The sequence below is a fragment of the Archocentrus centrarchus genome, chromosome 11 (assembly GCF_007364275.1).
Source record: "Archocentrus centrarchus isolate MPI-CPG fArcCen1 chromosome 11, fArcCen1, whole genome shotgun sequence".
NCBI classification, from domain to species: Eukaryota; Metazoa; Chordata; class Actinopteri; order Cichliformes; family Cichlidae; genus Archocentrus; species Archocentrus centrarchus.
The window spans coordinates 7,398,204-7,469,458 of NC_044356.1; the positions used below are offsets into that span (position 1 = coordinate 7,398,204).

General features: G+C 42.3%; 3 protein-coding genes, 1 long non-coding RNA gene and 1 pseudogene across 4 annotated transcripts; all 5 read right to left on the reverse strand.

Moving 5' to 3' along the window:
• Positions 1 to 373: 373 nt before the first annotated feature.
• Positions 374 to 3,725, reverse strand: LOC115788208 (hepatic lectin-like). The gene is made up of 7 exons (XM_030741155.1): positions 3,613 to 3,725; positions 3,373 to 3,456; positions 1,453 to 1,569; positions 1,159 to 1,212; positions 892 to 1,043; positions 652 to 776; positions 374 to 563 (listed from the first exon to the last, which is right to left on the reverse strand). Exons 1-7 carry the CDS (start codon positions 3,674 to 3,676, stop codon positions 374 to 376), a joined length of 786 nt encoding a protein of 261 aa, XP_030597015.1. The 5' UTR covers positions 3,677 to 3,725.
• A 9,597-nt stretch (positions 3,726 to 13,322) lies between these two features.
• Positions 13,323 to 25,416, reverse strand: LOC115788209 (brevican core protein-like). Its single transcript, XM_030741156.1, has 11 exons — positions 25,377 to 25,416; positions 25,127 to 25,278; positions 24,903 to 25,024; positions 24,618 to 24,728; positions 22,861 to 22,898; positions 16,935 to 17,057; positions 16,653 to 16,730; positions 16,079 to 16,230; positions 15,839 to 15,963; positions 15,571 to 15,754; positions 13,323 to 13,442 (listed from the first exon to the last, which is right to left on the reverse strand). The coding sequence occupies exons 1-11, from the start codon at positions 25,414 to 25,416 to the stop codon at positions 13,323 to 13,325; spliced, it is 1,245 nt and encodes a 414-aa protein (XP_030597016.1).
• Positions 25,417 to 28,315: 2,899 nt separating this feature from the next.
• On the reverse strand, positions 28,316 to 37,515 carry LOC115788210 (hepatic lectin-like). Its single transcript, XM_030741157.1, has 7 exons — positions 37,488 to 37,515; positions 33,356 to 33,478; positions 33,074 to 33,151; positions 32,500 to 32,651; positions 32,260 to 32,384; positions 31,998 to 32,169; positions 28,316 to 28,393 (listed from the first exon to the last, which is right to left on the reverse strand). Exons 1-7 carry the CDS (start codon positions 37,513 to 37,515, stop codon positions 28,316 to 28,318), a joined length of 756 nt encoding a protein of 251 aa, XP_030597017.1.
• A 5,937-nt stretch (positions 37,516 to 43,452) lies between these two features.
• LOC115788672 (uncharacterized) lies at positions 43,453 to 45,872 on the reverse strand. Its single transcript, XR_004020611.1, has 4 exons — positions 45,769 to 45,872; positions 45,205 to 45,356; positions 44,991 to 45,095; positions 43,453 to 43,634 (listed from the first exon to the last, which is right to left on the reverse strand). It is a non-coding gene; the product is annotated as an uncharacterized LOC115788672 (long non-coding RNA).
• Positions 45,873 to 64,349: 18,477 nt separating this feature from the next.
• Positions 64,350 to 71,255, reverse strand: part of LOC115788255 (major histocompatibility complex class I-related gene protein-like) — a 10,598-nt pseudogene continuing 3,692 nt past the window's right edge.

Genomic DNA, 71,255 nt, shown 5'->3' on the forward strand with positions numbered 1-71,255 from the left:
AAAGTGGAGTCGTTAACACCTCGCGCCTGCCGGCTCCCCCCGTACCTCTACCCCCCCGCTGCTTCTGGTGGTACGTAAACGACCATATCCGTCTCAGGCGAACGAATATGCGCTGCCCCGTATGCTGACGAAAGCTGACGATAACTAGCGGCGCCCGCGTCAGTATACGGGGACGGATATGCCTCTTTTCATGCAGTGTTATGTGCTTTTCCCCCAAGTTCATAAAATTGTTGTTGAGACCTAATTATTGCCCTCTCTGCTTGATATGTATTCATAATGTTATATTTTAATTTCAAATTCACCAATTTTTTTTTTTTTTGCTCTCTGTGACGTTACTTTCAGTCCACTGTGTTCTTTAACACTGAACTGAATCTCAGGTACATACATATTTAATCTGTTCTCTTATTTCTGCTTTCTCACAAATACTTCTGTGAGGATCTGAGCAGGATACATCATTCCAGCTCTTCAGGTCAGGATTGCTAGTTTTTTCCGTCATCCTCACACAGTTCTCTCCTTCAGGATTTTTCCCTCTCCAATTATTTGGCTCCCCACTGAGCCAAAAACTAAAAATGAAGAACAGAAAGAACTGGTTCAGTAAAAACTGGAAACTTTGATTCTGGAAATTAAAAAGATATTTTACAACAATCAAACCTTTCAGTCAGTGGTGTGTTGTCCACCCACATCCATCTGCCCTCTGCTGCTGAGTCTGTCAGTCCGATCCAGAACTTGTCCTCAGCTTCATTCATTAAGTTTCTCACTCTTCCATCCAGGAACCTCTGAACAGAAACAGATGATGAAAATGACCTTGTTAGACTTTTCTGTGCTGACATGATGAAACATAAAGATGTGATCAAACATGTGAGAACATGAAGCTGCAGCAGTGTTTCATACCTGCTCCTCCCTGCTGTCTATGTTAACCAGGTCTCCTCCTTTAGCTCTACATTCAGCTCTGCTCTGGTTCCAGGAGGATTTACTGATGGAGAAATGATAGCACTTTCCTCCATGATGCTCCCAGCCTGCTTCACATCTATCACAGGGTTCATCTTTGATGAGAGTATTAATGTGAAGTTAATGTTTCCACAGTTTAAATTACATTGTAGAGGGTCAGTGAATCAGTGAACCCAAGTTTAAGTCTGTAACATAAAGTTTGAACCTTACTTCTGAGCTCTTCTTGTTTCTTGAGCTCTTCTTTGTTCCTCAGGTTTTCAGACACTGATCAGAACACAGAAACAAACAAATCTCTGAGTAACATTTATGGCGTTTCACTGAAACGGGACAAAGAGTTTCTGGATTCATTCAGATTTTTCTGGATTTTACAAAAGTGCTGAAAAAAGGTCAAAAAGTCAGTTTGAGAAAAACACATAAAAATAATTCTTTTACGTTTTTATTTTAATAAAACATCATTTTGTTTCCGGTTGACTTTTAATCAGAAAAAGCATTGCACCCACTCACCGGTAACACCAAGAGCAGCAACAGCAGCAGCCAGGAGAGCACCGAGGACCAGCAGGCCCACTCTCTCCCAGGTGACCTTTGACCTTCTGCTCAATGACTTGACTTGTTGGGACCCCTCTGAACAGTTAGCAGAGACAGGGATGTCACAGAGATGTAAAGTAAGCTCCGCTAACAACACTTAATAAATAATCATATAAATATTTTGGGGCTTCAGATGCAGATTTTTTAGATGAACTTTAAATATAGTTATATATGCTTCAGTTTATTTTTTATAATTAAATCAGTCTGAAAATCAGGCTAACATGACGCCCCTCCTTCAAATTATCTATACACTCAGTTACTTGGTACTTTAATTAAAGTAAAGCAGTACTTGACTTAATTACTCCCCAGAAAAAGAAATGATTTGTTCTTTTTTTCTGTTGCTGCATATTTACAGCATTAGGAGGAGACACTGGTCTCCTAATGTTCTCATGCTTCATGTTGTTTAGGATGCTGTAAATATTTGTAATCACACTGATAACCCAAAGAAAGGGAGAAGAAACTCCTGACATGGTTAAAGTTGTAAAGAGACATATTTGACCCTAAACTATGATTTTATTACTCTTAGTGACCAAACATCCACCTGTCTCCTTATATGGTCTTCATCTGGAACCTGTTAATTACAGAGAAAATGACTTTAACCCAAACTGTAACTGACACTGAAGGTGACCTGAAACAAAGCAAGGAGCCAAAATGTTCCTTAAATGACGACTTGAGGCAAGTCGAGCCCAATTTTTACAACCTCATACAGAAATAAGTTTTAGTCTCTGTTGCTCATTTCAGTAGAGTTTAATTTTTCTGTGAGGCCTAAGCTGCTTTTATCAGTGCTTGTTAACACCAGAGGATGCTGTTGCATCAGCAGTTTCTCTGCAAAGTCGATGTTTGGAGCTGTTTGCTTGGTAACCAGAAGTGTCATCTTCAGGAAGCTCGTTTCTGCCAAAGAAAAAATATTTTTCTGACCTTTCATAAGTCAAAATTTGGGGATTTCATCTGTTTGGTTTCATCTCATGAACTCAAACTTCTGAGAAAATAACTTGAAATTTGATCTAAAATGGATGTCAAAATAATATTTATTTATTTCAGTATTGGAAACGAGCTTCCATAACATCTACCTTCATATCAGAGTGGATGGACCTGCTTATCTAAGCAGCTGGTTCCACGTTAGCTGGTAACACCTCAGCCTTTAAATATGGTCACACCTGTTTTATTGTTTGTCTGCCTGTTTAATTTTAAGAAAGAAAGAAAGAAAGAAAGAAAGAAAGAAAGAAAGAAAGAAAGAAAGAAAGAAAGAAAGAAAGAAAGAAGAAGAAAGAAAGAAAGAAAGAAAGATAGAAAGATGAAGGCTGAAATGCAGAACTTGAAAACATGGAGTCTACAGTCCACATGCTGACTTCATTAAATCCCAGAGTTCAGTAGTTCCCTAAACGCCTCACAGATTATTAGAAAGGCTCATAAACTTTTAGCTGAGGATTATAGAAGCTTAAACTTCCTGCCGCCCTTCCTCTTCAGCTGCATGCTCACCAAGTGTGAAGTAGATATTTTTAAGAAGTGCAAAGGAAATGACTCTGAAAAGAGTCCTGCAACAAATTTAGACCTAATGAAGAGTAAAACGTGCTCATGCATTACAGTCGCTGTAATTGCTGAAATGGAAACATGAAGCTTTCCTCCTCAGAAAACAAAGAATAGAGAAAGTGAGAGGTCTGCAGCGCCGACTCCCAGAGCTACAAACTGTCTTCAGCAGTGAAGCCCGTCTGAAGCAGCAGCAGTGTGTGAGGAACGCTAACACGGGCGAGGAAGTGTTACTGATTTGAGAACAGCGTTAAGAGTGAAGAGAACTCCTGATGTGATGGAGAAAATCTGTCAGTGCGACTCTTTACCAACCGGGCGGCTCTGCTGTGGCCGGCTGAGTCTTTGAAAGCTTGACTTCAGAGTAAATGATGTCGGGCGATGAGGAAACGGCTTCTCCTGCAAAAACATGAAACCACGTTCCTGTTCAGAGTGCTGTGAGTACTGATGAAGGCTGCTGATGAAACTGGAGCTTCAAAATTCACTGTGTTCACATCTCACTCAAAGCCAGACAAAGATTTTATCTTCACTCACAAATACAGAAGATAAACTCACCGCTGACTCCCCGGTTTCCTCTGGTAAATTTCACATCAGAGTACAGAACTTCAGCTTCAGGCATTTTACTGCTGTGAGTCTTTCAGTGAGACTGAAACAGACGTTTCCAAGATGCAGTAGAAATGAGGAAGGTTTAACTTCCTTCCACTAAAAGTTGAAATCATGTGGTAATTTCCTTTTCTGTGTGGACAAAGTGCCCAATAGCTGCTCACGTCTGACGAGCTCTAAACTGCTGAAGGTTTCAAACACACACAATTAACCGACCACGTTTCACAACTATAATAATAATTTGTAGTCTTTTGATTTTCCAAACATGCACAAATATGCAAAAATAATTTCCATGATGAGAGGAATTTTGACCTCTCAGGTACTGCATGTACAGGATTGGCTCAAATGATCCTCGGTGTGGTGCCACAGACGTTTGAGGACCACTGCAGGAAAAAAGGTCCTGGTCCTGACTGATGAGACTGATTGGTCCAGTTTTCTCTTCCAGGTATTTTGTTCCTGTCTGCAGCGGCTGCCCTGATGTAAAGAGCTCCACCACCACCTTCTTAGTGTTGATGTTGGGCTGCAGGTGGTTCAACTGTAACCACTAAGAAAACTCTCCATAATAGTAAGCTATTTTACATTTAGCAGAGAAAAACTGGTCTGACTTCAACCCTAAAACTGTTCTTGTGATTCAAAATGAATTTTAGACAAACTTAAAAAAGTTTAACTCTGATCAGGGTTTGAACTTAAAGGTGGTGAAAAATCAGAAACACAAAGTCCACAAAGGTCCAACAGTAGAAAAGTTCATTAAATCTTAACAGACTGGAATCACACAGGAAGAACAGAATAAATCCACTCAGGGCTGATTGGGCTAATCAGCTCAGGAAAACGAGACACAGGTACAGATGATGAAGAGAATGAGACACGGGAGGAAGTGAAGAAACACGCAGGAGACGACAAACTGTCAGAAAATAACCCGAACCATCACGAGTAACCATGGGAACAAGAAACTAACACTAAAATTGTTACACAGGAACACGAAGAAGACAGGAAATAGAAATTCATGAAGAATAATCTTACAAAAAGACTCATCACTGGAAAAACAACTTAAAAAGAATATGATGGCACTTTGGTCCATTTTATTTCTTTTATTTAAAAGATGTGGCTGTAAAAGTCCTGCTGATATGTTTGAGTGGTTTAGTCACATGTTTCCAGATGGGTGGGGGTGGTGTGGTGGTTGGTGCCGTCGCCCTCGAGGTCCTGGGTTTAAGTCCAGGCTGTGGCTGCATGGACGTTCAGTCAGCTTAAATAAGGTGCTGTGAAGAGATGCTCCATCCCAGAGCGGCCTTTTAGTGGTTGGAGTCACACTGTGTTACTATGAGTGTATAATGTGTAATCAATCATACATTATTCTAATTAAATGTAATTGTAATCAAGTATAAATCTAATAAATATAATGAATGAGAAAGTATAATGTTAAGAAAACGTGCTGATCTGTGTTTGTGTGAAATGAAGGGAGGAAGTGCAGCAGGATGTTGCTCAGACAGTTTGTGACACAAAAAGATCAAGATGTTGTGATAGGATGGAAAGTGTGTGTGTGTGTGTGTGTGTGTGTGTGTGTGTGTGTGTGTGTGTGTGTGTGTGTGTATAAAGATGTGCGACTGTGAAGGTTCTCTTCTTTCCAGACATCTGAAGAAGGATTTTGGAGTTTGCTGTTAGAAATTTCAACGAGGCGTGCCGGAGCATCGACCATCACCTGAACGCTGTAGATTTACACATTTGATTATCATTTCTGTGTTTCTCTCTGCACATTTGTGCTGGATTTAATCTAAGAAGGAATTGAAGAATCTCGTACTGGATTATCGTTTCCCCAGCGCTGCAGGTCGAGGCGTGTGTAGCCCGGTTAAAAAATGGGAAACTGTAATAAATAAGCTGTTCATAATAAATTTGTGATATTTGGTTAAAAACAGTTAAAAATATATTTAGTTGTGTTAAGTTCATGGCTGAAATATTAAGAATGTTAAAAACCATTTGTTTTAATTATTGTATATTTCTTTTGGTTTTAAAAACTGTATTTCTTTGAAAGAACTGTTTTTTCCAAGTGGAAGTGAAGGGGACACAGGTGGAATGGCGGAGGGAGAACGAGAGGAGACGAGAGGAGCTACCGCAGAGAAGTGGATTCCCGCAGAGATCGGAGGCAAAAGTTTTTGGCTACAGACATTTTGGATTGTCGGTTAGATAAGTCAGAGACTGTGGGCCATTCTGTGAACAGCAAAAGTCGACCTGAAGTTTGCTGTGTGGAAGTTTGCTGCTCGTTGGTGAAGTGAGTAGCTAATGACTGAGCGATCGGACTGTAAGCGGCTAGTAGCTAACCCAGCTTCAAGACAGCTGCCCGGTCTGGACATTTTGTGGGCCAGGAAAAGAGATAGCATCCAAGCAACAATTAGAGTGGCCCGGGGACGCCCGTGGTTCCTCTAGTGGAGGTGAAGTCCATCTTGTTCTGCAGTGATTCCTGAGAGCTTCTGTTCTGCTCCGGAGATGAGGCCTGCTGGCTAGCTTCTTCCTGCGGGACACGTGTCTTTCAAAAAGGTACCACCATTTTATTTTGTTGCTCCAGGTGGAGTGAAACGACCACTGAGTTTTAGGTCACTACGATCTCCAGCCACGATTCAGGCCTGCAACATTTATTTTCTTTTATATTGTTTTGCCGGCATAGTGTTAAAGGATAAGGATGATTTGAAATTTAAGTTGAATAACAGAAGGCACTTTAATTTTGTATTTCTCTTTTATTTTCATTGAACTATTAGTAAATTGACTCTTTTAATTTCAAATACTGGTGTGTTTATTGTGTTATAGTAAAGCTCATTCTCTTTAAGGTTTCAAGGTGGTAGTAGTAAATGTACATTCTCTGTTGCTAATCCTATTGTGTGTGAGTGTATGTTAGTTTCTGGGGGTAATTTGAGTTGAATAATCTTTAATTGTTAACAGTTACAGTAGATAGAGAAAAGAACCTAGGGCCCCATCTGCATCGTTATTTACATATATGGCAGACGGGCTACATAAAATGGAGGCACCGCTGGGATGTTCACAACCCCCCTTTTATTAGATTTCAATGGATTAGCTAAGAAACCGTAGAGAAGCAATACTCTTAAGAATGGCAGATAAGGTAAACCTTGTTTCTGAGCTGAAGAGATGGTGCAGGGGTGAAGGTTTGGATGAAGCCCATGGACTAATGGTCATTGTTCCAGAAGATACTGAAATATCCAAAATTGAAGAGACTCTTGAAACTATTAAGTGCTTAGGGCGAGTTTGTGTCAGAGGAAGGGTCTTTGATGCCAGATCAGACAACCTGATGGTTTTGTGTGAAAGTAGAGAAACTTTATCTGGCGCAAGTCTTCCTTCAGAGGTCCATCTTCCTGAGGGAAGGGGGTCCTGGCCCTTAGTCACTACAGGAAACTCCCCTGACACTGCTGATGAAGAGTTTGACAAAAAACTAAAAGGGCTATTGGCAGCTGAAGGAAAGACCATAGAGGACCTTAAAGTCCTGCTGACTACTGGTCAACGCCCCACGGACTCTACTGAGTCCATCCTCCAAGCAGTTGGGGATTTTTTGGAAAAGGCTACTAAACCTCCCTTAGAAGGTATTTATCGACGCTTACGCATTTTTTCAGGAGCACAGCCTGTCCCAGCTGGGGAAGAGCAGTTTGAGTACTGGCTCGAACAGGCATGGCTCATGATAGAAGAAAGTGAATGCACTGATAAAGAAAAAAAGCGGCGATTAATGGAAAGTTTAAAGGGGCCAGCACTGGAAATTGCAAAAGCTGTGCGAACCTCCCATCCGGATGCTAGCCCTGCTGTGTATTTGGAAGCCCTAGAAAGTGCTTTCGGAACAGCAGAATCCGGGGATGATCTGTATTTCGCATTCAGATTGATGCAGCAGCAACCTGGAGAAAAACTTTCCGATTTCCTCCGAAGGCTGGAGCGCGCTCTCTCTAAAGTCATTCAGAGAGGTGGCCTTCCCCCTAGTTGTAGAGATAGGGCTCGGTTGGAACAACTACTGAGAGGGGCAGTGGCCTCTGACCTGATGTTAATCCAGCTACGCTTAAGAGAGCGAAAGACAGCTCCTCCTACCTTTCTGCAGCTTTTGAGTGAAGTTCGGGCTGAGGAAGAGTATGATGCCTCTAGGATGAAACTCAAAACTTCAGTGCATCGAGTAGAAGCAACACAGACAGTGGATCTAAGACAGGCCGAGATCCAAAGTCTAAAAGCTGAAATCAAAGAGCTCAAGAGCATGGTTGCATCAGTTGGGACCAAGCCCCATGTACCTAAGGATGAATATCCCAGTGCTGGTACTGTGATCAAAGAACACACTTTTGAGAACACTCAAGAGTCTGAGCTGACATCTTTAAAAAAGCAGTTAAAGAGGTTGCAGCAAAAAGTAAATAAAAGAGTGCCTGAATCAGACACTCTGGCCCAACCAGCTACAGTTTCGACTATGGAAGCTTCTGCTAGCTCCCTCTCCAGACCCTCCAGACACACAGAGGAACAGTTCTGTTACCGGTGTGGGGAGAAAGGTCACTTTGCCGCAAAATGCCGTAATCCAGAAAATCAGAGCAAGGTCATTAGGCAACTGATTCAAGCTCTAAAGCTAGCAAAGGTACACCAACCTTCTGCAAAACCAGCAAGGGAAGAGGTTAACTGTGGTGTCAAGAGAAGTCTCGTACTTACCCCACAGGACTCTGGAATCCCTGAAGGTTTGATTGGGCCACCTAGCATTGTACAGTTAAAAGTTAATGGACACTCATGCCATGCCCTGTTTGATAGTGGCTCTCAGGTCACTATAATTTTTGAGTCCTGGTACCAAAAGTACCTCCCGGATGTCCCCATACAACCAGTGTCCGGTCTTGCTCTGTGGGGTTTGAGTGAGTCAGAGGCTAGCTATCCTTATCGTGGCTATGTAGTAGTAGACCTTGAATACCCAGCCATGGTCACAGGGACATGTCAGATTGTGACAGTTCTTGCCCTGATTTGCCCCAGTCCCCGAACTGATGACCGGACCCCAGTTATTATAGGGACAAATACCAGTCATGTCAGGAGTCTAGTGGAACAGTGTCGAGCAAGTGGCATTGATATCACACAAACTCTTGGCATACCGGCTGAGTCTAACAGTGAGCATTCAGCTGCAGAGACTACATCATCTGCCAGTGAGTCAGAAGACAGTGTTGGCATGGTGACATGGCAGGGCCCTGGCCCTCTTACTCTGCCCCCAGGTGCAGACCAGCAGGTGGTCTGCAAAGTTGATCTCACACAACCGGTTGATAAAGAGATCCTGATGCTTGACTCTTCTCCTTCGGCTCCACTTCCGGCCAGTGTGTTACTGCAACCTATGGTAGTACCAGGCCATGCAGTGAATGTCAATAATTTCAGAATCCTGGTTCAGAACCAGTCTCTGAAAGAGACAGTCATACCAGTGGGCACGGTCCTGGGACACATGTACCTCACTGAGAGTGTTGCTACAGTTCCTCTGGCCAAGTCAGCATCAACATCAGACATTGATGCCAAACTGATTAATTTTGGAGATTCACCTGTCCCAGAAGAATGGAAGAGACGATTAGGAGAAAAACTGTCTCAACGATCAAATGTCTTCTCCAAGGAGGAATGGGATGTTGGGCTAGCCAGAGATGTGGAGCACACAATTCGCCTCTCTGATGATAGACCCTTTCGGCAGCGTTCCCGCCGCCTGGCTCCTGCGGACATTGAGGATGTCAGAAAGCACCTCCAACAGCTCCTGTGTGCAGGCATCATTAAGGAGTCTCGTAGTCCATATGCGTCACCAATTGTGATCGTTAGGAAGAAAAATGGGACTATAAGGATGTGCATTGACTACAGGCTACTGAATAGCCGGACAGTTCCCGATCAATACACTACACCTTGTATTGATGAAGTACTGGACTCCCTGTCTGGAAGCCAGTGGTTCTCTGTTCTCGACTTGCGGAGCGGCTATTACCAAATAGCCATGGCTGAGGAGGACAAAGAAAAAACTGCATTCATTTGTCCTCTGGGCTTTTTCCAGTTCGAAAGAATGCCTCAGGGAATAACTGGAGCCCCAGCAACTTTCCAAAGGTTAATGGAAAAGACTGTTGGTGACATGAACTTGCTGCAAGTACTGGTCTACCTCGATGACCTAATTGTCTTTGGAAGGTCCTTGGAAGAGCACGAGGAAAGGCTCCTCAAAGTTCTAGACCGACTTGCAGAGGCTGGACTGAAACTCTCTCTTGAGAAGTGTCAGTTCTGCCAGCCAAAAGTAAAGTTTCTTGGCCACATTGTATCCGCAGATGGTGTTTCACCAGACCCACAGAAAATTGAGGCAGTCATTGGCTGGCCTCAGCCAACAAACCTGAAAACATTGAAATCCTTTTTGGGTTTCTGCGGATACTATCGCAGGTTCATAGCCAACTATGCTGCCATTGTCAGACCGTTGACTAAGCTGACGAAAGGCTATGCTTCCCACCCAGAAAAGTAAGAGGCAAAACAGAGACCCTACTAAGACTTACCTGAGTGAGTCCGAACCTTTTGGTGAAAGATGGGATCAGTCCTGCATAGATGCATTCCATCAGATCATCTACTGCTTGACTCATGCCCCTGTGTTAGCTTTTGCTAACCCTGAAAAGCCGTACATCCTGCATGTGGATGCAAGCTTGAAGGGGATTGGGGCTGTCCTTTATCAGGAATACCCAGAAGGATTGAGACCAGTTGCGTTTGCCAGCAGAAAGCTTAGCCAATCTGAGAAACGATACCCAGTACATCAGCTGGAGTTCCTGTCACTTAAGTGGGCTGTGGTGGACAAGTTCCATGATTATCTTTATGGGGTTCGATTCACGGTGCGCACCGATAACAATCCCTTGACGTATGTGCTCACCACAGCCAAGCTTAGTGCAGTAGGGCATCGATGGCTTGCTGCCCTTTCCACATACGACTTTGACATCCATTACCGACCTGGAAGGCATAATATAGATGCTGACCTCCTTTCCAGAAACTTTCCAGACAGTGATAACACAGAATGGGAGATCATTCCGCAGGCAGATGTAAAGTCAGTCTGTCAACAGGTTTGTGTCTCTGAGTCCTCAGATGGCCCCCCAAGGTACATTGATCAGTTAGGAGCTTCTCCTGCTTGTGTGCCAGACATCTACTCTTTCCCGACATACATGGGATTGAAGTCTTTAGAGTGTCTGAGAAAACCACAGCTGGTCAGTGCCCAAAAAGAGGATGCGGTAATTAGAGCAGCTTTGCAAGCGGTTCAGAATAAACAATGGCCTGAGGATACAGAGAATAATCCAGAGCTCTCCCAGCTGAAACGAGACAAGGATAAGCTGGTAATAAAGGATGGGCTGCTTTATCGAATAAGCAGGCAACCCTCAGGTGAAGAACTCACTCAGCTTGTTCTACCTGTGGAGTTCCGTAAGATTGTGTTGACATCATTGCACGATGATTTGGGACACCTTGGCATTGAAAGGACCACTGATCTCCTGAGGAGAAGGTTCTTTTGGCCCAAAATGTCAAGAGATGTGGAGCAGCATGTAAAGACTTGTGGAGAGTGCATTACCCGTAAGTCACCTCCGCAGAGAGCAGCTCCATTACATCAGATCCTAAGCAGTGGCCCTATGGATCTAGTATGTATTGATTTCCTTTCATTGGAACCTGATAGTAAAGGCATGAGCAGTGTATTAGTGATCACTGATCATTTCACTCGCTATGCACAAGCTTTCCCTACCAAGAACCAGAAGGCTCAGACTGTGGCAAAGATACTGGTTGACAAGTATTTTGTACATTATGGTCTGCCTTCTAGAATCCATTCAGATCAGGGCAGAGATTTCGAGAGTCACCTGATTCGAGACATGCTGAAGATGATGGGAGTGCGGAAGTCCCGAACTACTCCGTATCACCCTCAAGGAGACCCTCAACCGGAAAGGTTCAACCGGACCTTGCTTTCCATGCTTGCTACTCTGAGTGATGAGAAAAAACAACAGTGGAGTCAACATGTTGGATTTCTGGTGCATGCCTACAACAGTACTAAATGCGATGCAACAGGCTATTCCCCGTATTATCTAATGTTTGGCAGGGAAGCCCGGCTCCCAGTGGATTTGTGTTTTGGTAATGGTGAGGATGGAAAAGGAGAGAGCCATTCACGCTATGTGGCAAAGTTGAAGGAAGACCTTCAGAGAGCATATCAGCTTGCCACTGAAACTGCCAACAAGAGTCACCATAAGAACAAGAGAATGTACGACAAAAGAGTTGGCTTTCAGTCTCTCAAAGTAGGTGACAGAGTGTTACTCAAGAACTTGGGGCTTAAAGGAAAGCATAAGTTGCAAGTCCGGTGGAGTCCTGTCCCCTACACTGTAGTGGAAAAACTGCCCAATCTTCCAGTTTATAGAGTCAAACCTGAAGATGGTTGTGGAGGCGTGAAAACTATTCATCGTGACCATATCCTGCCTATTGGACAACTTGTGAGGTTGCCAAAGACTAATAGGGATTGCAGTCCACCCACCAGACCAAAGACCAGAACTTCATCTACCCAGAGATGGACCCAAAACTTACCTGAGAGTCGAGAGGTGCAAGACTCTGACTCATCCTCTGATTTAGAGTATTATAGACCAGCAAGGATTGCCGATGAATGCTCAGCAAGATTGGGGCAACAAATGTGGCAACCTGCTAGGCGGTCATCTGTTGTTTTGGAGGAAGAGAGATCGCGTTCTCAGTTAGATGAAGGTCCAGAGCTGGATCATGCTGAGCAAGAGCGTTGGACTGATCAAGACCAGCAATCTCAGGATTCCGTTCCTGATTCTGGAACTGATCTTGAGGAAGAAGATTTGGAAGGGGATGGATCTCACCATGCTAGAGCTCCAAGATATGTGAGAGAGACAGATTGCAGACATGATGAGAAAACTGAGATCCGCCCCAAGAGAACAGTGAAGCCAGTTGTTAGGCTAACGTATGACAAACCAGGTACTGCCAAAGATGAACCAATCACCATCATACATAGAGGTGTTGTCATAAAGATTGGGCAAAGCTAAAAAAAAAAAAAAACAGGATGCTTGCTCACACCCCCTTATGTGTTTTATGTTTTGAGATGTTTGAAGCCTGATGAGGACATCAGACGTTTAGAAGGGGGAGGGTGTAGCCCGGTTAAAAAATGGGAAACTGTAATAAATAAGCTGTTCATAATAAATTTGTGATATTTGGTTAAAAACAGTTAAAAATATATTTAGTTGTGTTAAGTTCATGGCTGAAATATTAGAATGTTAAAAACCATTTGTTTTAATTATTGTATATTTCTTTTGGTTTTAAAAACTGTATTTCTTTGAAAGAACTGTTTTTTCCAAGTGGAAGTGAAGGGGACACAGGTGGAATGGCGGAGGGAGAACGAGAGGAGACGAGAGGAGCTACCGCAGAGAAGTGGATTCCCGCAGAGATCGGAGGCAAAAGTTTTTGGCTACAGACATTTTGGATTGTCGGTTAGATAAGTCAGAGACTGTGGGCCATTCTGTGAACAGCAAAAGTCGACCTGAAGTTTGCTGTGTGGAAGTTTGCTGCTCGTTGGTGAAGTGAGTAGCTAATGACTGAGCGATCGGACTGTAAGCGGCTAGTAGCTAACCCAGCTTCAAGACAGCTGCCCGGTCTGGACATTTTGTGGGCCAGGAAAAGAGATAGCATCCAAGCAACAATTAGAGTGGCCCGGGGACGCCCGTGGTTCCTCTAGTGGAGGTGAAGTCCATCTTGTTCTGCAGTGATTCCTGAGAGCTTCTGTTCTGCTCCGGAGATGAGGCCTGCTGGCTAGCTTCTTCCTGCGGGACACGTGTCTTTCAAAAAGGTACCACCATTTTATTTTGTTGCTCCAGGTGGAGTGAAACGACCGCTGAGTTTTAGGTCACTACGATCTCCAGCCACGATTCAGGCCTGCAACATTTATTTTCTTTTATATTGTTTTGCCGGCATAGTGGTAAATGATAAGGATGATTTGAAATTTAAGTTGAATAACAGAAGGCACTTTAATTTTGTATTTCTCTTTTATTTTCATTGAACTATTAGTAAATTGACTCTTTTAATTTCAAATACTGGTGTGTTTATTGTGTTATAGTAAAGCTCATTCTCTTTAAGGTTTCAAGGTGGTAGTAGTAAATGTACATTCTCTGTTGCTAATCCTATTGTGTGTGAGTGTATGTTAGTTTCTGGGGGTAATTTGAGTTGAATAATCTTTAATTGTTAACAGTTACAGTAGATAGAGAAAAGAACCTAGGGCCCCATCTGCATCGTTATTTACATATATGGCAGACGGGCTACACGTGGATACCAGTGTTAATTTTGACAGCAAATTTTGATTTAGTTTTGGTCATAATTTAATCATCAGAATAGTTTTAGTTTTAGTCGATGAAATTATGGTAAGAATATAGTCGACTTAATCTACAGTCGATTTAGTCGATTAAAATATAAAGGGTGTAAAATGTAAATGCTTTTTCTTCAGTTCCCTTGAATTAGTCATTATACACACTTACACAAAATTAAACATTTATTAAAAGTTATGGAATATTATTAATAATATTAACATTAGCGTTTCACCTGCTTCCCACACACCTGATCATTAACACCATCTTACTGAGATAATCCGAGCGTTTTACAGCAGGACGCTCTGAAAGGTACAGGGCAGTGTTCAGGACTAAGATTAGGAAAGGCTAATCCACCGCGGTGTGGAGATTTTCTCTAAACACAAACGCTAAACTGGGAAAAACACTTTACCCTGCATGACATTAAAATGCTTACCTTTGCATGCAGATCTGGGTGACTGGTTTGCAGATGTCGTTAAGAATTTGTCGTGTTTTTACCCGAGATAGTCGCCCCACATGGTTTACACATCGTTTTGTTTGTCACAACATCCAAGGACAAATGTGTCCATACATCGGCTCTTCTCTTTCTCCCTGCTGACATTGTTTACATAACTTAGTTCTATCGGAAGGAAACGACCAATCACAGGCTAGTTTGGTCTTCCCGGGTTTAGAGCAAATTTGCGCAATTATGCGTTTGATTGGATGTTTTCCTAACTTGTCCCCCCTGTCACAAAATTAATTAAGTTCTGATTGGATTTCGTCCCCGCCAAGCATTTTCCTCTCGTTTTCATTCGTAGGCGAAAGTGTCAATTAATTTCGTTATCGTTTTTATCATTTTAGGTAGTTTTTATTTAGTTATCGTCTCATTATCGTCATGAAAAAAGGGTCTTTGACAAAAACTATGATGAAACTATTTCATCAACGAAATTAACACTGGTGGATACGTAGAATAAATTAGTCAGGTTAGCATAAATTTAGGGTGATTTTCTTATGTGAGTTTTATTATTTGATTTAGCTTTAGCTGCTAAATTGTTTAAATTAAATATCCTGCATTTAAAAGGTGGGTAAGTGTTACAGCTCGTTACTAAAGCCCCTGAAAATTAACAGATCCCTGAGGCCTATTCACTTCCCGGGCACTAAAATATTACAGAGCCATCACACCAAGTGCACCAGATCATAAAGGACAGCTGTGGATGCCAGGCGTGACTGCTGATTGTGCTTAACTGTTGGTGTTGCTGGTTGGTGGAGTCAGCAGTAGAGCTAGGCTGACCTCCTCAAACCAGCTTAAATAGTTTCTGGTCATTTCTGATAGTTAATAATGTTTGGCTGTGAAATAATAACCACACAGACACACTAGCAGGATGTGAGCTCACAGGAAGGCAGATTTAAATAATTAACAATAATGAAAATTAATCTTTATTTTCTGACAATGGCAGCAACAATCTCATAGCAAGGATACAACAATCACATCAATAAGGGATAACTCAATACAAAACATCCACATTTATTTATGCTGATGGTTTTTGCTCTCTGTGACGTTACTTTCAGTCCACTGTGTTCTTTAACACTGAACTGAATCTCAGGTACATACATATTTAATCTGTCCTGTTACTTCTGCTTTCTCACAAATACTTCTGTGAGGAACTGAGCATGGTGAATCATTCCAGCTCTTCAGGTCAGGAGCTCCACCTTTTTTCCACATCGCCACACAGTCCTCTCCTTCAGGAGTTATCCCTGTCAAATTATTTGGCTCCCCACTGAGCCAAAAACTAAACCTTGAAGAACAGAGAGAACTGGTTCAGTGAAAACTGGAAACTTTGTTTCTGGAAATGAAAAAATATATTTTACAACAATCAAACCTTTCATTCAGTGGTGTGTTGTCCACCCACATCCATCTGCCCTCTGCTGCTGAGTCTGTCAGTCCGATCCAGAACTGGTCCTCAGCTTCATTCATTAAGTTTCTCACTCTTCCATCCAGGAACCTCTGAACAGAAACAGATGATGAAAATGACCTTGTTAGACTTTTCTGTGCTGAGATGATGAAACATAAAGATGTGATCAAACATGTGAGAACATGAAGCTGCAGCAGTGTTTCATACCTGCTCCTCCCTGCTGTCTATGTTAACCAGGTCTCCTCCTTTAGCTCTACATTCAGCTCTGCTCTGGCTCCAGGAGGATTTACTGATGGAGAAATGATAGCACTTTCCTCCATGATGCTCCCAGCCTGCTTCACATCTATCACAGGGTCCATCTTTGAAGAGATTACAGCAAAGACTTCAGTCAGATGGAAGAAATCACTCTTCACGTTTGTGTGAACTCAGTTTTTCTGTCAGTCCATCAATGTTTCTTTAATCAGAGGATACAGATGTGTCAAACACTAAATCCATAACTTACGTTTCTGAAAGGTGGACAGCAAAGTGCTGCATGCTTTTACTTTAGAGAGCGTCTCTGTTAGAATAAAGGATAAAAACAACTTTAATCAGTCATTGATCAGGACTGTGGTTTATTTTCTTTGGTCCTTTAGTTTCTAAAGCTTGAATTAAAAATGCTTCACTTTGGATCAAAATGTTCTAAATGAAGAAGCAGGACTGGATCATACTCAGCTGTGTCAGCAGTTTGAGTCAGACTGAAGGTTTGGAACAAGTGTGACCAAATATCACAGTATTTGTTTACCTGTCAGATTATTTTCACACTTCATTCTGTGATCTTCCAGGTTTTTGAGGTTCTCCTTTGTTCTCATGATTTCAAACACTGATTCAAAAATAAGAGAAACAAAGATCATCTTTAATTTGCTGCAGACCATTAAAACACTGAAGTCATCTGATGGCTGAGCCAATCTGCACATTCTGCAGGATTTGACACTTTGACTCTAAATGTTTTTATCCTCATTTGATTTACAGGAAATCACATCATTGATTTTGTTAAGTTCAAAAATGAAGGCAAACACAAACTCACAGAGACGGTAAATAACAATGAGAGCAGCAGCCAGGAGAACACCAGAAACCAGCAGTGCCGCTCTCTCTTTAGTCACCTTTGACCCTTTGTTTGATTTTGCATGCTGAGAGTCAGGAGCTTCACCTGATCAACATTTAGAGGAGACAGATGCTGGAGGTCAGAGGGCTGACACACAAGTACACAGGCATGTTATAAATATTATGAAGTATTATTATTATAGTACACTGTTGTAGATGAGTGCTGATAAAGGAACGTGTTGGTTAAGATGTTTCACACCAACAGGAAACATCACACACTGAGTATCAGCCTTCTTAAAACATGTTAACATGTGACACGTCCTCACGCTCAGTTCCTTTTTTTTTAACTTGATGTCTTCATTTGCATCATTTTAAAGCACTTAAAATGTGGCTTATGTTCTAAAATATTAACATAAATTATTATCTCTGGAGCTTGGAAAAGGCGACTGGACTTCTTTTTGTTTCTTGAAGACGTTTCACCTCTCATCCGAAAGGCTTCTTCAGTTCTCAACCAAATGGTGGAGAGACCCAGGTATTTAAACCCCTGTGGGCGTAGTCCCCTGGAGGTGGTTATGACCCTCTATTGATCATGTGCTTGAACACATGTGCCCAGGTGTGAGGGGGGCGTGGGTCATATTTAATCAGTGGTTTCAGTTGAAACCAACTTAGGACTCCGCTCCATTGTTTCCTGTGGCCTATTGAGGTCACTGGAACAAAGGTGTGAATGGGGGTTGAGACGTCTGGGAAGGGAGCTCAGGACAGCACTGTAAGCGGGGGAAAGTTGGTGACGTAATCCACCTCCTCTGTTCAATGATGGTTGTTCACAGTGGACATAGATGGCTTCTTTCACTCCTCTTTCAAACCATCTGTTTTCCCTGTCCAAAATGTGGACATTGGCATCCTCAAAAGAGTGCCCTTTTTCCTTCAGATGCAGATGTACTGCTGAATCTTGTCCTGTCGAAGTGGCTCTTCTATGTTGTGCCATTCGTTTGTGAAGAGGCTGTTTGGTTTCACCAATGTAGAGGTCCGAGCACTCTCACTGCACTGAACAGCATACACTACATCGCTGATCTTGTGTTTGGCGGGTTTGTCCTTGGGATGAACCAGTTTTTGTCTTAGGGTGTGACTTGGTTTGAAGTATACTGAGATGTCATGCTTGGAGAAAATTCTTCTGAGTTTCTCTGACAAGCCTGACACATATGGGATGACAATGTTGTTCCTCTTGTCCTTCCCATTCTCTGTAGTTTGTGTTTGGCCTTCATTCCTGTGCATCTTAGCTGATTTGATGAAGGCCCAGTTGGGGTAACCGCATGTTTTGAGGGCTTTCTTAATGTGTGTGTGTTCCTTATGCTTCCCTTCTGCCTTAGAGGGAACACTTTCCGCACGGTGTTGTAGGGTCCTGATCACCCCAAGTTTGTGTTCCAGAGGGTGGTGGGAGTCAAAGAGGAGATACTGGTCTGTGTGTGTGGGCTTCCGGTAAACTTCAATGTTGAGGCTTCCATCTTCCTCGATAAGCACCGCACAGTCCAGGAATGGTAACTTGTTATCTCTGGTGTCCTCCCTGGTAAAACGTATGTATTTATCCACTGAGTTAATGTGACGAGTGAAGGCTTCTACTTCTCGGGTTTTGATTTTGACCCAGGTGTCATCTACATATCTGTACCAGTGGCTAGGTGCCGTCCCTTTGAAAGAACCAAGAGCTTTACTTTCCACTTCCTCCATGTAAAGGTTGGCTACAATGGGAGACACTGGGGAGCCCATGGCACATCCATGCTTCTGTCTGTAGAATCCATCATTGTATTTAAAATATGTTGTGGTAAGGCAGAGATCTAAAAGTGCACAAATCTGATCTGGGGTGAAGCTGGTTCTGTTCAGTAAGGAATCGTCTTCCTGTAGTCGTCTTCTGACGGTCTCCACTGCCTCAGTTGTAGGTATGCAAGTGAAAAGTGAAACCACATCAAAGGACACCATGGTTCATCTGGATCCAGTACAAGATTCTGGACCTTGTTAGTAAAATCTGTAGAGTTTTCAATGTGGTGGGGTGTGATGCCAACAAGCGGTGATAAGATGGTGGCGAGGTGTTTGGAAATGTTGTAGGTGACCGAGTTTATACTGCTGATAATGGGTCGAAGTGGGACTCCTTCTTTGTGGATCTTTGGGAGTCCATAAATGCATGGAGTGGCTTCTCCAGGGTACAGGCGGTAGTAAGTGGGGCGGTCAATGGCTTTTTCCTTTTCAAGTTGTTGCAGGCAGCAAACAACTTTTTTCTTGTAGTTGCTTGTGGGATCACGTCTCAAGACCTCATAAGTATTGTTGTCACTGAGGAGTGTAGTAATTTTGTTGTGGTAATCCGATGAATTCAGCACAACCGTGCACCTCCCCTTGTCGGCTGGCAGTATGGTGATGTTTTGATCCTTGCTTAGGGCTGTGATGGCCTTCTTCTCCTGAATGGTGAGGTTGGATGGAGGAAGTCTTGCACTGGCGAGAGTGGCTGAAACTTTCATCCTGATCTGTTCTGCTACAGGATGAGAAAGTTTGTTATGTCTTATAGCGGTTTCTGTTGCTGTGATGAGGTCTACTATAGGAAGCTGTTGTGGGGCTATGGCAAAGTTGAGTCCTTTGGCTAGCACATTTTCTTCTGGTTTGGTGAGGACCCTGTCTGATAGGTTCTTCACCCACTTTCCTTGGTTTCCATTGCTTATCGTGTCGTCCTGTTTGTTAACAGATGAATGGTATGCCTTGGTTTGCAGAGTTTGAAATTTACGTAGTTGTCTTTCCTTACCTTTGATGTGTTGTGCGAGCTGGGCTTTGTCCACAAATGTAGAAACTTCTTCTGCGATGGTGTGAGGTAAGAGTGATGAGAGTTTCTGCTGAGTCTGGTGGATTTTGTTCTGGAGTGCATCTATGGTGAAATGGACCTGTCTTATCCTTTCACTTAAAAGGTGGTTCTGTGCGCTCCATAGAATTTGGTCAGCTCTATGTCCTTTTACTGTGGACCCAAGGTGCAAACTCTTGGGAACCAGTCTGGACTTCGTTTCAACTTGAGATGCAGACAGTCCAGACTGGTTCCCAAGAGTTTGCACCTTGGGTCCACAGTAAAAGGACATAGAGCTGACCAAATTCTATGGAGAGCACAGAACCACCTTTTAAGTGAAAGGATAAGACAGGTCCATTTCACCATAGATGCACTCCAGAACAAAATCCACCAGACTCAGCAGAAACTCTCATCACTCTTACCTCACACCATCGCAGAAGAAGTTTCTACATTTGTGGACAAAGCCCAGCTCGCACAACACATCAAAGGTAAGGAAAGACAACTACGTAAATTTCAAACTCTGCAAACCAAGGCATACCATTCATCTGTTAACAAACAGGACGACACGATAAGCAATGGAAACCAAGGAAAGTGGGTGAAGAACCTATCAGACAGGGTCCTCACCAAACCAGAAGAAAATGTGCTAGCCAAAGGACTCAACTTTGCCATAGCCCCACAACAGCTTCCTATAGTAGACCTCATCACAGCAACAGAAACCGCTATAAGACATAACAAACTTTCTCATCCTGTAGCAGAACAGATCAGGATGAAAGTTTCAGCCACTCTCGCCAGTGCAAGACTTCCTCCATCCAACCTCACCATTCAGGAGAAGAAGGCCATCACAGCCCTAAGCAAGGATCAAAACATCACCATACTGCCAGCCGACAAGGGGAGGTGCACGGTTGTGCTGAATTCATCGGATTACCACAACAAAATTACTACACTCCTCAGTGACAACAATACTTATGAGGTCTTGAGACGTGATCCCACAAGCAACTACAAGAAAAAAGTTGTTTGCTGCCTGCAACAACTTGAAAAGGAAAAAGCCATTGACCGCCCCACTTACTACCGCCTGTACCCTGGAGAAGCCACTCCATGCATTTATGGACTCCCAAAGATCCACAAAGAAGGAGTCCCACTTCGACCCATTATCAGCAGTATAAACTCGGTCACCTACAACATTTCCAAACACCTCGCCACCATCTTATCACCGCTTGTTGGCATCACACCCCACCACATTGAAACTCTACAGATTTTACTAACAAGGTCCAGAATCTTGTACTGGATCCAGATGAAACCATGGTGTCCTTTGATGTGGTTTCACTTTTCACTTGCATACCTACAACTGAGGCAGTGGAGACCGTCAGAAGACGACTACAGGAAGACGATTCCTTACTGAACAGAACCAGCTTCACCCCAGATCAGATTTGTGCACTTTTAGATCTCTGCCTTACCACAACATATTTTAAATACAATGATGGATTCTACAGACAGAAGCATGGATGTGCCATGGGCTCCCCAGTGTCTCCCATTGTAGCCAACCTTTACATGGAGGAAGTGGAAAGTAAAGCTCTTGGTTCTTTCAAAGGGACGGCACCTAGCCACTGGTACAGATATGTAGATGACACCTGGGTCAAAATCAAAACCCGAGAAGTAGAAGCCTTCACTCGTCACATTAACTCAGTGGATAAATACATACGTTTTACCAGGGAGGACACCAGAGATAACAAGTTACCATTCCTGGACTGTGCGGTGCTTATCGAGGAAGATGGAAGCCTCAACATTGAAGTTTACCGGAAGCCCACACACACAGACCAGTATCTCCTCTTTGACTCCCACCACCCTCTGGAACACAAACTTGGGGTGATCAGGACCCTACAACACCGTGCGGAAAGTGTTCCCTCTAAGGCAGAAGGGAAGCATAAGGAACACACACACATTAAGAAAGCCCTCAAAACATGCGGTTACCCCAACTGGGCCTTCATCAAATCAGCTAAGATGCACAGGAATGAAGGCCAAACACAAACTACAGAGAATGGGAAGGACAAGAGGAACAACATTGTCATCCCATATGTGTCAGGCTTGTCAGAGAAACTCAGAAGAATTTTCTCCAAGCATGACATCTCAGTATACTTCAAACCAAGTCACACCCTAAGACAAAAACTGGTTCATCCCAAGGACAAACCCGCCAAACACAAGATCAGCGATGTAGTGTATGCTGTTCAGTGCAGTGAAGAGTGCTCGGACCTCTACATTGGTGAAACCAAACAGCCTCTTCACAAACGAATGGCACAACATAGAAGAGCCACTTCGACAGGACAAGATTCAGCAGTACATCTGCATCTGAAGGAAAAAGGGCACTCTTTTGAGGATGCCAATGTCCACATTTTGGACAGGGAAAACAGATGGTTTGAAAGAGGAGTGAAAGAAGCCATCTATGTCCACTGTGAACAACCATCATTGAACAGAGGAGGTGGATTACGTCACCAACTTTCCCCCGCTTACAGTGCTGTCCTGAGCTCCCTTCCCAGACGTCTCAACCCCCATTCACACCTTTGTTCCAGTGACCTCAATAGGCCACAGGAAACAATGGAGCGGAGTCCTAAGTTGGTTTCAACTGAAACCACTGATTAAATATGACCCACGCCCCCCTCACACCTGGGCACATGTGTTCAAGCACATGATCAATAGAGGGTCATAACCACCTCCAGGGGACTACGCCCACAGGGGTTTAAATACCTGGGTCTCTCCACCATTTGGTTGAGAACTGAAGAAGCCTTTCGGATGAGAGGTGAAACGTCTTCAAGAAACAAAAAGAAGTCCAGTCGCCTTTTCCAAGCTCCAGAGACTACTATGACCTGGATAACTGAGAATCTACACAGACATATAAATTATTATCATTAAACAGTTAATGTGGGTTCAATATATTTGTAGTCCTGTACAGATAATGTAGTTTCCAGTATTCACGTCTCCACTTTAATGAAACCCAGTTTTGGTCAGACTGATGGTCGTTTGTCTGATGATCACTCAGATCTGACTGAAGCTCTCTCTTCTTCACCTTCCTGTTGTTTTACCTCCACATTCATGTTCTTACCTTCAATGCAGCTCTGTGGACGGCTCATCGTGCTGAGGCTTCAAGATCCTGATTTCAGAGTCGGTCCAACTGTCTCTGAATCACAAAAACACAACAACAACATGTTGTTACATTATTTGTTCTTTTTGTCATTTATTCTAGATTCAGTTCCTTTTGCATTTCATAGAAAATAGATGGAGACAAACACTCACTCTGATGGTTTCCTTATGACTTGCTTTTGCCTCTGAAGAAAGACTAAATGACAAATTTGTGTTTCACAGCCACTAAAAAACTTCCTGTTGAGTAAAGAGGAGGGAGGAGGCTTCATCTACAGTCTGGTTCTGTCATAGTTGTTGTGTGACAGGCAGGATTGGACCCCAGGATGCAGAACCAGACAAAATAGAACTTAAAGGTGGTTTATTAGGAAAACACAAGAAACCATAAACTCAGCTAACCTGGAGCTGGACAGGTGCTAGAACTAAATACTAATCAATGGTGCTGGGACAAACACACAACGAGGGAACACTAATGATGACACAACAAAGAACAGAATCAACAGTTAATCTATCTGCATGCATTTGGACTGGAAATGTAAACTCACCCAGCATTTTGTGTTGTGTTTCTTTAGTTTAGGTTCTGTTTTCATTTGAGATTCCTGTGTTTTAGTGTTCATATGGTTTTGGTTCTTAGTTTATTTTAGGTTATAGGTCTCATTAGTTTCTGGTATTTATATTGAATCCCTGCTCCCTGTGTTGTCCTCTGTTTTCACATGTCTGGTGTCTCTTTGTCTCTTGTGTGTGTTATTCCTCGTGTTCTGTCAAGTCTGCGTGTGCGTCATGGTTGGTCACTTCCTGTTTTATTTTTACCGTCCTGTGTTTGGCTTTGCTTCCTTTGTGTTATTCTTTCATTTGGTTCACCTGTTGTTCCCAGCTGTCACCACTTTCCCTGATTATCTTGTGTGTCTTTAAGCCCTCAGTTTTCCTCTGTTCATTGTTGTGTTATTGTCTGTGGTCCCTGCCTGCTGTGTGGCTTCCCTTTAGTTTCCAAGTGTGTCACATTTTGAATTTATGTATGAGCTTGGATTTTGTCCTTTGTATATTTGGACATTGAAAATAGTTTCAGCATTAAAGCTGTTTAAAGTCATTTCTTTATCATGCGTTCTGCATTTGGGTCCACCCCTGCCAGCCACACAGCCAAACCGTGACACTCCCTCATTTTCACCTTCCTGTTGAAGTAACATCACATTAATGTGCTGACTTTTTATGTGGTTCTGTGGACAGTTTATCATTAAATCAGCTTGACTTTACTTTTAGTTGAAGCCTGTAAGATGCTGCAAAAATTGCAGTTAGTGAAGCTGCACTAATCAGACTCCTAAAACACATGATTCAGTAAACCTTCAGCCTGGATCTGCGGTAACCAAACTATTCCAGGGAAATATTTTATCTTTTTTTAATTTCTAAAAGAAAAAAACAGGACAAATTACAGCTGAAAATGGTCCATTTCACAGAAGTCAGCACTGCACAACAGTATTATTAAAAATGAATCCCAAAAAGATTTAAAAAATGTTATTCAGATTTATTTCACCATGTTTCATTTTTCTATAAACAAATCTGGAAGAGTAGAGTACATACAGTATCTAATTGTTTGAGACATTAGCTTTATAAACATGACATCACTCCACCTTCTGTTTCCTGTACTGAGACTGTTTTATAGGCTGAACTGGATTTCAGACTGCTGGTTTCTCACAAAGATTTTGAGCCTTTTTGCAGGATGGAAGCTTCAGGTCAGGAGCACGACCTTTCCCCCCCACCCTCACACTTTGTCCAGCAGGATTTTCCCTGTTTGTCCCGTTCCTGGTGTCCGGCTGATTTCTGCTCCAAAAAGTCAAACTAAAAGATGAAAGACAGAAAAGGGTTGTCCAGTAAAAAAAAAAGAAAACTCTGATTCTGGAAATTTATATATATATATATATATATATATATATATATATATATATATATATATATATATATATATATATATATATATATATATATATAATTTTTTTTTATCAACAATCAAACCTTTTGTTCAGCGGTGATCCATCCATCCAAAACCATCTGTCTTCATCTGCAGAGCGTTTCAGTCCGATCCAGAACTTCTCCTCAGTTTTGTTCATTTCTCTCAGTCTTTTCTCCAGGAATTTCTGAAGAGGAAAATGTGTTGAAAATTATTCTGAGATGTTTCCGTTATAAGATGGTGAAACATAAAGGAGAGATAAAAATGGGAGAACTTGAGTGTTTCATACCTGCTCCTCCCTGCTGTCTATCTTAACCAGGTCTCCTCCTTTAGCTCTACAGTCAGCTCTGCTCCTGTTCCAGGAGGATTTACTGATGGAGAAATGATAGCACTTTCCTCCATGATGCTCCCAGCCTGCTTCACATCTATCACAGGGTCCATCTTTGAAGAGTTTACAGCAAAGACTTCAGTCAGATGGAAGAAATCACTCTTCATGTTTGTGTGTTCTGCAGGCAGCAGGAGGCTAACTTACATTTTACTGTAGGACATGGAGGACATGTAGGCTGCACCGTGCTGCATGCTTTTGTTCCTGTTTTGAAGATAAAACAACCCGACTGTCATCAGTCTTATTTATTTTCACAGGTTTGTGACCTGCAGGCAGCAGGAGGCTCCTTCTGTCCCGCAGTTACAATCTAACTTCCTGCTTCTGTCACTCCATCAAAGTTTCTTTAATCATCAGAGGATACAAATATGACAAAGACAAAACTGAAAGCTTACTTTCTGCTTCAAGAGATTGTGGACATGTTCACATGTTCATTGTGTTGCATGTCGTCTCTGGTACAAAAAAGGGGAAAAAGAATTTTAATTAAAAAAAAAAAAAAAGTCTTATTGAGTGCCCCCCCCCCCCCCCAAATGCAGAACAGAAATGTAATAGTTAGGATAATTAATAATAACACTAGAGAAAAAAAAAAAGAAAATTGAGCAGCTCACTGGTAACACATAAAGCAATGACCACAGCAGCCAGGAGAGCACTGAGAACCAGCAGGGCGAATCTTTCTGAGGTGACCTTTGACTTTCTGCTCAACGCTGCTTGTTGAGAACCCTCTAAACAGTTAGCAGAGACAGAGATATAAATGTGTGCAGACTGTGGTCACAACAACATGAATACAGATTTTATAGAGTAAATGTTATGTCTTTATTTTGCAATAAAATATTTGTACTAAACACATTCTCCTATTTGAACCATCATGTGAAAATTGTTAACATTTAATCTTTGGTCTGAGCAGGAAAACAACAATTGCTCACCCAAATAACCTCAGTGCACTTCCTGTGGTTTCCAGCATTACAGCCACCCAGTGGGAAGTAGATCAGTTATCAAGAAATGTGAAGAGCGCTCACACAACTTTGGTTAACTTTTGGTTTGTCTTTCTTTTTGAATTCTTGTTATGAACCACATTATGATTTTCATCTTCAAAGGTTTTATATAGATATTTTTTCCTTCTTTGTTTTTTAACTAGACATCCACCCACATACACCCACTCTGTCTCTACCGGGTGGTGCCAGGTGGTTCTGCCCCCCCCCCCGGCCCCAGTTCATGCTGGGGTGGTCAGCCTCTGGTTCTCAGGGGCTCTTGTCCTTTGGCTGTGGGGACACCAGCTGGAGCCTCCCTCTTCCTTTTTCAGGGTTGGGCACATATTCTCATCGGGATGTGTGGTCTCAGGTCTTCAGTGCTCTTGGGGGGGCTGCAGACCACTGGGGTTTCCTGGGTCTTTCTCTGCTCTGGAGATCGTTGTTGCAGCTTCTCACACTCATTATCAAGTACGACGAACACACACAAACGCAACAGAACAAGAGTGTGTTTGGTTTTTGGTTCTTTATTTCAGGTGCTGTTTGTTGGGGGGTTTTTTTTATATGTTTGGTTACAGATGCAGCAGTTGGTGATTCATTACTTGTGCTTGTGGCTTCTCTTCTTTTTTACCATCACCCACTTCTTTCCATTTTGTTTTCTCCCCCCCCCCCCCCCCCCCCCCCCCCCCCCCCCCCCCCCCCCATCTGTTGGTACTGGTGTTGCTGAACCATACTGTTTAAATATGTAAATAAAGAAACCAAAGAAGAACAAAATATAGAGACTAACAAGAAGAGCCTACAACAGAGCTCCTCTTGGCACAGCAGAGCAAGAATTTTGTTTAAGCTCCCGAACAAGACAGGTTTAAAAAATAAAAGCTACTTCCTCATTTTTAATTAACTTTTTAATAGAAAAATTATTTTTTAAGTAAAAGGAACTGCGAGACAACACAAAATAAGGAAACACACAAAGTTACACATATTACATCCATATTCATTTTATTTCACTCATTTTTAAAACTGACAGCATCTGACACTGCTGAAAGTTTGTTATATGCTCACCATTAAATTAAATTTTGTTCATTAAATGGCTCCTTTGCCTAACAAATATAAATTAATTGCCTTTCATTTATAATCCTTTAGAAAAAGAAGGCTTTCTGTTTAAAGTGTAAAGTTTAAAGTGACGCCCATCCGGCCGCGGCAGATGGCTGAGCCTCCCTAAGGCTCGGTCTGATGGAGGTTTCTTCCTGTTAAAAGGGAGCTTTGTTCCCACTGTTGCCAAGTGCTTATTCACAGGCTGTCATCTGATTGTTTTCTGTCTAATGCTGTGGGGTTTTTACCCTACAATATAAAGCATTTTGAGGTGACTGTTGTTGTGAATTGCTGCTATATTAATAAAATTGAATTTCACTATTTGTTGCACACATTAATTTGAAGAATAATTTCATTTTCTTTTATTTACATGCAGTAGCATACAATAACATTTTTTGCAAAGCAGCTGATGGGAAAACTCTTTCTGGAACACAAAACATGAAACCGGATTGTTGCTCTGTGTCATGTGAATTTCTGCTAATGAATGTGTAAGTTTAAAAATTCAACATAATATTAAATTATATGATCATATCAAATATTAAGATGAATTCATAGACTCACCACTGGTCTCCCTTCTTGCTTTTATAAACCTCATGTTAGAGTAAACTACATGTTACTGCCATGTGACCATCAGTGAGACTGAAAGAAGTTTCACAGACATCAAAAACAACTTCCTGTCAAACAGAAGAATGGGCAGGGCTTTAGACCACTGCGCCACAACATCATACTTTTTAAACTCATGGTTACTGAAATAAATGCTCCACTTCTTTTTTTTGTAGATAAAATAAATGATATTTTATTTAAAAAATGCATTTATAAAGGGAAAAAGTTATCCAAACCTATCTGGCCATGTGACAAACAGTAAATGCTCCTAAACTGAATAACTGGTGCGCCCCCTCCTTGGCAGCAAGAACTGCAATCAAGCATTTGTGATAACAGGCAGTGAGTCTTTCACATCGTAGTTTTAATTCAGCCTCATTGGAGGGTTTTCAAGATGAGCAGCTTGTTTTCTCCATTCGTGGATAACGGCTCTCGCCGTGGTTCACTGGAATCCCAGGGAATTGGCTGATGGAGAGCAGGTGAGTAACCCAGCTGGCAGGAACTGGAGTAGGTCCCACCCCTGAAACACAAGGCGTGGTTAACAGGAGCCGTGACAGATAGACGTCACTGACTTTATTTCTCATCTGTTGTTGAGTTTCTTTAGATCGTGGCATGATGTGTTACTATGATCTCTCAGCCTGCTTCACTTTGTCAGACAGGTACTATTTAAGAGAGCTCTTGCTTGTAGTGATGAGAGTGTGAAACTGAAGCTTCGATACGTGCTTCGAACCCTGGGCTTCCAACTCCAGAGAACCACTGCTTCGAAGCTTGTTTCAGGACAAAAAAAAAAATCACATGACATGACATCCGAAGCAGCAAGTGCATCATTCTCAGAATAAATCACCTGACTGGTTCAGGTGATTCGCTGTTTATGAGTGAGGAGCGAGAGTGAGACAGTCAGCCAGTTTAGTTTATTTGGTTAATCACTGCCAGAGTGCACACACATAAAGCTCAGCATAAGAAACCAGGATTACACAATAAAGTGTTAACACTTATCTCCACTGTGGTCCCAGCCAGGTTCATGTTTGCACAGTTTTAGTGTTTTTATGGCCAACAGTTACTGCTGAGTTATGAATTCAGGACAGCCTTTGCTGCCTCGTCCTTTCAATGTGATGACGGACGCTGTCGTATCAAGATTAACGCTAAAGCGGTAGTTACACAAGCACACCCAGTTAATGCCATGTTTTCCCAGCACTCTGCTCAATAACACAACACACACACATTCATCCATCTTTATTTGCGAATAGAACCTGATATCATGATGTTCGGTCATAACATGTGTGCCTCAAACTTGACATTTCTAAAGCTGGAGAAGTTGTCAGCAAAAAAAGAAATCACCTGAGTCCAAAATCAGTGGAAAAACTCTGATTCCTAAATAAAAACCTCTGAATTCCCATCCCCAAATTTCATGACTGTCTGAGTTATACAAGCACAACCCACCTTCCCTGCACCTACTTTGTTTCCTAAAGCACACCCTCTCTATGCAGTACTGAATCAGGACATATACTATTGACAGTGTTTGTTGTCTACCATTTCACCACTAGATGTCACTGAAATGAATCTTTGACTGAATGAACTCATGTTCAATACAATTGGTAAAGTGGTTCAATACTGCTTTATTGCTTCATTTGAGCATTACTACTTGCTTGTCTGGCATTAATAAGGCCTGTGTGTGGCTAGTGAAACTGCACTCAGCACTAATTGTTTGTTAAACAATAACTAACAGTAAATATGTGATTAAAATGTTCACACAGTGCAGCTGAGAACACATAGAAGAACATTTATTTGTTCGTCAGTTTGTTGTAGTTTCTTCTGTAGTTTTATGTTCGATTCGATGGGATCCAAAATGCTTTGTGATTTTTAAAAAATTGCTTAAAGGTTACAAAAAAAGATGATTCATTATTGAAAATAGTTTAATTGTCATGGTTAGGCTGTGTGGCGGGAAGAGTAGGAGCCAAATGCAGGAGGCGTGACACTGGAGCTAAACTCTAACAGCTTTATTTGCTGGAGGCTCACCTGATACGACAAAATCTCAACCAAGGCTGAAAAACAAGCCTGGGAGAACTCGGGAAAAACTAAAGTGGGAAACACACAGCGGGAAAAGAGAAACGACGATGATGATGCAACAATGAACAGAAGAAAACTGAGGGCTTAAATAAACATCAGGTAATTAGGGCAAGTGGAAACAACAGGGATCAGCATGTGAACCAAATGAAACTAATAACACAAAGGAAGTAAAGCTAAACTCAAAGTACAGGGAACACGAGACCATCAAATTAAAACAGGAAGTGACCAACCAAGACACACATGCAGACTTAACCCACAAAAACCTGACAGAGGGAATGAATAACAGACACACAGGCTGACAACACAGGGAAGACAGACACGAGAGACTCCACAACACAGGAGAGGAACACTGAGGGAAATCACAGGAAGTAACTAAACAAGAAACTAATGAACATAATCAGAGATATAACTTATACAGAACAAAGCAAACACAAAACACTGGGCCACCGGCCCAGGACCATGACACTAATTAATTTCACAGGCGCTCCCACATTTGTTTGACATACTAATCAGATCAATGAGGAAAATATATTGGATACAAAAAAGTTACCATATTTTGCGGACCATAAGGCGCACCGCATTATAAGGAGCATGATAAAACATATGTAGAACGAAACAAAAGCATCAGGTAAGTTGGACTTTATTCATCTCATTCACAATAACTCAGAATATTGTTCAGTTGTAACAAATACAGAAAAATACACTCACATTTTAAATCATTCATCTTCCACAACTCCATCAAATTCCTCATCTTCAGTGTCTGAGTTGAACAGTTGGGCGATTTTGGCATCAAGCATGCCGGGTTCCCTCTGTCATTATCCGAGTCAGTCTCGCTGGTACAGTTATGTTTTGGTTGCGGCACACAGCAACCATTTAATTGTTAATAAAAGAGCAGCTTTTGCTGGCAATCTGTCGCCATCTTCATCATGGTCTTAACAGACGCTACAATATATTCTTTATTAATGACGGTACGAACAAGTCATTTCTTCATTTTATATATAAGCCCTTCATAAATCCTGTGCACCTGTATATTTACCAATACAAGCAAAGAAAAATATTTTTTAAAAAAACAAAAAAAAAAAACTGTCACCGTGTTTTGTGTACATACAGCACTCGTACTGCGTCCCTTCATACGCTGTGGCATTGCCCGGACCTCTCTTTGGCACCGAGGGGGACATCACATACAGCCCTGAACCTCGATTTGTCCTTTAGCAACTTCTAGCGATTTTTGAGACAGCCAACAGCGGGTTTTGTTGCGCAAAAGTTGGCAACAGTGCCGGCCGCCGATCGCCAGATTACGCACAATTATCCGAGCCAGCATAGATGAAAATAGGCCGGAACATGTAGAATAAAATCCATTATAGTTTTCTGCGGTTTACCTCCTACGGTTTCTATTTTTGGAACAATGCTTCCACTTCCTTGTTGAATTTCTCTCCGGCGGCTTTGGCTGGTTTCCACACCTGCTGTGCTGCTTGTTCCTGTCTAATATCGTCAGTAGAGTCATTTTGTGAATTAATGATGGACTATTTTAAGAATTCAATGAGGCCGTTGAACTGATCTGCAAGACCGGAGGAAATATCGCTGCAGACCATGCAGTGGTGCAGTGGTGTGGATTCCTCGGCCATCGGCGGTCAGACGGCAGCGCTCAACTATTTGAGAAGCATATGCTGGGTGTTACCCCCCCCCCCCCCCCCTCCCCCGTTGTACCATTACACTCTGGAAAATGTCGATATTTGTGTAGCATCCCTCATCAACGTCGCACTAAAAAACTGTGAGAGATTTTTGAGCGCAATGTACCACATAAAATTGGTTCAAGGTCAGTAAGCACAACAAGGATTCATACATAAGGCGCACCGGATTATAAGGCGCACCGGATTATAAGGTGCACTGCTGATTTTTGAGGAAATTTAAGGACTTTAAGTGCGCCTTATAGTCCGAAAAATCCGGTACATTTATTTTATTGTTCTTTTTTCTGTTTGTGAGAATACTTTAAAAACTGAAGCTCAGTGTTCAACAGGCTCAACTGAATTAAAGAAATATTTAAGGTGTACACGTACTTCTGCTTTCTCACAGATACTTCTGTGAGCCTTTGAGCAGACTGCATCAAACCAGCACTTAATTTCTTCAGCTCCACCTCTTTCTCCCATCCTCGCACAGTCCTCTCCATCAGCATGTTCCCCTCTTTTCCCTCTCCAGTTATTTGGCTCTTTGCCGCTCCAAAACTTCAAACTAAGAGATGAAGCACAGAAAGAACTGGCTCAGTAAAAACTGGAAACTTTGTTGTAAAATATATTTTTTAATTTCCAGACTCAATCAAACCTTTCAGTCAGTGGTGTGTTGTCCACCCACATCCATCTGCCCTCTGCTGCTGAGTCTGTCAGTCCGATCCAGAACTTGTCCTCATCTTCATTCATTAAGTCTCTGACTCTTCCATCCAGGAACCTCTGAACAGAAACAGATGATGAAAATGACCTTGTTAGACTTTTCTGTGCTGAGATGATGAAACATAAAGATGTGATCAAACATGTGAGAACATGAAGCTGCAGCAGTGTTTCATACCTGCTCCCACCTGCTGTCTATCTTAACCAGGTCTCCTCCTTCAGCTCTACATTCAGCTCTGCTCTGGTTCCAGGAGGATTTACTGATGGAGAAATGATAGCACTTTCCTCCATGATGCTCCCAGCCTGCTTCACATCTATCACAGGGTTCATCTTTGAAGAGATTACAGCAAAGACTTCAGTCAGATGGAAGAAATCACTCTTCACGTTTGTGTGAACTCAGTTTTTCTGTCAGTCCATCAATGTTTCTTTAATCAGAGGATACAGATGTGTCAAACACTAAATCCATAACTTACGTTTCTGAAAGGTGGACAGCAAAGTGCTGCATGCTTTTACTTTAGAGAGCGTCTCTGTTAGAATAAAGGATAAAAACAACTTTAATCAGTCATTGATCAGGACTGTGGTTTATTTTCTTTGGTCCTTTAGTTTCTAAAGCTTGAATTAAAAATGCTTCACTTTGGATCAAAATGTTCTAAATGAAGAAGCAGGACTGGATCATACTCAGCTGTGTCAGCAGTTTGAGTCAGACTGAAGGTTTGGAACAAGTGTGACCAAATATCACAGTATTTGTTTACCTGTCAGATTATTTTCACACTTCATTCTGTGATCTTCCAGGTTTTTGAGGTTCTCCTTTGTTCTCACGATTTCAAACACTGATTCAAAAATAAGAGAAACAAAGATCATCTTTAATTTGCTGCAGACCATTAAAACACTGAAGTCATCTGATGGCTGAGCCAATCTGCACATTCTGCAGGATTTGACACTTTGACTCTAAATGTTTTTATCCTCATTTGATTTACAGGAAATCACATCATTGATTTTGTTAAGTTCAAAAATGAAGGCAAACACAAACTCACAGAGACGGTAAATAACAATGAGAGCAGCAGCCAGGAGAACACCAGAAACCAGCAGTGCCGCTCTCTCTTTAGTCACCTTTGACCCTCTGTTTGATTTTGCATGCTGAGAGTCAGGAGCTTCACCTGATCAACATTTAGAGGAGACAGATGCTGGAGGTCAGAGGGCTGACACACAAGTACACAGGCATGTTATAAATATTATGAAGTAGTATTATAGAACACTCTGTTGGAGTTGAGCACCGATGAAGGAACATGTTCATTAAGATGCTGCAAACAACAGGAAACATCACACACTGAGTATCAGCCTTCTTAAAACATGTTAACATGTGACACGTCCTCACGCTCAGTTTTTTTTTTTTTTTAACTTGATGTCTTCATTTGCATCAATTTAAAACATTAAAAAGTGATTTATTTTTTTTAAATAAATTGATATTATTTAACAATGAATATTTTTAAGTCCTGTGTAGATAATGTTTCCAGTAGTGGTGGGCAGATCAACCGAAACTATTGATAGTATTGATACATCGCTGTTATTGGTATCCGAACGATACTAGTGTGATAGGATCGATACAGGAGACAAAAGAACTAAAGTAAGTTCAGTGCGTTGCTGCTGTTCATCAGAAAGCAGACATGTGTGCAAACACCTCTGCTCTCATGCAGGCACTCTTTGCTCCGCCCCCTCCTCTCTGCACTGCTGTGATTAGTTGCGATTGAGCAGAGTCATGTCGGCTGTGAGTGAGAAAGCAGATCGCCGTGCAGATGTACTTTACAGCTGGAAATGAAAACACTGTAAAAAGTGATGTGTGTTGGGAGGAAGTTCTCTAATGTGGGAACTCATTTAAAGACATCAAGGAGCACGAAAAAGAAAACGCTTTGTTCCCTCGGAGCAGGAGGAAGGAAATCCCTCAGGCAGACCCAGACCCCGACATGGAGACAGAGCCTGCTGTCACAGTCCTTTCAGGGAGGCGAAGAATAACCGGTTAGCGCATATACAGGTGCTGATCATTAAATTATAATATCATGAAATGGTTTATTTATTTCAGTAATTCCATTCAAAAAGTGAAACTTGTATATTATATTCATTCATTACACACAGACTGATATATTTCAAATGTTTATTTCTTTTAATTTTGATGATTATAACTGACAACTAATGAAAACCCCAAATTCAGTATCTCAAGTCTAGTTCTGTAGGCTGCACAATCATGGGGAAGACTGCTGACTTGACAGTTGTCCAAAAGATGACCTTTGATACCTCACACAAGGAGGTCGAGACACCAAAGGTCATTGCTAAAGAGGCTGGCTGTTCACAGAGCTCTGTGTCCAAGCACATTAATAGAGAGGCGAAGGGAAGGAAAAGATATGGTAGAAAAAAGTGTCCAACAATAGGGATAACTGCACCCTGGAGAGGATTGTGGAACAAAGTGGACTGCAGCTGGAGTCAGTGCTTCAAGAACCACCACGCACAGACGTATGCAGACATGGTTTCAGCTGTCGCAGTCCTCGTGTCGAGCCGCTCTTGAACAGAGACGGCATCAGAAGCGTCTCGCCTGGACTAAAGACAAAAAGGACTGGACTGCTGCTGAGTGCTCCAAAGTTATGATCTCTGATCAAAGTCAATGTTGCATTTCCTTTAGAAATCAAGGTCCCAGAGTCTGGAGGAAGAGAGGAGAGGCACAGAATCCACGCTGGCTGAGGTCCAGTGTAAAGTTTCCACAGTCAGTGATGGTTTGGGGTGCCATGTCATCTACTGCTGTTGGTCCACTGTGTTTTCTGAGGTCCAAGGTCAACGCGGCCGTCTACCAGGAAGTTTTAGAGCACTTCGTGCTTCCTGCTGCTGACCAACTTTATGGAGATGCAGATTTCATTTTCCAACAGGACTTGGCACCTGCACACAGTGCCAAAGCTACCAGTACCTGCTTTAAGGACCATGGTATCCCTGTTCTTAATTGGCCAGCAAGCTCGCCTGACCTTTAACCCCATAGAAAATCTATGGACTATTGTGAAGAGGAAGATGAGATACGCCAGACCCAACAACTCAGAAGAGCTGAAGGTCACTATCAGAGCAACCTGGGCTCTCATAACACCTGAGCAGTGCTACAGACTGATGGACTCCATGCCACGCCGCACTGCTGCAGTAATCCAGGCAAAAGGATCCCCAACTAAGTACTGAGTGCTGTACATGCTCATACTTTTCATGCTCATACTTTTCATGCTCATACTTTTCATGCTCATACTTTTCATGTTCATACTTTTCATGCTCATACTTTTCATGCTCATACTTTTCATGTTCATACTTTTCAGTTGGCCAACATTTCTGAAAATCCTTTTTTTGTATTGGTCTTAAGTAATATTCTAATTTTCTGAGATACTGAATTTGGGGTTTTCATTAGTTGTCAGTTATAATCATCAAAATTAAAAGAAACAAACATTTGAAAGATATCAGTCTGTGTGTAATGAATGAATATAATATACAAGTTTCACTTTTTGAAAGGAATTACTGAAATAAATCAGCTTTTTCATCATATTCTAATTTTATGATCAGCACCTGTAGCGGTGAAAGTGATGTTTCAGTCATCACTCATGTCAGTTCATCAGGTTAGTTCATGTTAAAGTGTAACTGGTCATCTTAGCTGTTACTTAAGCAGAATGATTTTCTATAGACAATATTCAGGCAGTCAAATATATATTATAATATATTCAGCCCATTAAACTGTGTTAAATTATTATATTTTAACTAACCCTTTGTGTGGACTCATCAAATCTGTAGAAGACTAAGTCTATGATTTAATTGTTTTTATTTTTAATCTTTACTCTCGATCGAGTCTGCAGTGAGAGAATAAAATCTCAAACTGTCAGGAGCAGGTTATGTTCAGAGTTTCACTTTCTGATCGGCTGGAAGCTCCATGATTTCAGTTCTTTGAATGTATTTTTTTAAAGCATGTCTAAAGCGCAGCATAGATTCTCTGCTGTTGAACACGTTTATATGTGCAGCTTGTTAATGTGTACCTACTAAAACCCTGAATGAAGCACAAACTGTGTGTTGCCTTGTGTGTATTAATTTAGTGATCCTCGATTCTGATCTGCTGCTGAGCCTGTTTGACACTGATGGAAACACAAACACACACCAAGAACAGCTGTTAATCACATTAATGTCACTTTGATGTCCCAAGAAACTGAACTGATTACTGTGTCTCCTTTATCAGGCTGTGGGACAGTAACCTTAAATGTTTAACTGGATGCAGTTTAAAGTTTCAGAGCTCTAATATTTGGCAGCACTGAGAGTGCACTGAGCAATAAATTTATTTAGTGGAATAAAAATGTTTATTTTACTGCTCTGTGCACTAAATCACCAGATTAGCGATTTGCTCTGGCATTAATCATGTGCCCCTTTTTACAGCAGTGTTACCTTTTACTGGTAAATTGTTTTAAATGTTTTTTATGTGATAATGTATCAGGAGTAGATGGCACCTATAGGGATCATTTTCTGTGGAAGAGTCACATGACCCATGAAATGTCCCTATTGGATTGGTTAGATGCTGCCAACACCATCCTTTCAAGTTAAACTACAGGACAAAGCCACAATTAACCAACTTAACTTAACCGGTTAACTTAAGTTGATAACCATTGTTTATCCTGATCACCAGTGTTAGGGTAAGTGAATCCAGATAACCAAAAGATACCCTGGGTTTGCTGAACTTGCTTCATAGTGCAGGTCCCTGGTTTCCAAAGAAAATCTAGTTTCAAAATACATGAAAAGCTGAAAGGTGTGTTTTATTATGTTAACTAATTATTGTGGAAAGTAAAAATCAGAGTGATTTAGTAGTCATTAAAATGTGTTGAGATTTGACAAAGTGATGATTCATCTCATAAATCATGACAGACAGCACTTCCCTACATAAGCAGCCTTTGTAAGTTAAAAGTATCGGTATTTGTGTTGGTATTGGCAATATTGGCCCTGTATTTATTTGGTATCAGATCAATACCAAAGTTTCCAGTATTCATGTCTCCACTTTAATGAAACCCAGTTTTGGTCAGACTGATGGTCGTTTGTCTGATGATCACTCAGATCTGACTGAAGCTCTCTCTTCTTCACCTTCCTGTTGTTTTACCTCCACATTCATGTTCTTACCTTCGATGCAGCTCTGTGGACGGCTCATCGTGCTGAGGCTTCAAGATCCTGATTTCAGAGTCGGTCCAACTGTCTCTGAATCACAAAAACACAACAACATGTTACATTATTTGTTCTTTTTGTCATTTTTTCTAGATTCAGTTCCTTTTGCATTTCATAGAAAATAGATGGAGACAAACACTCACTCTGATGGTTTCCTTACGACTTGCTTTCACCTCTGAAGGAAGACTAAATGACAAATTTGTGTTTCACAGCCACTAAAAAACTTCCTGTTGAGTAAAGAGGAGGGAGGAGGCTTCATCTACAGTCTGGTTCCTCCAGAACTGAACCAGAGTTCAGACACATGCAGATGCAGCAACACGTTTTCAATTCCATCAGATCGTTAGCAAGAAAGAAAGAAAGAAAGAAAGAAGACAGCTGGAGGCCACGTTCAGTGTTTCAACATGAGAAGATTTAACAAGAAAGAGATGCAGGAAAGAAAGAATTGTTTCAAATGAGAAGAAAACGTGTGAAGGCAGAACAAAATGAGGAACTGCTGAGATGATTGACAAAATGCAAAAATAAACATCAGTCTTTCCTGTTTGGTTTAAACGTGAGAAAAATATAACCTCAGCTGTGAGAACATGTTTCACAAAGAGGATCCTGTGGTGGCAGAATAGCAGTCACACACTGAAAAATGTGTGTGTGAGTGAGTGAGTGAGTGTGTACAGTAAAAGTTTTATTGTTCTGATGTCCATGTAAGGTAGAGCATGATGATAGAAACTGTAGATGGAACAATTTACTGATTTTCTAAATGCCTCACAGGAAATACACACTACACTTCCTTGTTACGGCCCTAGCCGGGCCTGCTGTGGCTTCCTGGCCCACTGGATGTGGCTTGTGCTCTCCAGCTTTGGGGGCCACCCCTTTTGGAACAGCTGACCCAACTCAGCAATCAAGCTGGGGTACTTAAAGCTAGAGAGAGGAGAGATCCAGGCCAGTGATTGCCAGAGACTGCCTTTGTGTCACAAGTTGTGAACTGTGTGTTACTGCAGCTGCTTCCTCCTGCTCAGTGGAGAGGAGGGTGGTGTTTTGTTTTTGTACGTGAGGCCTCTTACCCTCAGTTGTTGTTTACGTTTGTTGAATAACTCCTGTGTTTTGTTTTTCTTTATTTGAAGATGATAGCGGCGTGTCCGTCTCTTTATGTTATAATCTTAATAAAAATCTTTTATTTTTACTAATTTTGCTCATTTCTCCTTTTGTCAACCCGGTCACTTTTTGTTACTTCCCCCGAACCCCCTAGACTTTTTAGAGGGAACGTAACAGTCCTCCTCAGCAATAAACCGGCCACATGTGTGAGGTAGAGTTCAGAGCGCTACTGAGCTGTTGTAACCACAGAATTGTGGTTATAAGCAGTATTTTGCAAACTGTTTACTTCATACATGTTTTCTTCTGTAAATTTTGTTTGAATTAATAACAAGTAAAAGATCAACAGTTTTTGTGTTGTTTTCAGTTTTTGTTTCATGTGTTGATTCAGATGTCAGATAAAACACAATTTTCCAAAGCAACAAATAAAACAACAATAAATTAATAAAATAATAGTAAACATGATGGCAGAATTTTAGACCTTCACAGTAAATGTTCTGCTCCTCTTTGAGTTTAAATCAGACACAGATTTGTAGAAAAGCACAAACTCACAGCTGCAGTCAGTGACACATGAGAGCAGCCGACAGGAGAACACACAGACCCAGCAGAGTCGTTCTGTCTGAGCTGACCTTTGACCCTCTGTTTGATTTTACATGCTGAGAGTCAGAAGCTGTTAAAAGTACACACGTCAGAACATGTTGTTATGTACCAGTCCAGTACAACTGAGCACTGAACAAGATAGTTTATGTGATTATTCATGTTTATTTATGAGTTATAACAGTTCTGCCAACCATCAGGCCAATCAGATGAATCCAGTTATCAAATACTGTAATGGTCACTTCCTCTTTTTATTCACACTGACATCTGTCACTGAACTTTTCTCCCTTCCAAAGGAAAAAAAAATGTCTTTAACACATGAAAGTGCCTATAAAACTACACTTGTCCTCTGGTGCATCGTCAAGTTATGTTTATTTCTAAAGCACATTTAAAAACAACAGCAGCTGACCAAAGTGCTGTACATTTAAAATAAATAAAATAACTTAAACACGAGATACAGGAGACCGTTAAAACAGGAAACATAAAATAATAAAACATAAGTAAAAGAAAACAACATCACTAATGTATCCAGGACTCATTTTGATTTAAAAGCCAAAGAATAAATGTGGGTTTTCAAACGGGTTTTAAAGATGTGAACTGTAGGAGAGGTCCTGATATGAAGGGGCAGCTTGTTCCACAATTTCGGAGCAACGACTGCAAAGGCCCGATCACCTCCATGTTGTAATCTTGACCTCGGTGCAGTTAAGAGCATTTGCTCAGCAGACCTCAGTGATCTAGCGAGAGTATGCAGGGTTATAAGATCAGAGAGGTAGAAAGGTGCTAACCCATGCAACGCCTTAAAAACAAATAGTAAAACCTTAAAATCAATTCTAAAACTGACTGGCAACCAGTGTAGGGATGCTAGTATGGGGGATATATGGTCTCGTTTACGAGTGCCGGTCAGTAACCGTGCTGCTGCGTTTTGGATCAGTTGTAGTCGATGAAGTAGCATCAGACTGACACCTGAATAGAGAGCATTACAGTAGTCAAGTCGGGATGAAATAAAAGCATGGATAGCTCTCTCAAAGTCTGTGAAACAGAGAAATGGCTTCACCTTTGCAAGTAGACGAAGGTGAAAGAAGCTAGATTTGATGACAGTATTAATGTGTTTGTCAAAACTAAGACTTGTGTCAAGGATCACCCCCAAGTTCCTTGCAAAGGGTTTATTATATATCTTTAAGGGGCCAAGGTCATAGAGGTCAGGGGTACCAAACACAATGACCTCAGTAAGCTCAATAAGTCTGGTAACAGGTTTTAGCATCCTCCCTGCTCTAGATCTGGTCTGATTCCCGACCTCCTTACTTACTCCTCAATCCCAGCAGCCGTACCAATGCTGCGCTGAACAGGTTCTCGCAGTTCTTGACTTCCTGCACCAGAAGTAGGGCTGGGAGACAGCCAAACTGCTGGTAGAATCAACACAAATGTTTTCTCTCATTAACTGGTCTTCCATGAAAGAATCAGGGTGTGATGAACTGGGAGACGACCAACCAGCAAATGTCTCAGGCAGCACAATACCCACGAGTGGAACAGCAGCGGCGTCAGTGTCCCCTGACTGTCCAGCACTGTCCACATCCACCTGGCTGGAAATTGTGGATGGCAGAGCTGACACCCGCACTCTGGTCCGATTCTCCACAGAGCCATCAGGAACATCAGAAACAACGAGGATGTACTGACCTCCTCTTGGGAGGAAGTATCAAGCAAGGGGAGAAAGTTCACTGGCATGATCAGATTTCGATGCACCACTTTCTCCTGACCAGTAGAGAAATGTTGGATTTTGAAGGTGTGTGTCAGGGTCCTGGGCCGGTGGCCCAGTGTTTTTTGTTTCTTTTGTTTAGCTCTGTTTTGTTTAGTGTTTCTTTTAGATAGTTTCAGTTTGTTTGAGTGTTCTGTTTAGATTCCCTTGTCAAGTTTCCTGTGTTAGGTCTGTGTGCGTTTTGCTCATTTCCTGTTCTTATTTTGGTAGTCTTGTGCTCCTTCTGTTTTGTGTTGTGTTTTACTTCCTGTTATTAGTCTCATTCATTTCACCTGTTCCCAGTTGTTTCCCCTCACCCCTCGTTTCCTCTGTGTATTTAAGTCTCAGTGTTGTCTAGTTCTGTGTTCAAGTCCTCGTCATTTTTATGTCTATGTTGACATTCCTGCTGTGTCCTTAGTGTTTTCGGGTTTTCTAGTTCTCTAGTTTTGGATTTCAAGTTTCTGGTTTTTTTCATTGTGTAGCTGCCTTCTGTTCAACCTATTTCAGTTAAAACGTTGTTAATAAAATCTCCAGTATCTATCCTGCTCTCGCCTGTGTCCTGCTCTAAGGTCCTCCCAGCCTAGTTAGCCGCAGCAGCCGTGACAGTGTGGCTCTCTTTGTTGTCAAAGTTGATGACGTTTTGGTCGTCTATTCAATTCATATATAGCCCCAAATCATAACAAACAGTCACCTCAAGGTGCTTTGTCTTGTGGGTAAAGACCCTACAATAATACAGAGAAAACCCAACAGTCAAAATGACCCCCTATGAGCAGCACTTGGTGACAGTGGGAAAGAAAAACTCCCTTTTAACAGGAAGAAACCTCCAGCAGAACCAGGCTCAGGGAGGGGGGGGTCATCTGCTGTGAGGGGAGAGAAAGCCACACTGTGGAAGAGAGCCAGAGATTTATAATAACTAATGATTAAATGCAGAGTGGAGTATAAACAAAGTAAATAAGGTGAATGAAAAGAAACAGTGCATTATGGGAACCCCCCAGCAGCCTAGGCCTATAGCAGCATAACTAAGGGAGGGTTCAGGGTCACCTGATCCAGCCCTAACTATAAGCTTTATCATAAAGGAAAGTTTTAAGCCTAATCTTAAAAATAGAGAGGGTGTCTGTCTCCTGAATCCAAGCTGGGAGCTGGTTCCACAGAAGAGGGGCCTGAAAGCTGAAGGCTCTGCCTCCCATTCTACTCTTAAGTATCCTAGGAACCACAAGTAAGCCAGCAGTCTGAGAGCGAAGTGCTCTGTTGGGGTGATATGGTACTATGAGGTCTTTGAGATAAGATGGGGCCTGATTATTCAAGACCTTGTAGGTGAGGAGAAGAATTTTAAATTCTATTCTAGATTTAACAGGGAGCCAATGAAGAGAAGCCAATATGGGAGAAATCTGCTCTCTCTTTCTAGTCCCTGTCAGCACTCTAGCTGCAGCATTTTGGATCAGCTGAAGGCTTTTCAGGGAGCTTTTAGGACAGCCTGATAATAATGAATTACAATAATCCAGCCTAGAAGTAATAAATGCATCAATTAGCTTTTCAACATCACTCTGAGAAAGGATGTTTTTAATTTTAGAAATATTGCACAAATGCAAAAAAGCAGTCCTACATACTTGTTTAATATGTGCATTGAAGGACATATCCTGGTCAAAAATGACTCCAAGATTTCTCACAGTGTTACTGGAGGCCAAAGTAATGCCATCCAGAGTAAGTATCTGGTTAGACACCATGTTTCTAAGATTTGTGGGGCCGAGTACAAGAATTTCAGTTTGATATGAATTTAGAAGCAGGAAATTAGAGGTCATCCAGGCCTTAATATCTTTAAGACATTCCTGCGCGTCATCTGGCTTCATTGATAGGTAAAGCTGAGTATCACCTGCATAACAATGAAAATTGATGCAATGCTTTCTAATAATACTGCCTAAGGGAAGCATGTATAATGTAAATAGAATTGGTCCTAGCACAGAACCCTGTGGAACTCCATAATTGACCTTAGTGTGTGAAGAAGACTCCCCATTTACATGAACAAATTGGAGTCTATTAGATAAATATGATTCAAACCACCGCAGTGCAGTACCTTTAATACCTATAGCAAGCTCTAATCTCTGTAATAAAATGTTATGGTCAACAGGATCAAAAGCTGCACTGAGGTCCAACAGGACAAGCACAGATGTAGTGGAGGATGTCACTTGAGTACAAGCCGATTTGACCTCTGTGACAATGAACAGTGAGAATAACGGGCTGACTCGTCTGTCTACAATCTCAACAGGCTGGTCCGGTCAGAACCGATGGCTCTGTCTTAAATGAATCTGCTGTCCACTCCGTAGTTGTCATCCACTTGTTTATTTTACAGCAGTCTTAATCCACGAGTATACATCCATATAATGATTGTGGAGAGTGAGGAATAAGATGGAGTGAGATAAGTGAGATGCCATTAGATGGTGTGCTTTAGTCTCATGGACGCACACCACTAAGCCAGCATGAAAAGGGAAGAAAGAAAATCCACCCAGGGAATAAACGTCTGCTGATCATCCCTGCGAACAGCTCCAACTGACTTCCACTCCTCGCACATCCGCCTGATGAGGAAGCGGATTCGGAGTCTTCTGATTGGTGCAGGGGCATAGGCCGATTTGATGCTGCTTGGGGGTAGTACCGACGCTCTCTAGTCCGGAACGTGAGGTAATGGCTGACTGGATGGCCTTTTGTACAACAGAGATGAGTCCACTGTCAGAGGCTGTAAGAATACCTGACTGAAACTCTTCAAATAAACCGTTCCTCTGCAGATGATCAGTTAGCTGTTTTACAACTACTCTTTCAAGAATCTTTGAGAGAAAAGGAAGGTTGGAGATTGGCCTATAATTAGCTAAGACAGCTGGGTCAGTGATGGCTTTTTAAGTAGAGGTTTAATTACAGCCACCTTGAAGGTCTGTGGTACATAGCCAACTAATAAAGTCAGATTGATCATTTTTAAGATTGAAGCATCAATAATTGGAAAGACTTCTTTGAACAGTCTAGTAGGAATGGGATCTAATAAACATGTTGCTGGTTTGGAGGAAGCAACTATTGAAGTTAACGCTGAAAGATCAACTGGAGCAAAAGAGTCTAAACAAATACCAGCAGTGCTGAAAGCAGCCGAACATGAAGAATAATCTTTGAGATAGTTACCAATAATTTTTTCTCTAATGTCTAAAATTTTATTTATAAAGAAATCCATGAAGTCACTACTAGTTAAAGTTTCAGGAATACTCGGCTCTACAGAGCTCTGACTCTTTGTCAGCCTGGCTACAGTGCTGAAAACAAACCTGGGGTTGTTCTTATTTTCTTCAATTAATGATGAATAGTAAGATGTCCTAGCTTTACGGTAGACTTTTTTATAGAGCAACAAACTCTTTTTCCAGGCTAAATGAGCATCTTCTAATAGTAAGACGCCATTCCCTCTACAGCTTACGGGTTATCTGCTTTAAGCTGTGCGTTTGTGAATTATACCACGGAGTCAGGCACTTCTGATTTGAAGCTTTCCTTTTCAGAGGAGCCACAGTATCCAAAGTCGCACACAGTGAGGATGTAAAACTATTGATGAGATAATCGACCTCACTGGGAGCAGAGTTTAGGTAGCTGCTCTGTACTGTGTTGGCACTGTATGTATGTATATATATATATATATACACACATCTATCCATCCCTCCCTCCCTTCGCTTCCGCTTATCCTCTTAAGGGTCGCAGGGGGGCTGGAGCCTATCCCAGCTGTCATAGGGTGAGAGGCAGGGTACACCCTGAACAGGTCGCCAGCCTGTCACAGGGCTAACACAGTGAGACAAACAACCTTTCACACTCACATTCACGCTCTCATTCACACCTATGGGCAATTCAGAGTAGCCAATTAACCTAACCCCAGTAAGTGCATGCCTTTGGAATGTGGGAGGAAACCAGAGTACCCAGAGAAAACCCACGCAAGCACGGGGAGAACATGCAGACTCCACACAGAGAGAGGGAGAGGCCTGGGTCAAGGTGGAATGTTGTTGAAAATAAATAAGTATATATATATTTTATCAAACCTTTTGTTCAGCAGTGATCCATCCATCTAAATCCATCTGTCTTCTTCTGCAGAGTATTTCAGTCCAATCCAGAACTTCTCCTCAGTTTTGTTCATTTCTCTCATTCTTTTCTCAGCAGGGGAAAATGTGTTGAAAATTATTCTGAGATGTTTCCGTTATAAGATGGTGAAACATAAAGGAGAGATAAAATTGGGAGAACATGACTATTTCGTACCTGCTCCTCCCTGCTGTCTATCTTAACCAGGTCTCCTCCTTCAGCTCCACATTCAGCTCTGCTCTTGTTCCAGGTGTTTTTACTGATGGAGAAATGATAGCACTTTCCCCCATGATGCTCCTAGCCTGCTTCACATCTATCACAGGGTCCATCTTCCTGCATTTAATCATTAATTGATATTAATCTCTGGCTCTCTTCCACAGCATGTCTTTTCTCTCCCCTCAGCCCAACCGGTCGCGGCAGATGACTGCCCCTCCCTGAGCCTGGTTCTGCTGGAGGTTTCTTCCTGTTAAAAGGGAGTTTTTCCTTTCCACTGTCGCCAAGTGCTTGCTCATAGGGGGTCGTTTTGACTGTTGGGTTTTCTCTGTATTATTGTAGGGTCTTTACCCACAATACAAAGCGCCTTGAGGCGACAGTTTGTTGTGATTTGGCGCTATATAAATAAAATTGAATTGAATTGAATTGAATTGAATTGAATCTTTGAAGAGATTACAGCAAAGACTTCAGTCAGATGGAAGAAATCAGTGTTCATGTTTGTGTGAAAATGAAAATTGCGCAGCTTACTGGTAACACATAGAGCAATGACAGCAGCAGCCAGAGCACTGAGAACCAGCAGGGCGAATCTCTCCGAGGTGACCTTTGACCTTCTGCTCGACGCTGCTTGTTGAGAACCCTCTAAACAGTTAGCAGAGACAGAGATATAAATGTGTGCAGACTGTGGTCACAGATTTTGGTTTAGTTTGATTACACACACACATTAACATTATTTATTTTATGGAGTAAGAACAGGATGTCCCAAAATAATTGACATAATTTGAGGCGTGACTGTCTGATTAGCCACATGTCCTTGGCTAACAAAATAAAACAAGCTTCATGTTGAACAATACAAGATTTATTTATCAAAATCTGAACAAATAATTCAGAGCGATGTAGATATTATGACTGATTTCACAAAGCTTCACAAATGTGATGCACACTGTCTGTGACACAAACACACTGTAACATGTAACAGTTTGTTTTGTGTCATGTCCAAATCTGCTTTCCAGTTGGTGCATTTTTATTGAATCTTCTCTAAAATGATTGCTGCACACGCTGTTTCAGCACATTCGAAATAAATATTTGGACTCATTCAATCACATGAACATTGTTCAATCAGGACAATTAACCAGGAAATTAACTACTGAGATTAACCATTGAGACTAAGAATGTAAATTCCGGTAACTCCAAACACAGTAACATAAAAACCTCCTTCCTCTCACACACTCACACATGTGATCAAAAAGTTCTGGACACTGGATTTTTAGTTTTTGTGTTTATTTTGTGATTCTTGTGTTTATGGTGTTGTGAGTTTTGTATCACAGCAGTCATTTCCTGGTTGGTTTCTTTATGGTTGTTCTCAGTTTTGTCTTTAAGTGTTTTTAGGTTTTTTGCAGTCTAGTTTTTGTTCATATTCATATTCAGTTTCCTGAGTGTTACTCAGACCTCACCTGTTTCCCCGTGTGTTGTGTTTAGTTTTGCTTCCCTTGTCTCATTAACCTGATTTAGTTTAGGTGTGTTTACTTCCCAGCTGTGTCTCATTCCCCATCAGTCCTCTCTGTGCGTGTGTGTTCAGGTGCTGGTCATGAAATTATATCATGAAAAAGTTGATTTATTTCAGTAATTCCATTCAAAAAGTGAAACTTGTATAGTATATTCATTCATTACACACAGACTGATATATTTCAAATGTTTATTTCTTTTAATTTTGATGATTATAACTGACAACTAATGAAAACCCCAAATTCAGTATCTCAGAAAATTAGAATATTACTATTAGAGCCATACAGAATTTGGGCCAGTATTTTTGCTTGTGTTTACATACATATATATATATGTATCAATCTGCATTTAAGTATTTTGTTATAATATTTTAATTCGTAGCACTTTGTGTTTGATTTTGATTGTCTATTTTGTAATTTGGGATGTTGTGCTCCATTGGTTGGTCCTGCTGCTATGAATCTGTTGTCGTAAAATGTGGGTTTTGTCGTGAAGGGGAGGGTGTAGTGAAGCCACCCAGGCAGAACGGGGAGCTTAGCTAGTAAGCAGGAGGTGGAGCAACAGTTTTCTGACCGTCGCCGGCAGTTTAGTTTGGAATAGTAAGCTGCCTCCTAAGAGCACGAGTCGGAAACTACATCCTGCAAAAGCGGCAATAGACGTTTGAAGATTGCCGCTACATTAGTCAGAAAACTGCTCCGAAAGTGAAAGGATTATCAACGCCTACGGCGCACGGAGTTAATTGGTGTCCGTCGGCAAGGAAAGGAGAAAAAAAAGGCGTTCGCGCATTACCGGCGGATGTCTTGATATAGGATCGCTCCAGGACTTTTGGCTGAAGAAGACTCCACATGTGTAAAGTAAGATGATTTTCACACTTTAAGTGTCAAGTGAATCTGTTCCGATGAAGAAGCAACTGCATTAAAGTTCCAGTTAAGCAAGAGCTTGTGGTGTACCTATTAATATGGAACAACTAGAAAAAAGAATTTCAAAGCCAACCTTTAAAGCACAAGATGAGAAGGTTCGGGAACTTAAAGTGGCAAGAAAAGCCAAGCTAAATTACCTTACCAGGAAGATAAAGGAAATTGAAGCTCTTATGGAGGATGATAATAAAGCTGGAGAAGTTTCAGTTACATTAGCTGCTGAATTCACAAGCGTTTACATGGAGTTCTGTGCAGCCAATGATGCAGTTAAAGATCACATGAATGAACCAGAGCTACTTCATGATCAGACACAATGGTATGAGCCAAAAGCTAGATATCTGAGGAGCTTTGTGGAGAAGGTTGAGAGCTGGCTGAACAGAGTGGAAAGGCAAGCAGAAGAGGCCAGGTTAATTGATTCTGAGGTTGAGCCAGCAGACAGTGCCTCAATGATATCATCCAAGTACAGTAAGGCACGGCGGAGCAGCCAGTCATCTTCTGTTGTGTCTTCAACTACGTCGTCCGCTAGGCTAAAGGTGGAGGCGGAGAGGGCTGCGCTGGTAGCACGCGCAGAGGCTTTAAAACAGAAATTGGAAATTGATAGACAAGAGGCTCTGCTTAAAGCAAAGAAAGAGGAATGGGAGTTACACACAGCTATTGCTGCGGCTAACGCAAAAATCAAGGTGCTGACCGTAAAGGAACCAGCTCAAAGCACCTCCGCTGACCTGATGGATGGAAACAGCAAAGGAGCCTCAGGCCAAGATAGGGGGCACAGCTTCTTCAGAGCTGGGCAGTCAGAACAAGGAGATGTTTGCCAGAATAATGGTTCAGAGGTCACACAGAGCACAGTAAGGAGTAGCAGACCTCATCTGCCGAAAAATAAAGATAACAGCCAGCCTGGCCATGGTCAGAGCAGAGTTGCTGATGTTCAAGATTTGTTGAAGGTCATGAAGCGACAAAACGATATTACAGAGCTTCTAGTGAAACAACAGAAGGCATCCACTCTTCCACCTTTGGATATTCCAGTCTTCAGTGGAGATCCCCTGGAGTTTGGATTCTTTATGAGAGCATTCGAGCATGGGATTGAAGAAAGGACAGATAGCAACAGGGACCGGTTGCGTTTCCTAGAGCAGTTCACCCGGGGTAGACCTAAGGTTGTTGTTCGCAGCTGTTCTCACATGCATCCTGATAAGGGCTATGTTGAAGCCAAGAGGCTTCTGAGCAAACATTTTGGAGATGAATATACCATTGCCTCTGCCTACATTGAAAGAGCCCTGAAATGGTCCACGATTAAAGCCGAAGACGGAGAAGCTCACTGAGTTTGCTGTGTTTCTCACGAGTTGCTGTAACACAGTAGACAGCATGGAGTACATAGAGGAAATGGATAGCCCTACCAATATGCAAGCAGTCATTTCTAAGCTTCCTTTTAAGCTAAGGGAAAGGTGGAGGGGGGCTGCTTGTGATATTCAAGAACGCACAGCAATGAGAGCTAGATTCACTGATTTGGTCAGCTTTGTGGACAAACAGGCAAGATTGCTTCTCACCCATTGTTTGGTAATATACAGGATACCACTTCATCAAGAGACAAGAGCAGGCCAAAGGTAGGCAAAGAAAATGTTTCAAAATTCAAGGAGAGAGAGAGCATCTTCGCTATCAATGCAACTCCTGTGTCAAGGGGCTCAGAGGAGGAAAAAATGGAAAAGAGAAACGTTGGCCACTCAAGCGGAAAACTGTGTCTTTTTTGTCAAAAGGGAGGACATAGCCTGGATATCTGCAAGATCATCAAGCAAAGGCCTCATGGCGAAAAGCTGGATTTCCTCAAGTCCAAGGGCTTGTGCTTTGGATGCCTGTCACCAGGACATCTAAGCAAAGGGTGTCAGCAAAGGCACACCTGTGAGACTTGTTCTCAGAAACATCCCACCATCCTTCATCTGAGCAAAGACAAGTCCCCATCTCTTGATGGTGAAAGTAAAAGTGTCAAGCAACCAGCACTGTCTAATTCCCCAACAGTAAGAAGCGAGACATGTGGTTGTACAGGGGCCGGGGAAATGGTCTGTGCACTTTCAATTGTGCCAGTGAAGGTCAGGAGTTTGAGAAGCAATAAGACAGTGGAGTCATATGCTTTCCTTGATCCAGGAAGCACTGGAACCTTCTGCACGGAGGAGCTGATGAGGGATTTAAAGGTCACAGGAAAAAGGGCCAACATTCTGCTCCGTACAATGGGAAAAGAAGGGACAGTTAGTACTCATGTGATCACAGGACTTGAGATCAGTGGTTTGGATCAGGATAACTTTTTGAAGCTTCCTCAGGTTTTCACGCAGGCTGAGATTCCGGTAACGAAGGACAGCATTCCACAACAGAGTGACGTGGATAGATGGCCTTATTTGAAGGAGGTGCAGCTCAAGCAAATTGAGGGAAAAATTGGTATGTTAATTGGAACAAATGTACCAAAGGCACTCGAGCCCTGGAAGGTTATCAACAGTGAGGGTGAGGGTCCGTATGCGGTGAAGACTGTTTTAGGTTGGACAATCAATGGGCCGCTGCTAAGAGGAGAGGGCATAGCCCAAGGAACTGCTGAGTGGCCGCAAGTAACGGTGAACAGGATAACAGTGGCGAAGCTAGAGGAGCTCACTCAGCAGCAAATGAGGTATGACTTCCCTGAACATCAGCTGACAGAGAACATAGAAATGTCGTCCCAAGATAGGCAGTTTATGGACTTTGTAACACAGTCCGTGAAGCTGGATCAGGGCCACTACAGTATTGGACTCCCGTTAAAGAACAAGGAAGTTACATTTCCAAACAACCGTGCTATTGCAGTACAAAGAGCAGAAAGTCTGAGAAAGAGACTGTTGAAAAACAGGGAATTTCATCAGGAGTACACAAAGTTCATGACAGAAAATCTGGAGAAGGGCTACGCCGAAGAAGTTACCAATGCAGAGATTTGTAAAGGTGGTACTAAAATATGGTACATCCCACACCACGGGGTCCACCACAAAACTAAACACAAGTTGCGGGTGGTATTCGATTGTGCGGCCACATACCAAAGTACATCTTTGAATGCACAGCTGTTGCAGGGGCCGGACTTATGTAACCACCTAAGTTACTTATAGAGAAATCTCACCTCAGGATTTTCCTTCCAAGACTTAAGGTAAGGAAGCTTAATTGATTTGGGCCAGAAGGTTCGGCTACAGGAAGGAGGTGTGAAAAGAATGAGACTCGAACGCAGGTTATGGTTTTGAAAAGTTGCCGGCTTGTGTATTTTAAAGAAAATATATTGTAACAAATAAAATAAATTTTAAATAAAAGTTTCTCTTCGGTACCAGTAATCTTATTTTACAATCACAGTCACTTTCAAAATTTTCCCGGGTGCACCCTTCTAAATTCACAACTTAGGCTTTAGTTCAAAACAAAACCATTCCAATAACAAATATCACACTGCTTCGATCTCACCAGCTGTATGCAACAGAACCTTATTTTGGAGGGGTGTTTCCAATCTGTCCATACCAGGTCCGCCTCCTGCCTGTGGGAGTGTGCTGAGTCCGTAGAAGTCCTTAAAGCGTCTAAAAGTCCAGGGGAACGTCAGTGTATGTGTGTGTGTGAAAGAGGACAGCAGGTGCAGAATGGTGTGGCAGAGATCCTTGTCGCAGCTGGCCTACCGCACTGTGCAGGGCAGCACGGGAAGAAGTTGTCTGGCTCGTCTGTGGGATTGGCTCGCCATCACGTCACAAATAAAACAAAGCAAGAAAAAAAAACCTGATCTGTCAACGACAGCGTCATGAAGTACAATGAGTAACTGTTTCTTCAGGCTCAAAAGATTAAATATTTACAATCTCAATCACATTCTTAATAAAAAAACAGAACTTACTATTGTAAACCTTTTTCTTTGATAAATTTTAAAATACTTTACTCACACTGAACTCAAAAATTGCAAATAAGCCAGGAACAAGTAAAATAATTTGCTCACCGATCTCACGAGAGGACAGCGCAACACAAAATGGCGCCGCCTCCGACCTCTGACTCTCTACAACCAGAAATACAGAGGGAACCGATCGAGTTAACATTCGTGAGCTCAATGCATCACTCCAGCAGTTTATATGCACAAAATCATGCTTAGCATTGGTAACGTTGCTAACTACTTACTATATATCGCTTTTTGTGCTCTTTTTACAATGAATCTCCGTCTCCCTTTTCCTTAACAGCTCGCTCAGCATCGGAGTCGCAGCCGGAAAGACAGAGGAAAGCCCGCCCCCCGCGAAGGAAGTGGTGGGCGGGGCAATGCGCCACTAGGCAGCAGCCCATTGGCTAAAGCGATGCATGTGTTTTTTTTTTTCTTTCTTTCAGCTACTGATTATAACAAAAATCGACCATAAATAAAACATAACTGTTAAACCAAAAGCATTTTTAGTGTTTATGAGGGTCAAGGGCATTTTTTATTAAAGCCCTATTTAAATGTGGGTTACACCCTCCCCACTTTGATGGTATGCACGTCCCTGTGCATTCGAATGGTTAAGCTGTTGCATAGAGTTTGCAATAGCTTCATTTAGGCTATTAAACACTGCATTAACAACATGCAGTAAGGGGTTACCTAATGTTGAATACTGCAACCTTTCTGGTCTCTGATGTGACCTTTGAGATCGACGAGGGACGTCTTGAGTTTCTTGAGAGCTAAGTGATAAACCAGATGAACTAGGTTGCTCAACAATAACTGTTTCCTGTTCACTGAGACACTCTGACAGTGTCACATTTCCATTTGGCAGAACTTGTTCACTAGTCTGCTGGTTTTCCTCCATAGGATCCTCAACTTGAATATCATTTTCCACAGATCCAGGTTCAGGTAAGCTTGCACCATCAGGTGAGTTTTCACATTCCTTGATCTTCTCCGTTTGTTTGTCTCTCTCTGTTGGGTTGTCACATTCGGTAGGATTGTCACATTCAGTAGGATTGTCACATTCGGTGTTAGGGAATTGTTCAGTTAAGTTGACATGTTCGGTGGGTACAACAAGAGTTGGCGACATTTCAGGTGGTTTGGCAGAAGGAAAAGAGGACACGGGTATCCAGGTAGGTATCGGTGAGTACTCTGACTCTGATTCATAGTCACTCTCATCCTCCTCAACAACAGTTTGCCTTGTCTTGCGCTTAGTCTGCGGCTTCTGGGAACTCCTTTCTGTTAGATCTGCGGTGGGTACAAAATTGCAAGGGAGAAGCAAGTCTCGGTGTAGTGTTCGGACTGGTCTCTCTTTCCCTTCCGGTTTAACTGTATAGACCGGTAGTTCACCTGCTTTCTTCAGGACCACATGAACATCATTCTCCCATCTGTTTGCCAGCTTATGCTTTCCTCTCAGTCTGACATTACGAACGAGGACTCTGTCACCCACTTCGAGAGTTGAGTCAACCACTTGTTTGTCGAAGCGTGTTTTATTACGCTCAGCGTTCTTTTGTGCGTTTGAGGTTGCAATCTTAAAACTTTCCTCCAATCTGTGCTTCAGATCACTGACATACTGTGAGTGTGACTTCTTCTGAGCATTAACAGGCAAGCCAAATACTAGGTCAATGGGAAGCTTTGGCTGCCTTCCAAACATGAGTTCATACGGTGAATAGCCTGTCACGTCATTCTTGGTACAGTTATATGCATGTACTAGAGGTTTTACATACTCTTTCCAATGCAACTTTTCATTGTCACTTAGAGTACCAAGCATTTGGAGAAGTGTCCTATTGAACCTTTCAACAGGATTGGCTCTGGGGTGATACGGTGTTGTGCGTATCTTTTTCATGCCAGTGATCCCGCATAGTTCACTTATTGTCTTTGATTCAAAATCTGGGCCTTGATCACTTAAGAGTTTGTCTGGGACACCATAATGAACAATAAAGTTCTCCCAGAGAGCTTTTGCAACAGTACGGGCGCGCTGGTTTGGTGTAGGGACAGCCACTGCAAACTTAGTGAAGTGATCAGTAATAACTAGTATATCTTTTGTGTTAGACTGGTCTGGTTCAATAGATAGATAATCCATACAGACTAACTCAAGGGGCCTACTTGCCTGAATGTTCACAAGAGGGGCTGCCCTTTCAGGTCTACACTTCCGGCGGACACAACGCTCACATGTACTGATCATTTTCTCAACTGATACCTGCATCTTTGGCCAATAAAACCTGGTCCGGACTAAATCGATAGTACGGTCAACTCCCAGGTGCCCCATGTTGTTATGGAGGTGTTGGAAAACCATGGGTCTCAGCTCCTCAGGTAACACAAGTTGAAAGGAGATATCTGGACCATTTTGTCGTCTGCGATAGAGAACTCCGTTTTGAAGTTCAAAACGATTGAGTTCACGCAGTAGCAGAGGTAGCTCGGGTAGTTCTGTTCTAAGACTGGAAGGTGGAGTCTGACCAGTTTCTAACTGAGTGATTACAGCATCAAGAGCAGGGTCTAACCTCTGCTTCCATCTGAGTTCCTCCTCTGTAATAGGTGGAACAAGAGGAAGACCACCTGAGTATTCCTCCTCAAAAGTGTCAGGGACAGCAGTAGCATGTAGCGCTAAAGACTCAACTAGAGCGAAACTTGGACAGGTGTGTGACTCTGAACCATGGCTTACAGTTGTAACTGTGTGCCTGTCACAGATAGCCTGTATGATTTCTCTAGGGACTGTTTCAGTCTCATCACTACTAAGGTGAGTAAGAGCAAATTGTCGGATTCTTTCAGTTTCTTTCTGTGAAATGGGGTCATCACCTGGACTGCCATGAGACCGACGAGATAATGCATCCGCATCTACGTTTTGCTTACCAGCCCTGTATTGGAGTTGGAACGAAAAAGTGGACAGAGCTGACAGCCAACGGTAACTCGTCGCGTCTAGCTTTGCAGATGTTAAGATGTACGTCAGCGGATTACTGTCAGTCACTACCGTAAAAGTTGTACCGTACAGGTAGTCTGAGAACTTTTCAGTAACGGCCCACTTAAGGGCCAAGAATTCCAACTTGTGGGCTGGATATTTCATTTCGCTTTTTGAAAGTCCTCTGCTAGCGAATGCTATGGCCCTCAACTGTCCATCCTGAAGCTGGTACAAAGCTGCACCAAGGCCAATGGTACTAGCATCGGTATGGAGGATATACGGGAGTTTGGGATCTGCAAAGCCCAACACTGGGGCTGAGGTAAGTTTGCAAATGATCTGTTCAAATGCTTCTTGGCACTTTGGAGTCCATCTCTGGCCAAACGGTTCTTTCGGGTTGTGGTATACAGAGCTTTGTTGCTTGGGGGACTTTGCCTTCCCCTTTTTTAATGGTGGATAACCAGCGGTTAGTTCATTCAACGGCCTTACAATGTTGGAGTAGCCCTGGATAAATCGCCGATAATACCCAGCAAAACCCAAAAACGACCTTAGCTCCTTAAGGGTGGTAGGAATGGGCCAGGTTGTTAGGGCTTTGATTTTCTCTGTATCTGTTTCAACACCACGCTCTGATACTATATGGCCGAGATACTTAACAGAGTTCTGGAAAAATTTACATTTCTCAGGTGCCAATTTCAACCCAAACTCTTTTAACCTCAACAAGACTCTTTTCAGGCGCTGCTCATGCTCTTCGAGGGATGACGAGAAAATAATGAGATCGTCAATAAAGACGAGGACTTCCTTGAGGTTCAGCGGACCCATACACCTCTCCATGAGTCTTTGAAATGTGGAGGGTGCATTGGTAATCCCTTGGGGCATCCTATTAAACTCCCAGAACCCCAAGGGACACACAAAGGCTGTTTTCTGTTTGTCTGACTCTGACATTTCGATCTGGTAGTATCCCGACTTGAGATCCAGGACCGAGAACCATTTTGATCCTGCCAGAGCCGAGAATGCTTCCTCCAGATTGGGGAGTGCGTATGCATCTTTTATGGTCTGGAGGTTTAGCCTCCTGTAATCGATGCATAAACGAACTGACCCATCCTTCTTTCTGACAACTACGATTGGAGATGCAAACGGGGATTCAGATTCCCGTATTACCCCTGCATCGAGTAGTTCTTGGAGGTGTTTTCTTACAGCCTCCACATCGTGGGGATGTATTGGTCGGGGTCTGGATTTGAATGGGGTCTCATCACTGAGCTTTATGTGATGCTGTACTTTGTCTGTGTGCCCAAAATCCAGCTCATGCTGTGAAAACACTTCAGGCATTGAATTGAGCAATTTTGTGACACGTTCTTTCCACTCAGCAGACAAATTACTTCCAAACTCAAAATGAATATTTCCAGATTGAGTAGGTGTCAAACCCTGGCTGATCTGCAGGGTTTGACACCTCTGTTTGCTCTTTATGAAGGATTCGGGTTACGGCATTAATGTCGGCTAGCACACGGCCTGAAGGGACAACAATGTCGTGATCTGTCTCATTTTTTACAACAACTGGCAGTTTACAAGGCTGCTTTGCTGGTAGGTTTACAAGACCAGTCAACACAAGCAGACCACTGGGTAAGGAAGAGTCTGATGACTGTTCAATAACCGCACACTTCTCTGTGCTGGCACTGGGAATGTACGCTGAGGCTTCCAAAACTGCTGTCTGTCCTGCTCCCACTATAGTTGGATGTTTAGCTTTATATCTTGCACACCCAAGACTGCAATTACTGAATGTTTTCTGGCGCATCTCAAGAATTTTGAGGAGTGCTCGATAACCATAAGGGACCGGCTGAAAGCTTGCTCTGGATTCATGAAAGTCAGTATAAAGCGTGTCTAAAGTGTTTGTGCCTATCAGCACTTGCTCTTGTGCTTCAGCTCGCAAAGGAGGAATGACTAATGCCAGTGTGTTGACACTGATGTCTGAACCCACAAATTCCTTTGGGAAAGTGATGGAGAGTTCTATATAGCCTAAATAAGGGACAGCTTGGCCATTAGCGCCCTCTACATCTAGGAGATCACCCAGTGGTTTTATAGGTAAGTCGGAGAGTTGCTGTTCATAAAACCTCTGAGGTACTGTCGTCACTTGCGATCCTGTATCTAAAAGACAGCTCACCTCTTTATCAGCAATAATGACAATAGCAGAGGTTCTGGATCCCACCAACCCCTTTGGAAGGTTAACAGACTGTGGTTTTGACTCAGCTTTCTTTAGAGAGACCTCTCGTGGTTTGGGACGAGAATTGTTTCCTGAAGCCCCCACTTGTCCCGCACTGGAGGCTGGGATCAGTTTAAATGGGATGCATCACTGGCTCTGTTTAAAAGTTCCCAACTGGCTTGTTTTTCTTTCAACAGTTTTCTCTTTGTCGCAACTAAGGACGGGTTTGGTTCATTTTCGCACGAAGAGGCAATGTGGCCATCCTCGCCACAGTGAAAGCAATACCAAGGACGGGGTTTTGCATTGGTTTTGGCAAGGCTCTGTGTGGCTGAAGCCTTCTTCCCCATGGAACGGGCTTCGACTTTGGAATTAGTTGTCTGACACTTTGGTTTCCTATTTTCCGTTTTCCAACTGTTCAGCTGCGCACTCAAATCAGCTATTTGTTTCTGTAACACATCAAAGTCTGATTTATTGGTGCTCACTGTTTGTGTGTTTGACATGACCCGCTGCTTTGGATTACTTGAAGCAGGTTTGTTCTGACCAAGGTGTTGTCTCATACGGCTGACTTTTGCCGCTTGCTTATCTTCTTCGGTTCGTAAAAGCAAAAGTAGTTCTGAAAAAGAAGGTGGACTCTCTTTTTTTTGTCCTAACTGGAGGTCGTTGATAAAACTGTCCTCCCAGCAGCCTCGAAGGAACTGCCTTAACAACTGCTTGTCAAACTCTGATGCCCTGACACCCCCACGCCGCATGGCTTTTGTCAGACCACCATGTAATCTGTGCAAATAGGCAGATGGTCCTTCCCCTTCATTCTGAAGTGTGTTCATAAATCGTGCAAAGAGCTCATCGCCATCTTCGACAGCTCCATAAGCAGAATCTAGCACTTTCAGGTACTCAGAGGGTTTGGCATGTGGGCCTAAATGCTTGGGAATGTCTGCAGCAGGCGGTAAAAGGCTGTCAAGTATTCTCTGTGTGCAGTTTAGGTCAGGAACCGCTGGGTCACTCATGAGAACTTCAACACTGGTGCGCCATGTATCATAATCTGCTTCATTTTGTGGGCGGGGAATGCGTCCGGAGAAGGCTCTACACCTACTTGGCATGGGTGAGTGTGAAGGCACTTCATTACTGCGCACTACGTGTTCAACCCCAACTCGCTGAACACTTGGTGGATTAAGATCAAGTGTTGGGTGGAGCTGTGTTGGCAAGTTAAGATCGGTCAGGTTTTGGTTTGAGGCTGGGGTCGGATCATCACATTGTGAAGAATCAGCAGGGGGTTTATTTGGGGAACAGTCACCCTGTGTATGTGAGCCTGTTTCACTGCTACTAGCCGGGGCAGAAACTGGCAGCTGAGAGGATTGAGAGGACACAGTTAGATTGGCTAACCCCTCTTTGAGCACATCCTCCAGCGAGTGTCCACTCAGACTGGCCATCTCAGATAGATGTTTCATATATGTCCTAGTGACATTCCGCACATTTGCTTCGTACACCTCAGATAAACTTTTAATTTCAAATGTGATTTCAGGCTGAGCAGAGCAGTGGACAGTAAGTGGCAAAAGGGGATTTAAGGTATTCATGGCACTGACATGACTGAACTCAGCTATCATCTGCTGATGAAACTCAGAATGCGGATCATCGATACGGATGTGGCGGTTAACTGACCCGTGTTTTGAAAGGTAAGTTGCTACTTCTTCATTAAATTCACTGTTGGTAAGTCCACTTATGATTACTGAGTTAGGGATTTTAACTGACTCTTTAACTACAATTTCCATTTTACCAGATTTTGGCTTGACTGTTTATTTCTGAAATGTTTAACAAAATGAGTCTCATGCAGTTCACAATATCTCCTCCTGGCTGGCTGGCTCGCCAATTGTAACCACCTAAGTTACTTATAGAGAAATCTCACCTCAGGATTTTCCTTCCAAGACTTAAGGTAAGGAAGCTTAATTGATTTGGGCCAGAAGGTTCGGCTACAGGAAGGAGGTGTGAAAAGAATGAGACTCGAACGCAGGTTATGGTTTTGAAAAGTTGCCGGCTTGTGTATTTTAAAGAAAATATATTGTAACAAATAAAATAAATTTTAAATAAAAGTTTCTCTTCGGTACCAGTAATCTTATTTTACAATCACAGTCACTTTCAAAATTTTCCCGGGTGCACCCTTCTAAATTCACAACTTAGGCTTTAGTTCAAAACAAAACCATTCCAATAACAAATATCACACTGCTTCGATCTCACCAGCTGTATGCAACAGAACCTTATTTTGGAGGGGTGTTTCCAATCTGTCCATACCAGGTCCGCCTCCTGCCTGTGGGAGTGTGCTGAGTCCGTAGAAGTCCTTAAAGCGTCTAAAAGTCCAGGGGAACGTCAGTGTATGTGTGTGTGTGAAAGAGGACAGCAGGTGCAGAATGGTGTGGCAGAGATCCTTGTCGCAGCTGGCCTACCGCACTGTGCAGGGCAGCACGGGAAGAAGTTGTCTGGCTCGTCTGTGGGATTGGCTCGCCATCACGTCACAAATAAAACAAACCAAGGAAAAGAAAAAAAAACCTGACCTGTCAACGACAGCGTCATGAAGTACAATGAGTAACTGTTTCTTCAGGCTCAAAAGATTAAATATTTACAATCTCAATCACATTCTTAATAAAAAAACAGAACTTACTATTGTAAACCTTTTTCTTTGATAAATTTTAAAATACTTTACTCACACTGAACTCAAAAATTGCAAATAAGCCAGGAACAAGTAAAATAATTTGCTCACCGATCTCACGAGAGGACAGCGCAACACAAAATGGCGCCGCCTCCGACCTCTGACTCTCTACAACCAGAAATACAGAGGGAACCGATCGAGTTAACATTCGTGAGCTCAATGCATCACTCCAGCAGTTTATATGCACAAAATCATGCTTAGCATTGGTAACGTTGCTAACTACTTACTATATATCGCTTTTTGTGCTCTTTTTACAATGAATCTCCGTCTCCCTTTTCCTTAACAGCTCGCTCAGCATCGGAGTCGCAGCCGGAAAGACAGAGGAAAGCCCGCCCCCCGCGAAGGAAGTGGTGGGCGGGGCAATGCGCCACTAGGCAGCAGCCCATTGGCTAAAGCGATGCGTGTTTTTTTTTTTTTTCTTTCTTTCAGCTACTGATTATAACAAAAATCGACCATAAATAAAACATAACTGTTAAACCAAAAGCATTTTTAGTGTTTATGAGGGTCAAGGGCATTTTTTATTAAAGCCCTATTTAAATGTGGGTTACACTTAACTAATTCCCTCATCGGCGTGTTAACAAGATTCAGACAGGAGCTGATTGCCTTCATGGCCGACATTGAAGGCATGTTTCATCAAGTCAGGGTTCCTGCCGAAGACACGGATATGCTGAGATTTTTGTGGTGGCCACAGGGAGACCTCAGTCAAGATCTCAAAGAATACAGAATGGTCGTTCACTTGTTCGGTGCAACCTCATCACCGAGCTGTGCCAGCTACGCACTAAGAAAGTGTGCAGAGGACAACCAGGCAGAGTTCAGCCCAAGTGCAACAAATACTGTTCTAAGGAACTTTTACGTGGATGATTGCCTGAAATCTGTTGGCACCGAAGAGCAGGCAATCACTCTGATTCAGGACCTCCGGGCTTTGTGTGCTGCGGGAGGTTTCAAACTCACTAAGTGGGTTTCCAATAGCAGAGCAGTTCTTGCATCTGTGCCAGAGGATGATAAGGCTAAAGAAGTCAAGGAACTCGACTTAGAAAAGGACCGCCTACCTGTTGAAAGAGCTTTAGGTATTCAGTGGTGTGTGGAGTCGGACATGCTCAAGTTCCGAGTTGTTATTCAGACCAAACCACTCACAAGGAGAGGAGTGCTTTCCATGGTAAGCACTATCTATGATCCACTTGGGATTTTAGCTCCTCTCATTCTGCCAGTGAAGCACATTCTGCAAGAGCTAAGCAGAACCAAGCATGCATGGGATGACAGCATGCCAGAATCCCTAACCCTGCTGTGGCAACAATGGGTAACGAGTTTACATCATTTAACCAGTTTTGAGGTAAGCAGATGTGTGAAACCAGTCAACTTTGGTGAGACTACTTCAGCTCAACTTCACCACTTTGCTGATGCAAGCGAGAGAGGGTATGGCATGGTCACGTACCTGGTCTCAAAAAACCACCAGAACCAGGCACATAGTGCCTTCATTATTGGCAAGGCCAGAGTGGCACCGTTGAAGCCGGTTACCATACCACGACTCGAACTTACTGCCGCAGTGGTAGCAGCAAAGATGGACTGGATAATGAGAGGGGAATTGGATCTAAAGTTGGAGGAATCTATCTTTTGGACGGACAGTATGTCAGTAATTAAGTATCTCAAGAATGAAACAGCGAGATACCGCACATTTGTTGCTAATCGGGTTGCTGCAATTAAAGATAGGTCGAAGGTCAGCCAGTGGAGATACGTGAAAACACCTGTCAACCCTGCAGATTTTGCTTCCAGAGGACTCAACATGGACGCCTTTCTCAGGGCAAAGACCTGGATCATGGGCCCAGATTTTATCACAAAACCAGAATCGGAGTGGCCAGAAATACCAGACAGCATATGCCAGCCCATCTGTGATGATCCAGAAGTCAAGGGAGCTTCTGTGTGTGCACTTAGTGCTAAGGAAAATCCAGATGCCATCTCTCAGCTCATTCATCATTACTCAAGCTGGTATCGAGTTATAAGAGCTGTTGCATGGGTCCTCAGATTAAAGTTCATACTAAGGCTCCTTGCTCAAAAGAGAAAGGACTTGAAAGCGTTGCTCAAGGCTGGAAAGTTGGACGAAGAGAGTCAAAGGTCGGAGCATGAGAAACAAATGAGCCACTTCAAAGCATCACTTCCCATCTTGCCCCTTTCTGTAAGTGATTTGGCAGAGGCAGAGATGGCAATAGTGTGTTTCAGTCAAGAGAAGTGGTTTGGTGAAGAAATCGCTAAGCTGCAACAGGGACAGATGGTGGCAAAGGACAGTCCTCTTTATCGGCTGTCACCAGTCATGCAAGATGGCATTTTGAGAGTGGGTGGCCGGTTGAGCAGATCAAGTATGCAGGAGGAGGCAAAACACCCTGCAATCTTAGCCAAAGACCAGCATATCACCTCACTTAATCTCAGATCTGCTCATGAAAACCTTGGACATTGTGGCAGAAATCACATCCTATCAAAGGTACGGCAGAAATACTGGATACTGAGATCCCATGCTGCTGTTCGGAAGGTCCTATCACGATGCATCATCTGCAGACGGCATCATGGAAAGGCAGGAAGTCAGATCATGGCAGACCTCCCCAGTGAAAGACTCATACCTGATGAGCCACCATTCACGAGTGTTGGTGTGGACTATTTTGGTCCCTTTGAAATTAAAAGGGGCAGAACAGTGATCAAAAGGTATGGTGTTGTCTTTACCTGCTTGACCTTGAGAGCGGTGCAAATTGAGGTGGCAAATTCATTGAACACGGACTCCTGTATTCACGCACTGCGGAGGTTCATTGCTAGGAGGGGGCAGGTCCAGTTGATGCGTTCCGACAACGGAACGAACTTTGTAAGTGCAGAGAGGGAGCTGCGCGAAGCTCTGCAGGCTTTGGATAATGCAAAAATTCAGGAAACCTTGGTAGCAAAGGGTATCACTTGGATATTCAATCCTCCAGCCGCTTCGCATTTTGGAGGAGTTTGGGAGCGACAGATACGAACGATAAGAAAAGTGCTCAGCTCCGTCATGAAGCAGCAAACTATTGATGAGGAGGGACTGCAGACATTGCTGTGTGAAGTCGAGGCAATTATCAACAGTCGTCCAATCTCAAGAGTTTCTACCGATCTGAATGACCTGGAGGCCTTGACTCCAAACCATCTGCTTCTGATGAAGGCCAAAACACCACTACCTCCTGGATTATTTAACAGGAGTGATATGTACTCAAGACGTAGATGGCGCCAAATCCAGTACCTGGCAGACTTGTTTTGGAGGCGCTGGACTAGGGAGTATCTGCCAGACTTGCAAAAGAGGCAAAAGTGGTTGCATCCACAGAGGAATATCGGTCAAGATGATATCGTTCTTGTTGTGGATGAGTCGGCCCCACGAAATTCGTGGGTGATGGGTCGAGTTATCCAGACAATCAAGGATGCCAAAGGACAGGTTCGCCAGGCTAGGGTGAAAACCAGCACGAGTGTTCTCCTACGGCCTGTGACAAAACTTTGTGTGCTACTTGAATGTGATATGTAGCCCCCTTTGTACATATCACACAAGAGACAGCGGTAAAGGCTGATCTCCAACGGTGAGTCATGTGCTTGAACCTCTGACTCCATCCCCTTTTTTCCAAACATGCACAACCACGAAGACACACATGCCAGCATGAATGTTGAAAAGTGTTCCTGCTGTGCTAAGACTGAAACCTATCATATGGACAGTTCTAATGATCAATATGTTTGTTATATTCAAGGTGTTATTGTTCTAAACTATATGTAAAAGAGTAATTGTTTTGTGACTCACAAGAACAATTAGGGGCCGGGATATTAGAGCCATACAGAATTTGGGCCAGTATTTTTGCTTGTGTTTACATACATATATATATGTATCAATCTGCATTTAAGTATTTTGTTATAATATTTTAATTCGTAGCACTTTGTGTTTGATTTTGATTGTCTATTTTGTAATTTGGGATGTTGTGCTCCATTGGTTGGTCCTGCTGCTATGAATCTGTTGTCGTAAAATGTGGGTTTTGTCGTGAAGGGGAGGGTGTAGTGAAGCCACCCAGGCAGAACGGGGAGTTTAGCTAGTAAGCAGGAGGTGGAGCAACAGTTTTCTGACCGTCGCCGGCAGTTTAGTTTGGAATAGTAAGCTGCCTCCTAAGAGCACGAGTCGGAAACTACATCCTGCAAAAGCGGCAATAGACGTTTGAAGATTGCCGCTACAATTACTTAAGACCAATACAAAAAAAGGATTTTCAGAAATGTTGGAAACTGAAAAGTATGAACATGAAAAGTATGAACATGAAAAGTATGAACATGTACCGCACTCAGTATTTAGTTGGGGCTCTTTTTGCCTGGATTACTGGAAACATAAAATTTGTGTCTTATTAAATGCATATTTGGATTTAATTCCTTTTGTTTTCTACCTATACTGAAATTGTGAATCAAATAGTTCTGTAATCTAACAGCGTTCCTGTAACTGACAATATTAGGGATACAGTGCTGTAAAATGAGGGAATTCTGCACACTTTTCTTTCAGAAACCGTACAGTACAGTTGGATGTGGGTCACTGTTGGCCTCAGAATCTCAGCTCTGCTCTTTGTAGATGATGCAGTCCTGTTAGCTTCATCAGGTGGTGGCCTCCAGGTCGCAGTGGAATTATCTTGGGGTGTTGTTCAGAGTTGTGTTGCTTTGTGAGCCTCCTAAAGATTCACACAGCCTCAAATTCATACATGCTGGTGCACTTTGTCACTGCAACACACCCTTTACTGTGAAAACACCTCTGCAGCCATTTTGTGTCTGTTGTTGCACTGAAATTGTAGCTGCACAAACACATTGACTCATATTTGACCCTTAAACATGATTGTTTTATTGAAGTGTAAATCTTTATAGCTGCAGCTGCCCTGGGTTATGCAGCCTAATGATCCTCAGATATGAACACAGATGACAGTTCATTATTTCCTGTGTGTATCAGTCAAACCTGCTGCTGCTGCGACTGAGATACAAACAAAGTGACTGGTGGAAATCTTCACTGAATCGTACATGCTGATCAATTTGTGTTAGAGCGCCACCACCAGGAGCAGCACTTTACTCTGTGCTGCTTTCTGGGAAACCACATGATCACTGTTAGGTTTTGTTTTTGTGTTTCTGACACGATCTGGTTTAATTTGCATTGGCACACAAACCGGGAACAAAGAACAGGCTGTTCAGGTTAACAAAAATTAGCTTGACTTAGATTCCAGATACAGGGCGCACACAGCAGGCAAACAATGACATGAGGACAAGACAACAGGCAGTAAAAATACAGGGCTTAAACACACAGGAGGATAATGAGGGGGAAAACAGCTGGGAACACAGGTGATGCTAATTACTTTGACAAGACCTGGGGAAGCAAAACTGAACACAATAGACAGGGACCAGACGACTTATCAAAATAAAACAGGAAGTCAGAAGGGGGAACAAAGATGTAGTCCTGACACCGGGAAACACAAGGAACTAGAAAACAAAACATAACCAAACCCAAAACTGAAAAATATGATATGATGTTTTTGTTAAACATTTGTGACTTATGTTCAAAGTTAAATATTGATTAATAATCATCTACAACCAGATTCCCTAAAGTTCCATCATTTCATGAATAATCCATGATGTTCCAGTTTAGACTCCACCTCTTGTTTCACTGCATTTATCCATAAACCTGAAGAGAGAAAAACAATGAATGTTTGCATTGTTCAGCTGCACAAACAACATATTTACATCATCATTAAAATATTCCAGTTCAGTCGGGTATTTGCCTCATTTGCTTCTGCAGGACACTGACACATATGATTTAAACTTTATCCCTCTGGTTATGTATAAAAGGGAGAGTTTGCTGCAGTCACAATATCTTCCATGAGTTTTAAAATGAAATATTAAACATGATAAACTCTGCAGTAACTCACTGAGTGCAGAGGAGCTGTTGGTCCTTCAGGCTGTAGTAACCATTTCTTCCTGAACTTCAGGGTTCTCCACAGCTGCAGGTCAGAAACACACAGTTAGAGCACATCCTGCTCTGAGCGCACACTTTAACAGGTAACACAGGCCTGAGAAGACTTTAGGTTCAAACACACAAACAATATTTCATGTAGAGACATCAGAGGAAACAGATGAAGTTGAACTTACGAAGCGGGGAACATTTGTCTGAAATAAAATGAGAAAAATACATAATTTTAGCAGTTCAATTATAAATTTCACACATTATTTAATTTCACACATGATGCAAGTCATGAAACACAATTTAATAGTTTCATTTTGCAATCTGGATAAAAACATGAACCTAATGTACCACTGACAACACAGACTCACAAATGTGTTCATGTGACATTAAAGTCAGATTGATAAAATGTGTGTTCTGGTTAATCTCACTCTCACCACTGAAAGTAAATATTAATGAATCAAGTTTTTATACTCAGCTGACTGACAAAACACATTTTTGTTTATAAGGAAACACATTTAGGAAAAGTTCTGAAATACAAACCTGCTGCAAGTTTGTGAGGAAAGAAACTGAAACAATTGTAACTGAGGAGGAAGCTCGAGGAGTTACAGCTTTCTAATGCAGGTAAAGGTGTGTGTGTGTGTGTGTGTGTGTGTGTGTGTGTGTGTGTGTGTGTGTGTGTGTGTGTGTGTGTGTGTGTGTGTGTGTGTGTGTGTGTGTGTGTGTGTGTGTGTGTTTCTAAGAACTGAGTTGGTGGTTGTTTTGTTTCTGACTCACAAGCTGAGGCTCATATTAGAAATAAAGAAGTTATGACAAACAGCTCCAATAATTAATGAATGTGGTTTTAATATTCTGAGGGTTTAAATCTGAGCTCTGATCGTTTTTTGTTTGAAGTTTTGTTTGAATCTTTTTTGTATGATTTCCAGTTTGTCTGCTCTTTGTGAAAGCTGGGACTGAAAGGGTTCAAATATGTGATATATTGACCTAAAGCTTCAGCATATGCACTGCAGCGCTGTCTCTGCGGCCCTACAACGTGACCTACATCAGTGACCAGCAATGTTGCAGCACTCATGCTTGTGCAGCTGCATTATGTGTTAATTACTGTTTATTATCCAGCAGGAAATCAACACCGTAACCTGTCCTGCAGCTCCAGAGAAATGTCAAATAATATCTGTCATGTCCCTGCCGATCACGGGGTATGATTAGCAAGGGACGGCAGGGAGATGTCCCTACCGATATTCGCTCCGCGGGTGAGCCGATTGGACTCACGTGCTTACCAATGTTAACACCAAACCTTTGGGCACATGTACAGGATCTGTGTGTGCTGTGGCACTAAAAGGTGAGCAAATTAATTTGAGCTCAATAACTTGGTCCAATTCCTTCCTAATATTATTGGTCTATAACTGGTATTACCTTTCTCTTTATTATTTGTGTTTCATTATTTATTTATTTATTTATATATAGAAATTTACATTTTATTTTGTATTTATGTTTTTATATTTTATTTATATATTCTGTATTTTATTTTCAAGAGATTGTAGAAGTGCACTAGATTTCAGGTTTGTTCTTTAAATGCACCAAATGCAGTTTGTTTACAAAGTCAGTGAGTAATCATGTTACTCACCTTGATTATGATTTTTTTCCCATAATTGAGCAGCCCTACTGCACTGTTTTTGGCTATTTGACTTATTTCTATGTTGTTGCTAATTAAAGTCTATGTGATTTATTTATTTTCCTTTGTGAACTGTAAAGAATAATAATGCCTTAGACTTATATAGCGCTTTTTAAGGTATTCAAATACACTGTTCATTCACACCTCAGTCATACTTGGTGGTGGTAAGCTACTAATGTAGCCACAGCTGACCTGGTCTGACAGAAGCGTGTATGCCAATTCGCACCTACTGCCCCTCCAACCACCACCAAACACATTCACACTTAGGCAGTGTGGTTTAAGTGTCTTGCTGTTGTTGACACACTGCCACCCACAGCCAATACTGACTGTAATGAATTATTACCATCATCATTATTTGTTTGCAGTGTACAAACAGATCCAGGTAGTTCTGCTCTCTCGCCTGTTCTCTTTTTGTAAATAATGAATCCGATCACAGCGACGGCAGCAAGAACGACCACAGCAACAACCACAGGGACGATCACGGAGGGGGAACCTCCTGCAGATCAACAGAAAACGATCGATCAGCTGCTTTAGTCACTAATGTTTGAACCACTAATTTAATCCCTACAATAAAAGTTCTGACATCCATCCCTCCATTAGAGCCTATCCCAGTTGTCATGGGGCGAGAGGCAGGTACACCTGTACAGGTCACCAGCCTGTCGCAGGGCTAACACAGAGAGAGAGACAACCATTCATACATATGGGCAATTTAGAGTGACCAACAAACCTAACCCCACTAACTGCATGTCTTTGGAGTGTGGGAGGAAACCCACACAGACACAAGGTGGCAGCAGGACCCGGCCAAGGTGGAATCAAACCCAGTCCTTCTAGATGTGAGGTAATAGTGCTAACCACCACACCACCGTGCTGCCTCCAGGTTAAACATTTGTCTGTAGGGCACTAAAACACATTATTAAAATAAATCTGTTAGTTCAAATCTAACATTTCAAAGAAAACTAACGTGTGCTCTGGTCAGCAAAGAAAAACTGAGGGGAAAACTTTGGGACACATTATTGATCTAAACTGATGCAGGCTTTAAAATGATGCTGACAGAAACTCACAGACACACCAAGGAAACAGGATTTATCATCCAGCACATAAAAACCTGTGAGCTGCAGGAGCGTTACAGGAAACTGTAAAAGTCTGTTTCCCATGTTTGTCTCCTCTGATCTCAGTCTCACCTTCATTGCTCCTGATTTCTGCTTTGTCCAGTTTGGTGGTGATGTCCTTGTTCACACCTGAGAGCTGAAACACACAGCTGTACCTGTCCCAGTTTTCAGATCCAACTGCTGAAAGGTCCAGATCAACACTCATCTGGAAGGTCCCATCATGGTTGGGGAGGATCTCTCCTTTGTGCACACCTTCATGAAGCTCCTCTCCATCTTTCTTCCAGACCAGCTCAGCTCTGTGAGGATAGAAACCTGTAGAGTGGCAGGTGATGGGAGAGGAGGAAGACCTCTGGAGGAGAGACACTGAGGGAAGAACTGAGGAATAAAGAGAAATACGGTTTATGGTTTCTTCATTCTTCTTCTTCTTATTATTATTATTAACAGCAGAGTAATTTCTTTGTGATATGATGCAGTTTGTGAGCCTCAGATTAATAGAAATGCTGTGAAGTGTAGTTAAAACAGTGAGTTATAAAGTGATGATAACACTGTGACGCACATGCAGGAACCGAGGAAACCAGACTGATGAGGTGGAAAAAGAGTCAGACACATTTTAATGTGGCAGTAAATCAGAAATATGATTTATTATTATTATCACTCTAACTCTGCTCATATGAACTCACCTGTTCTCATCAGAGAGCTCCTCCCATAGCTCAGGAGCACCTTGAGCACCACAGGACAGATCTGGGTGAGGAAGGTCTTCGCCTCTGCATTGCCAGCTTTGTCACTGTCCAACTTGGTTTTTATGATGACAGCCTGCTGATTAGAAGCGATCCACGTCTCTGTCTCAGGTCAAATGATATGAAGTCCTCTCCATCATAACCGACCTGAATAAATCCATTCAGCTCATCAGTCTCTTCATCCCAGTCACAGCCAACTATCTCCTGATAAGAGTGAACACCTGACAGAGAAACAGAGACTCTGCAGTGAACCACTGACAGCCTGCAGCAGTGTTACTGACACAGACACACACAGAAGAGCTGCATTAGCTGCTGCTGTCAGCTCAGTGGAAGGTTTTTACAGCCAATCAGGATCAATAATGCAGATTTTAGAGAGACTGCAGGAAACACAGTTCATGTTCTCTCTTTTTTTTTAGCCTGTCATGTCTGGCAGGTTTTGCAGCCAGAATTGTGATCTGAATGTTGTTCCAGACATATTTACTCTTCCAAGATGAGCTCTATAGATTCTCTATAGGCTCCTCTAATTAATGTTTGTCCTTTTATTTATTTATTTGTGTTATTTTCCCATACATATACATGTGTCCTTGTAATGCCAGAGTTGACAGGCTGAGAGAGAAGAGAAGAAAAAAGAGAGAAAGGGGAGAAAATAGGAAAATGAGAGCAGAGCACAAGCAAATAAACCACAACAGTTCATCAACTGCTGCAGTTATAAAAGAAGAAAAGACAAAAAACAAATTCTGGAAAAATACATTTATGAGTAAAAACAAAAGAGAAACAAAGCATGACTGCACAAACCAACAATCCTGCTCTGCTGTGCCTGCATGAGTAAGTGTGTGTGTGTGTCTGTGTGTGTCTGTGTCCATGTCATGACATGTTCTTACTAACGAGGGCAGAAAGCTGCAGCTCCGCCCACCAGAAGCCCGAGACAGATAGAGAAAGATCCAGGACACCCGGACTGTCCACAACCCATCAAGAGCTCTGAAGACCCACGGCCACAGCCACATGCCCACCCCAGCAGAGGGGAGAGGGAGGTCCCAGATGAAGCCCCCCCATCCTCCAAACCTGTGCAGCCGGTTATCAGTCCAGCTCCTGTGAGGAGCTACACAGCAGCCTGTGCTGAGCTTCTTCTAGAAGCTTCAGTCCAGGATTAATGAGCAGATCCAGCTGCTCAGCCAGGACAGAGTCCTGTTCAGCAGGGAGTTACTGCCACTGGTCCCAGTAACCCAGAGACCAGCAGGACCAGTATGGACTCTGAGTCCTCATCTGATCTGCAGGTCTGCAGGATTTATTTAGACATTAAACTCATCTTTAATTATTCAGTGACTTTTTTCAAATTCAGTCAATAGATTAAAAAAATCAGAGTCCTGAAACTTGAACCAGCAGAAATCACTGCTGCCTCACAGACAGGAGGTCTGGGTTCGATTTCACTGTGTCCTGGGCCCCTCTGTGTGGAGTTTGCATGTTCTCCTCGTGTGTGTACTTATAAGCGCTTTGAGTGCTCATACTGAGTAGAAAAGCGCTATATAAGAACTAGTCCATTTACCATTTACCATTTACCATTTACCATTTAGTTCTACTTTACAGTCATTCTGAATTATTCTGGTAATAATCTAAATCTGTGATCTGAATGAAACTCTTTAATGTGAATCTGTTTCCTACTGAAACATAAAAACACATTAACAGGAAGAATCAGAGAAAAATGAAACAGTAACAAACCTTCAGTGTGGTTGAAGAGCTGCTTTACACCTTCAAAGCCTGCTTTTAACTCCTGCTGGTGAACCAGAGCACCTGCAGTCTGACCCTCCCACTCCTGTGGATGATCTTCTTTGAGTTTGACCATCCAGTCCTGTGTGGGCTCTGCTTTCTGCGTGTCGCTGTCATAGTGACCTATCTGAACATCATCAACCATCACAACACCCACAAACTCTGGGAGGTTTGGGACTCCAGAGGATGCAGTTGATAAATACTTCAGAGAGTGGATCACTGTGGGAACAGTTAATGTGACATCACAGATTTATATTTTTAATGAACACAATAAAAAAAAACTAGAGCACATTAAAGTCATCTTATAATAATCCTGCTGTCCTTCAATAAATACAAATAGATTTATGAATAATGTTCTGCTCCAGAATTTATTCTGATTATTGATGATTTTTCTTTAAAACTGTTATTGTGAATTTAACAGAATCAGTTATGAACCTGGTTTTCACAGAAAGCTGTTGTTTGGTTTAGTTTCAGTTTTCTTCATTATGTTTACAGTCTATGATTTTCATTTTATTCTCAGATTTTCAGTAACAGGTTTTCTAAACCAGCAACCAAGAAAAAACTTTATCCAGACAGCTTTACTGTTTATATAATCTTCATAGATTTTCTTGATACATATAAACTGAAAAGTATTGTTAAAAGTTTTCCCC

Excerpts from the sequence above, each read along its gene's own strand:
- LOC115788208 (XM_030741155.1), bottom strand. The coding sequence starts at position 3,676 with ATGCCTGAAGCTGAAGTTCTGTACTCTGATGTGAAATTTACCAGAGGA. Across the intron at positions 3,457-3,612 it reads AGGAAACCGGGGAGTCAGCG|GAGAAGCCGTTTCCTCATCG; the intron begins GTGAGTTTATCT and ends ATGTTTTTGCAG. Across the intron at positions 1,044-1,158 it reads GAAACAAGAAGAGCTCAGAA|ATGAACCCTGTGATAGATGT; the intron begins GTAAGGTTCAAA and ends CTCTCATCAAAG.
- LOC115788210 (XM_030741157.1), bottom strand. The coding sequence starts at position 37,515 with ATGAGCCGTCCACAGAGCTGCATCGAAG. Across the intron at positions 32,385-32,499 it reads TAGACAGCAGGTGGGAGCAG|AGGTTCCTGGATGGAAGAGT; the intron begins GTATGAAACACT and ends GTTTCTGTTCAG. Across the intron at positions 32,170-32,259 it reads AACACACCACTGACTGAAAG|TTTGAAGTTTTGGAGCGGCA; the intron begins GTTTGATTGAGT and ends TTCATCTCTTAG.
- LOC115788209 (XM_030741156.1), bottom strand. The coding sequence starts at position 25,416 with ATGCAGCACGGTGCAGCCTACATGTCCTCCATGTCCTACA. Across the intron at positions 22,899-24,617 it reads GGTCGTGCTCCTGACCTGAA|CCTCAGCACGATGAGCCGTC; the intron begins GCTTCCATCCTG and ends AGGATCTTGAAG. Across the intron at positions 17,058-22,860 it reads TCCACAGAGCTGCATTGAAG|GTGAAGCTCCTGACTCTCAG; the intron begins GTAAGAACATGA and ends AATGTTGATCAG.